The following is a 68,825-nucleotide window of genomic DNA, read 5'->3' as shown; positions in this document are numbered from 1 at the left end:
ACCACACGGTGTCAAATCAGCTTCAGAGGGAAATGAACATAGAGGTGTGAATTTAAGACTGAGACCCTGTTATTCACACGTTAAAATGTATTAATTTTCATTTTATTTTATTTTTTTTATTTCGACGGGGTTTAGATGGGATAGAGAGCTTTAAAAGCGGCTGGAAATTGGCACCCTGCGCTCCTCCCCGGCACCACCTTCACTCTGACACCCATACTCACACACCTCCTTCCAGGGGAGACGCCAAAGCATGAGGAACATGTGGGATGTTTTTTTTTTTTTTTTTTTTTTTCATATATCTGATGGGAACCGGTGTCAGATGGAGCAGATTTTTTTGAAGCCGTGATCGCTAAGACTAACCAGAGGAAAGGAAATCGTTCCTCCTGACTTTTGTTTAGCTTCCTCTTAACATATAAAGGCTGGAGCAGCCCTCAAGTTTCTTCTCACACTTTCCAGTCCAGACTAACCCGTGGTTATCGTTTCTGTCCTCATGCACAGTCCTGATTCCTTGCAGCACATGAACAGATCTCCATACTTAGAGGCCATGGCAGGTGGATCCCGCAGATCAGCCATTTTAATGTGTGGAGGAATCCCTGCATCCCTCACTATCAGGCCCACAGAGGAGTTAAAGCATTTAACTGCTTTCATAAATAAATCTATATTAATCATTTATTTTCCTTGCAAGTTCTTTTTTTAACGCAATCAACTTTTTTTGGAGCAGAGAAGGAGACTTTCCTCACCGCGGGCCAGCATCAGCATCAGCATCATGGGCTTCTTGTCCTTGCAACCTGATTGGCTCATTAGTCAGATGGGCGACAGGTGCATCATTCCGCTTCCTTACTGGACGTTTTTCCAGAGGTGATTTCTCACTTAAAGGCCATCAGTGTGAGTTATGGCGTCCTGCTCGCACCCCTCCCTTCATTTGCATATATATGTCTGCGCGTGTTTGTTTTTATGTTAATGCTAAATAATTCCTTTCTCCTTCCACCCCCCCCCCCCCCCCCCCTCTCTCTCTCTCTTCTCTTTCCATTGCGTCGTCTGGTGCGGTTAAATTTTAATTGGAGGGACGTGGAGGTGTCCTTTGGAGTTTTAAGATCACTTTGCCGGCAACTGTTCACCGCTAAACTGCTAATATTGATGTTTACGAGTGGAGATGCAGGCTGGCAGATTAAACTTGATGCGGGGAGGAACAAATGTGCACTTTAAGAGGATCTGAGCTGTGAGAGGAATGTTTGATGTGCGCTTTCACTCTTTCTTCTGCCACTTTTTTCAACCAATCAAGAGCTCTTTGTTATTACGGAGACGGCCATCTGAACAGCAGCCTAATAAACATCCTTTATATGTGTTCAGTTTCTGTTTCGTGAACGTAATCCGATAAGTGATTAAAAGCAGATTTAAAAACAAAAACAAAAAAAACCCCGAAAATATGAAACACGTGAAATCACAACAAAACCTAATATATAATCGTCTAATGTGGATTTAAACTCAAGACGAGTCTCTTTTTTTTTCTTTAGAAATAAAAAGACGCACATTTTATGGACATAGAACTCTCATTTTCACTATAGGAGGCTGAAGACGTGCTTTTTAACAGCAGCCATCAAATCTGAAATTCAGCCTCATCCATTAAAGGGACGATTTGCTTCTCTGATCCTGTCTCTGGTGATGAAAAGCAGTAAGGAAAAGGCTGAAGGTGAAGCGACGAGCGCCGAACGATGACCCTCGGAGCTCCGACCAGCGGTGCAACAGCACCCTCTGTTGGTGATCTGCTGCCACAAGCAGCACGGAGCCCCTCTGTCTAAGCTGGAGTGTCTTTCTCTGTACTCTATTCTGATCAATGAGCAACCTCATCACCTGCGAGGAACTTCACAAAATAAATCAAAAAGCAATGTTTGGAAAACCATGTCCAACCCCTTGGCCGTACATGCAATGCAGGGGAACCTCCAATTGGTGTTCTCTTTGACTTTATTCTTCCTTAACATCATTGCAGATCATTATTTTTCAGTTCATTTATGTGTTCATGCGTTTTTTTTCTGCACAGCTCCAACACCTTGATTTTCTTCATTTTATTTTCCTTATTTTGTATCCCTTCTGGGTGGATTTGCTGCTGTCCTGTTGATGATCCCAGTTGGGGACAAGCTTCACCCGTAGGGACACATTGCCCCATCTTTGACTCTCGAATACTTTTGTTTACTGGGAAGTTCGTAGCTGACTCAATGACTTCAAGGTACCCAGGTACCAAGCCCATATCATTAGCACCTCACCTCCTTGCTTGATAGTTGGTATGAGGCGTTGTGCTAAAATACTTTAATCCCCCCCCCCAACAACATAGCATTGTGGATTAAAGGCCAAACATCTGACCTAAACGTCTTGTGCTGCATTCATGTGACAGTTTGCAAACCTAGATCATGCTGCCATACCATTTTTTAGCATTAAGCTAACTGAAATAACTAGAGTCTGAGATGGAGCTGAAAGTTTTTCGTCCTTTCTCTCAGCATTGCCCAAACTGATCTTGGGGTACATTTTCGAGGGACTCCTAAGAACATTGGCAGCTGTCTCAAATATTTTGCAGCTGCGAGTAATGTTTCTAACCACAGAGAGATGGACCTCAAGTAGTTTGGAAATGGCCTTGAAACCGATTCATGGGCAGCTCCAGCAAAGCTGATAATGCTTTGGAAAGTGGTTGAGACACTCCAAAGTAGCTAACTACTAAAATCCCTGCATTTATAGAGATGGTCACTCTCATAAGTTAAACGATAAATTGGATAAGCGGCCCCTGGGTGCTATTGATTAAATTGGTTTTAAAAGTTTTTAACAGCGTAGATACAGCCCAAACATCATAACATACGTGTAAAATAACTCACAATAATAGGTCCCGACATTGAACCTTGTGGAACACCACATGCTGTTTTCTTAAAATATGAGTCTGTATATTAATATTTATGAACCAACGCCAATTTTCCAAATACATTTTCAACCAATCATTTTCCACACCTCTTATGTTGTTGACATTTTTACAGCACCTGGCTACAACTTTAACTCTGTGGAGGCTGCAAAGAGGTTGTGAACGAGTGGGAAGTGAATAAAAGGCAGATGCAAACTTCTCCGCACTGAGCAGAGTGTTTGAGGGCCAGCGGAGGAGCGCAGAAGCCCTTAAGCTCAATTACAGATATCAAAGTTGGAATTATTCCGTTTAAAGGGAAAAATGCTAATCACCGATTTATTTAGAGCAAGTTAGCAGAAGTCTCATGACACAAACAAGTGTGCGCTCCCACTTCAGGACCTTTTATCCTCCCCTCCTCTGTTTTCAAAGAGAATTATTTTCACCTTCATTAATTCCAGCAGAATTAAAGCAGCGGGTAATGTATGTGTTGGTCGGTATTAATTTTCATATAATGATGCCGAGAGAGGAAATGAGAAAAAGGGATATGTAGCGTCCTAATTAGGTTTGCCTTCAATTAGAGGCTATAAATGAGCTAGGCAGATCTCCAGGGCTTCAAACATTCACAATACTAAAAAAATATTTGTTTTTCAAACTTGAGTTTTGAGGGCGATGGGTGGCGGAGTGGCTACTTGGGAAAATAATACCTAAACCGGGTTGAAATTTTGGAAACGAAGAAAGTTTTGGGAAAGGTTGAGGAAAATCAAGAGTGAAAAAAAGTTTTTATTACAAATAGGAACCAATGTATCTTTGTTCCCATTTAGTTCACAAAAAAACAAAGATTTATTTCATTTCAGGCAGAGAAACATTGCAAGAAAGAAGTAATTTAGCACTGGGGATGTTTCCAAACAGCCAAGGTCACCAGGTGATCATGGCTCGGTAGGGTCACAGATTTGTCACATTTATTTGTGACTCAAAAAGTTGAATCACATTGGCACAATTAACTTTTTAAATGGCAGTTAAGATTGACTGTTCAGAAAGGATTCCTTTACACTGCCAGAAGTTTTTCAATATATTTGGATTTAATGTGATAGATCAGCACAATGTAGAGTCTAATTATAAGCCAAAGAAAAACATTTTCCACTCTTGCCACGTACTCTCATAAGGATTTAAGTATGGTCTGTATCAGTTCTGAGTTATTTCCATTAGTCAGAAGCACAGCAGCATGATTCTGCCTCCACCGAGTGTCAACGAGGGGACTGTGTGTCCAGTGTTAATTTTTCTTCACCCAACAGACTTTTGCAAATGGGTAAACAATGTTACATTTTGCTCTCTTGTACCCAAACCTTCATTCACACATTTTCTCTCTCCTTTACGAGGGTCGCAGCAAGCTGCAAGCCAGGCTTCTTAGATGTCTTTCAGTAGCACACCTACATCTGCATATTCCCTGTGTGCCTTGCATCATATGTTTGCAGTTCTGCCGCAGTCGTTCCATGTTCAGATGCTGAATGAAAATGGACACGTCCTCAAATTTTTAAGAGCGAGACAGTTACTTTTATCACAAGTTAGGGAGTCCTGCTTGGACATCCAAAACTGAGGAATTGATGGAGATCTAAAGCATAGTGACCTCAGCACCCAAACCCAACTGCTTTGCTGCAGAAGGAAAAAACATCTAAATCAGGTCCTGTCTGGCAGCCGGGCAGCGGACCGTTTTCCACCAAAGCCTCTGGAGGAAGCAGAGAAATGCACAAACAAAAGAGTGAGGGAATGCTTGACTCCACAAACACACACACATACACACACTCACACACAGAAAACTGTTGGCATCTGATAGGACGATGAAGCACTGCCAAAGCTTTGCATTCACCACAATTAGCTCCATCCTCTGACACTCGTCCCAAACACTGCAGAGCCAAATCCTCGCTTTTGTGTTAAAGGACCTCTTGTGTCTTTTTCATCCTCCAGTGCTGACACGACTTTTGGCTCCGTAAACCGTCGCTTTGTCTTGTTGTGGGCAACGGAAAATCAAGAAAACACACAAACACACCGGCCAAGTCACACAGATCTGAAGCAGCTTCGGTTAAGCGGGAGCCGCAGTGAGGTTAATTAGGAAAAGACGCCCTGTTGCAGTGCTCTAACAGGAGAGTCGTGATCAGGACAGGAATCTGAAGTCTGGAGATTTTAATCACTTCTTGAGTTGTGTTTGTGGTGGCCAGCACGTTTACCAGAGATCTGGTTCTCCAAAGAGCTGAAATCCGAGCAGAAAGGAAATGATTCAGACTGAATGGAGAAGACCTGTGGCTTGTTGTAAATAAAACCACCAAACAACCGCAGGGTGATGGAAACACCTAAGCTTCCCTTACATATGTAAATCTGATGAGAAAATGACAAATATATTATCTACCTATGTTATTTTTTCTACATCCATTCATCCATTTTCCAACACGCTTATCCCTATTGAGGCCGCGAGGGGTGCTGCCCTCAATGGGCGAGAGGCGGGGTACACCCTGGACAGTTCGCCAGTCCATCGCAGTATTTTTTCTACAATGTCTTTAAAATAGATTGATGTAAATTTGGGAGTTTCGTCACTGGGTTAATTATCCTGTTGAAAGGAGTCATCAGAGGATGGGTATGTTTTTCTTTCCACTGTCGCTTCATGCTTGCTCAGTATGAGGGATTGCTGCAAAGCCATGGACAATGCAGACGACTCTCCCTGTAGCTCTATGCTTCTTCAGTAGTGAATGCTGCTTGTCGGGACTTTGATGCAATCAACTGGTTCCCTTATATAGGACATTTTTGACCAATCTGTATAATATGATTGATTCTGACTTTGTAAAGTGCCTCGAGATGACATGTTTCATGAATTGGCGCTATATAAATAAAATTGAATTGAATTGAATTGAATTATGTTGTAGTCATAAAGGTATGGACATGATCACCAATAATACTCAAGTAGACTATGGTACTCAAATTTTCAGCTAGTACTGAGAGAGAGGTCCAACATGACCACAAAACTCTCCCCCTCTCCATTCCACCACCATACGCCTGAGACGTTGATGCATGGCAGAGTAGATCCACGCTTTTCTGTTGGTAATGGTTCGGATGATTAGGATTAGGTTGAAATTTTTAAATGCTTTTTGCACTGAGTTGCTGCTCTGTGACTGGCAGACTTTATTTCATTTTTTTTTATTTTACAAGAAATTAAACAGGCGTTCCAAATCCAGTGAACCGTAAGTGAAAGTCGTAGATATCCTCATCTAATATAACTATTCAAAAAGCCCAAAATGTCTGTCCTTCCCCATCAGTCACCAGGTCTAATAAAATACTGGGATTCCTGTGCAGGAAAACGAGTCAAAGCAACTCAAGTAGAGAGGAGGAATCAGCACGAACATGAGGAATACAAGATGGATTCAGAATTTCTTTTGTATCTAACCATGTCTCTGCACACTTTCAAACCCCACAGAGAGAAGGAGGCTGTCGGGTAATAGTCATGGTCGAGGAATTATGATGCAGTAGATGCTCAAAGTCTGGAAACAACTGTAAGTTTCTGTCCAATAAATGGGAGTTTGTGTCAGTCTCCTGCTGAGCTCCTCAGTTTGAATATCCAACTCAGTGTAAAGTAGTCTCTACTTTAAAGGGGACATATCATGCTTTTCAGTTCTTCCTTTTCACATTGAAATCACTGAGTTATGGTCTGTATAAAGTGGAACTACAATGATTTGGTCTGAATCCCTCATTAGTTTACCCCCCTCCTCTAAGGTGCATCTGAGAGCAACTCGTTTTGGTCTCTTTAAATCTAAAGGAGGCACTTCACACCCTTACCACCCTCCAGGTCGCAGGGGCTGCATCCAAGAAGGTCTATTGGGTAAGGACTCTTCACCCAAAGTAGAAGTTCGTCAGCGTTCGCCATGATAAATGCTGTCTGAATAATGCAGTCAATAAGGAAGGAAGTAGGAAAAGGAGCCTGGATGCTTCCTATCATAGCTCCCTCGTCACCTTACGGGTGCTATGGAGGTATAAGGATAAGCACAGCCCATCTCACAGAAATTAGAAAATATCTAAGTTGTCTGGAGAAAAGAGAGCGCACAGTTTTCATCATGATTGTCAGTCTGGGTGTTTCTCAGTTGTGTTTTTGATCCTCAAATTCAGGGTCAACATGTCTGAGGTCAGATTTGTCTGAATGCACATCATCACACTCAGCTAACATAGATATTATATATGTAGACGCCTCATTACGTGCTGGAGCGCATCCTGTGTCGCCGCCATATTGGATGGGCCTCTCCTAATCTAGGCTGTTATAGAAGATGATGGGAGTAAATCTAAAGGGAGCAACTTTGCCCGTATTTTCTGCAGCCTACGGTTGCAAAAAACGGCTCTAGCTACTGAAAGTAGATCACAAGGTGTAGGTCGATATTTTGGGTTGAGGTTGGTTCTGAAGATGTGTTTTTATTTGGTCAGAACATTGCAGAAACTCAACCAGTGGACCATAATTTCATGCTTATTAATTTTGTTGTCTCTGTATTTCACAAACTAAGGTTGAATCACGTTGCCAAATTAAGTGCCTTGACGTTACAAAGTACCAGTACATTCAAAAAGCTGTGTAAAAGTTCGTTTTAAGGGTCTTAACCTCCAGCCCTAGTTGCAAACGGAGTAGTGTAAGACACTGGAGTGACCTGCAAATTTTCCAGGCCTTTAAAAAACGGTGTATGCATGTGTGCATGCAGAGCGTGCAGAAATATGAAGAAATTATTGTTGGTGTGTAGAGAAGGCTCGGGATTGTACATGTGCAAAAGAAACGGAAATAAATTTAAATGAACAATCCAAATGTTTTAATTTATACATTTATTATTATATAATACCACATGTATCTTTGTTTAAGATCATAAAACAAAGTATTTCAGCATGAAAGCACATATTTATTTACATATATAATGATATGCCTGTATCATAATCACATCTCTGTCGTTTGTAACAAATCATGTGAAAATCATGTAAAGATTTGGGGAGTTATGATTTCTTTTAGTTGGGCAAACAGCTTCCTCAATACAAATAAATGCACTGGGGGGTGCGTGAGAGACCCACCCAAGATGGCGGCCGCTCTGAAAACACCAACTCCAATAGGCAGCACCAGTCCATGTTTGTCTACGTATATAATGTCTATGCTCAGCTAAGGCCAACTTTACAGTTTTAAGCTAACTCTCATGTTGTTGACCTGTTGTTTACTGTCCTCCGCTGCCCTCTCCTGGTGAATAGCCTCAGGTCGGACATGTGAGCTCACCTTCACTCCTCTGCAGCTCCAGCTCTTTTTATTTTTAGTTTATCAACCTTCTTCAGGGACCTTATACTGCTTCCGGACTTGCACCAGGATAGCAGGATTTTTTTATTCAGTGGACTGTTTAAGGATGGCTTTTCCTCCCCTTCTCCATCTATCTATCATTCTCCCTATCCCTTGCTTCTTTCCCTCTTTTCATATATTTGGCCTGACAGTCAGGCTACTGGGCACAGGAGCCCGTGGTGTCAAAGCCATCATGTCACGGAGTGTGTCCACCTGAGCGACCGGGCCGTGGTCAGAGGGAGCGGTGGATGTCAGGTCGAGGGGGAGAAGGAGGATTCTGGGTCAGACCTGCTGAGGCCTGACGGAGATTAGGTGGGACACCAACTCTGGGCCTCTTCACCGCTCGCTGGTCAGCACACCGTCATGCCCGGGCCGTGTGTGTGTGTGTGTGTGTGTGTGCGTGAGGAGATCAGGTCTGATCTGAGCTGATTTGGTCGACTCGCGGTCCTCTCAGCTGCGTCTCCTGACAGGCCGTCACACCATAACCAGGACAAACACCAGAGAGGGGGGATCAAAGCCACCGCGCGCACCTCTGAGCTCTGTTCCCAACTCTGAGGACACTTCAATCAAACTGAAACATTTACTGACACGAATGCTGCTTATTTTACACCCTGGAGCGTTCTCTTTACCTCCTCACGTGATTGGTCGACTCTGTGTGCTGAATATAGATGTGTCGCCAAAGTTCACACCCCCACCGCCACCAAAAGAAAAAAGAATAAAAGTATTTGAAGATGTGGTATTAGTGATGTAAGTAGAGTGAGGGTCATAACTCAAGCCTCTCTGCTTGTCTGCTGTGTGTTGCTGCAGATGGTCAGGCCACGTTTGTGTACGTGCAAACTTGCAGGCAAACCTAGACCTCTTTCATTTCTTTGTTGATTCTGAAATCCAAAGTAGATGAGAGGTGAAAAGGTAGCACAAAGAAGACAGAAAGGAATGTGGCTGCCGACCAAAAATCCGACTCACATCAATTCCCTTCTTTCCTGTCCTGTTGGAAGCTGGACCTAACGGCGGCTTAACATCAGAAAGAGGAAGTTGCTGGGTGATGCAGGAACTCGGGAGGTGGTTCCCTCATTTTCTGGGGGGCATAGGAGAGGTGGAACCCACAGCGTCACGCTTTTGATCAGACAGGCAGACAGCAACACATACAGGAATTAGATCCACGGTCGAATAAATCACTACATGACAACTTTAAGTCATAGCCACGAAATTGTTAAACCACATGTTGCAGAAGGGTCTCTTGACAACACATTTTTATTTTTTTTGTATCTGCAGTGGTTTACAAAGACATTACAGTTCACTAGCAAAGACCACCCGACAGTGGTATTAGATTAAAGGTGTATCGCAGGTAGGGACAGAAGGGATGGACGAACGGGAAGGGGAGGATTGGGTCATCTGAGGTGAATTTGGTAAAAGCATGGGACGATAATGCTCGGTGTGGAGGTGCAGTCTTCTGGAAATGGCTTTCCCAAGCCCATTTAGGACCCCCCAGATGAAACTTCCAAATAAGAGAAGAGGATAAAGGATGAGGAAATAGGGATGAGAGTAATGGGATGATGAGGATTATGAGATAAAGAGTAGAGAGAGGGACCAGGTAAGAAGGGTTTGCGGGGTAGGGGGTGTTGGGTTGAAAAGAACGTGACAGACTGAAGATTGGGTAAACTGGGTATAAGTAGACTGCAGAGAACTTAGAGATGTGGTTGAGGTGTGGCCCTGCTCTGAACCCAAGTTAACAAATTGACTTTATTTGTCCTGATCCTGGGCGGTTGGTTAATTTTACTTTGAGGATTTAGTTAGTGTTTTCTATTTAGTTCTTTATGCATTAGTTTGGTATCTTGTTTCTCTTAGATTTCTGGGTTTCCTGCCTATCAGCTTGTCACTAGTCTCCCTCAGCGCATCACCCCCATTGCTTTCACCTGCCCTCCTGCTTTCCTCTCTGCTCTTCACCCTCTATTTAAACCATCTGTCCCTGTCCCTAGTTGTAATATCCTCCGTTATTCTACCTCAGGGTTTTTTTCTCTAATTTCCAGTTCTGCTCCACAATTTTCATTCCTTATCCTGTCTTCCTCGTATACTAGTAAGTTAATTCCTTCATTAAAGCTCATCAATAATCGCACGGCTACCAAGCTCTTTTTTTGCACTTTGCTCCAGCTACAACCACCTCAAATATTTTTACAATATTTCTTCTGTTGGGTTTCGACTTTAAATTGTGTTTTTTAAATGGTACTGCTGACCAATGGAGCCCCAAAGAAGGCCAGGTTTTCTGGTGCCTTTAATAATAATAATATTACAGTCTTCAGGGAAAAGTAGTTTTTGGTTTTTGCTAATTTTGTTGTAGAATTTTGTAATTCTCAAAGTTTATTCAAAGAGCACTTTTAAAAAGAGCAATTGACATAAGTGCTGCACAACACTACAAAATATGAACAAATTACTTTAAAACCTAATGAGTCAAAGATAAATATATATATATATATATATATATATATACACACACATATTTATATAGCGAGCAAGAGAAAGAGAGACACTCACGCATACATATAATGTGCGTGTGTGTATATATACATGTTTGGATTTCAAATGAATCTGGATTAAAAACCAAGGAGAAATATCTTCTGTACAGATTAAAACTGTCAATCATCAGGGCTGATTTAATGTTTAATGTTTGCAGTTTTGCTTCGCTCTATTCGCCCAATTCGCACCGTTCGCATCACTTGAAACACATTGTTCGCATCGTGGACCATTAATTTGCTCCTGAACACACCGTTTAAACAGGGATAACATGTAAATGATTCTCTCCATTCGCCTTGTTTGTGTTCGGCGGGAATGTAATACAGGCTGGGTACAGTCTTTGCTGTCTATTTTTAGGGCCACTTATACCTGGACATCATCTACATAACGATAAAAAGTGAGAAAATTGTGTTTGTTTTTTAAACAACCCAAGTGGTATAAATATAACAAGAGTTGGGCTAAAGATGGAAACTTGGGGGACCCCAGAAGGGGAACTGTCGCTGCAGAGATTACACCTAACAAGTCAGAACAAACTTTAAGGTAAGGATTAGTGGTCTAGTGGTTAGGGCAGGGCACCTGTGTCCTGGGAAGGCTGCAAGTTGTGGGACCCTGACCGCCACACAGGGGCAGCTCATTGCTCCCTAAGGGATGGGTTAAATGAGGAGGACAAATTTAATTGGAATGTTGTAATTTTGCAATGACAAATGAAGATGATTATTACTATAAAAAGCATGAGACTTTCTGTCCTTCCTAAACAGAACTTGCAAACACGAGAGTAGGAAATTATGATCTAAACAGCCAAAGGCAGTGGTGGGATCAAGGAGGACCAGGACTGCAGTGCGGACAGAGTCAACTGTCTGCAGGAGACGATTGGTAACCTGCAGAAGTGTTGTCTCAATACAATGGTGTGATTTAAAATTCCCATTTAACTTTTTAACGTGTTTTGTCAGGTAAAAGTGTATGTGTTTAAAACAACTGTTTTAAAAAAAGCTTTTATTTTAGCTTTTTAGCTTTTTTATTTTAGTTTTTTCCTAAGCTAGGATAAAAATTAAAGCAAAAAAATACTTCTGAAATTGTATCTCTTCCAAAAGGCAGAAGAAACTTTCCAGATATGTCGATGAAATCAGATTTTTGTTTTCAGGAATGGGGTTTGGGAATTTGAATCTGAAGGACGCAACAATGCAACGGAAAGCTGGAAAGAAACCAGCAAAATCCTGAATATGAACCATAATGGGACCCTTTCCAAACTATTTGAAGTCTACAATTCTCCAGAGACAAAGATTGCAAAATTTAAGACGGCTGCCGACCTCCTCAGGAATGAACGTCCCTGCAAATTCAACCTAACGTCCCAGTGCACAATGCTCAGAGAAAAGACAAAAGCCCAGGAGCTCTATCGCAGATGCTACAGGTCCAGTTGTTATAATAAAAGTTAAAGCTTATTGCAGGTCAGTCAGGGAAAACTGAACAGAAATGGTGTGTTCGGAAGGTTCAAGAGAAAGCCTAATCTCTCTAAAATGATATAATAGTCTGACATTGTCCATTCTGAAACAAAGTTCTTTGGACGGATCGGATCAAATATGTTTGGTCATATTGCCCTGCACCATGTTTGGAGGAAACCAAACACAGACTACCAGCACAGACACCTAATAAAGCCATTAGGCAAGGTGGAGGACACGAGGAGCAAGGTGTTTTGCAGCCACAGCACCTGGGCACCTTGCAGTCATTGGTACACTGAGGAGTTCATGTGCAGGACATATTCTGGGTTCTAATGTGAGACTACCTGTATTAAAGCAGAAGCTCGACCCAAACTGGGTCATACAAGCTGAAGCAACAATGTAAAAGATAGTGATCCAAAAATTCCTCCACAACCATGTGAGAGAAAGGGTCAGATTATTATTATTATTATTTATTTTATTTTTTTTACAAAGACCTGTTAATCATCAAAAGATACTCTACATTCATATATGAAACCTTTAAATTGAGCCTGCCTGAGTTTTTACAACAACTGGTGACATGAATATATCAAGGACACCGCATTTATGTGAGTGACTCAAATGTCCTCTGCTGCAGACTGATGTTGTTAAGGGTATTTGGGATCAAGTAAGTGATTGATCTACATGTCAGGTGACTAAATAAGGCTTCGGCCCAGACCTCGGTTCAATTACCAAACGTTTGGGTGTGTAAGACTCAGTGAAAGAGACTAAACAGAGGAGCAGATCGGGTAATGGCAGACTGAGCGGTTAGTAACAGTTTAAGGGAGCAAAGATACTGATGGACACGCTTATTTCCACTACTGTTAAAACTGAAAGAGTGCAAACACAACATTTTTGCTAGTTTTTATATTTAATTCCAGCTTAGCCTATCAGGTGAAGCGTTAATGACGTTTCCACTATCAGAACCAGTAACAAGGAACAGAAATCACTAGTTCACTAACTAGAAGCAAGCTGTTTTCCATCACGGCTGTTGTGGCTGTTGGTCAACATGGTGATGTACTGATGCTACCTGCAGCGTATTCCCCATGGCAGCCAGTTGTCCTGAGGCCTCCATCAGCTCTAACAAATGAGCCTCTCTGCTGGGCAGGTGGCTGCGCCTCCACCACCTCCTCCTGCTGCTGAGAAATGATTCTGGATGGGTTAACCCCCCTCCCCTCCCCCCACCCCCTCCTGCTCTACCCCCTTCTTCTGCCCCTGACTTTCCTCGCCTCCATCCACCGCCCCACTCCACCCCACCCATCCTCCGTCTCCCCACATCCATTTGCAAATGATCCGGCTTGTCTGCATATTGTCACTTGCAGCCGGCCCGGCCATTCATCACCTGTCAGCGACTCCCGGCGCCCTCCACACTTAATTGTTCCCTCTCTGACCTGCAGAATAGAGAGTGATGTTCCTGCTCCCTTAGAGTAGAAAGAGAGAAGGAAAGAAAAATGCAAGAAAGAAAGAAAATACATGGTCAGTCTCCATTTTTCTCTTTCTAGGTCACATCAGAAGAGCACACGTGCGTTCAATATTTATGGTCGTCGTTGTCCAGCTCCTTCTCCCTTTTGTTCTCTCCACCGTTGCATGTCCTCACCTAGATCCGGTCTTGAGTTTCCAATTAGAACTCCTTATTTAGTGACATCAGATTTACCGCAGCTGATTGAAAAGGCCAGTAAAAGGCACATTTAGTTCACTTCCAGTGGTGTCTTGTGTTCGGCCTGCACCTCAGGCATTTCACCTCTTCGGGCAGTAGCCACGGTGAATGCAGCTCAGTTTCAAAATACTCTGCACAGTTTGATTCACTATGAGGTGATCCAGACTGAGATCAGAAGAAGGGTTTCCAACTTTGCCTCATGTTTGTGTCATAAATGAAACATTGCAAAAGTGACTGTTCTGTTGTTTTTTTTTTGTGTGTGGATTCTTTGTTTAAGAGTGAACTCTTGCACAAAGCAGACCTGGATCTGACTGAGTTACTTGACACCTGACCTGAACCTGAAAGAGAACATGTGGGGTGAGTTAGATTGGAGAATAGTGAAATATCCCCAAATATCCCCAAAAAAACAACCGTAAACATTGACAGCCTACAAAGAATAGCTGAAGTGTGGGACCCCTTCCAAATCAAAGCCTTTGTAGAGAATTAGATAACATTTGAGTTGGATGTGTGTGTAAAGATAAGTATCCCAAAATTAGTGAATATGGTGCACGTTTCCCCTCTGAAGTTGGATTCTAGCTTTATGTTGTCTCTGCTGCCATAATTGGTTTATCACAAATGTATATGACTGATGTAGCAAGTGAATGAAATTGCTCCTTTCAAACTCAACAACAAAAGCTTTAATCATCGAGTTATGTGGATGTGGAACTTCTTTGGATGAGTTTTTTCCAGCGGGATAAATGTGGAGACTTGAGGTTAGGTGTGACCTTGAACAACACACTTAGAATTATCTAAATATAAATCACTTCATCATCAGTTTGACTCTTATAGATTTTCAAAATGATTTGTGACATGTTAATAACATGTCTATAACACATGCACTAATACAAGTGCACGTGTTATAAAACAATGTTCTTCTGAAGGTTTGGAAGTTCCCTGAGCAAAATGTACGTAAAGGAACCTGTTCAAGACACATTTTGTTGACTCAGAGAAGGTTTACAACTTTGCTCCTGATGATTGCTTTTTGTTTTCATTTATTTATTTATTTTGGGGGGGGAGGGTCTTCAGGGGAGGGGTGATGTTTAGCCTTTTACTAGGCCCTATCTTGGTCCAACCTTCAATAACTGGGAGAACTGGGGTGGTAGTGGATTTATTTGGTGAGACTTGAATTGAGCTGTAGGTCATGACTGAATGAATGAGCTTGAATACATAAGCGTCACTGAAATGAGCTTCCATGGACGGACGGACGGACGGACGGATGGATGGACAGATGGATGAAGAAGCCACTCAAAAAAGAAGCAACCTCCTCTCATTCGATTTAGGTGCTACCATGCATGATTGTCTCAATGAACAAAAAAAATGCATTAGTCTGTTAAGGTTTTAATAAAAGGGGTGAAACAACACCATCCCGTCATGGCACTGAGACGGCAGCGCACTTCATCACCATCATTCTGGCATGGAAACTTTATCTGTCAGTTGTCTTTATATCTTCATTCGTCACATTCTCCACCCCTTAAGCCAGGACAGCTCTACCATCCACTCACCTCCTGAATAATAAAAAGATGCTTCCATTATGAGGTTCCTGCAGTGTTACATCACCGTCTGTCATTTTCCATGGAAGAGAGGACGCTCTGCGACATTTCCTAAGGGAGCTGAAAAGCTTACCTCTCTGGGTGCTGATGAAAGTTCTTAGGGGAATTTAAGTTTATAAGTTTAATAATAATTGCGCATGTAAATCCCCTCTCTCAGATTGGTTGATTTTAAGAGGCCTAGTAATGATGAATCATTGGTCAGGAGACAGGCTGAGAATGACCAACGCTTACTTTATCAAACAACTCACAATTCCCCAAGAAAGTTGAGGGGAAGCCGAACCACAGTAGAGTGTAAGTTATCTTGACAGGGTCTCAGCGTAAAACAATCATGTAAGTCTTTCTAATTCTGGACAGCGGTGTCAGTTACAGATCCTGGGAGCTAAACCACAGGGCAAAAAGAGACTACAGTACTTTGGTTTAGGAATGGCGAGTTCAAACTAAGCTTTAGGTTAACTAACCTAAAAAGAGAAACCTTGAGGGTTTGAACATAACTCTGCTGTGACAAAAAAAAAGTCTCTCCAAATTGTAAATAGATTGTGTCAGGGACTTTCTTTGATACAATTATCTAAATCACAAAATGTTACAAAGTTACATTGTTTCTCTGGTGCAAATTGGCTGCATAACAGTATTTACTGGTAGTGTCTTCCTCCTTTTTTTAAAAACTCTGAAGGACCCAAAGGGTTCCAGGTAGAATCAAAGCCAAAGGCATTCTGCAGCGAAATAAAAGTTGTTTTTGTACAATTGATGCAACATCAGTTTCTGTTAGGACAACTCCCTTTGACTCCAGATAATTGTGCAGACTGAACAGATGCAGATACGGCCATCAACTTCTGGCATTGATATTGATAATGTTTAGCTCCTCTGTGGGGGTGGTTCATGCTTGGGATGGTAGCTGGGAGGTTCATAGGGTGGGGTCTGGGATCTGTGGGGGGGCCTGGTTAATATCCTCCTTGTGTTGGCCCCATCTCTGGATGGATGGTTCAGGGGTTGTTGGGGCTGAGGTTGAGGTATGAGCCAAGATTGCCCAGGTTAGGGCGGTGCTCTCCTCCACCCTGGTGGAGGGGATCACCTGGGGGCTGGTCTGCCCTCTGGGGTATCGCTACCCGGACCTGGGAGTATAGGATGTCTGTCAGGAGTGCAAGTGTGTGTGTACAGTGTCTATTCTTCTGTGTAATTACATTGAGTGTGTGGGCATTAGGGTGGAAACATGTGATTGCGACTGTGTGCCTGTTTTTGTCAGGTTGGGTTTTGCAATGCCCTCTCTCCACTCTCCACTAATCTCCACAGCCCGCCAGTGTGTTGGTGGTTCTCTGTGTCCAGGGCTGGGTGCTGTCTCAATCCTGACGGCTGCCACAGACCCCTTGGCTCTGTCGGGGCTCTGCTGGGGGGTGTTGTGCCTTTGGGTTTCAGTTCTCTGGGCTCATGGCTGGATCTGCTCTGGCGTAGCTGGCTGCCAGCAGAGTTTACAGGCTTATCACTGCAGCCCTCTGGGGCTTCTGCTCTGTGGCTGCTGGGAATTTTCCTGGGGCTCTCCTCTGCTTTTCTCTGGAATGGGGGATGTGGCTGTCTCTGTGTTGGTACTCCTCGGGCTCCCTTGCTCTGGAGGCCATTTTGGATGTTTGGGGGGCTCCTCACAACAAACGCACTCTCACAAACACCCACAGGTGATTGGTTCCAGGTGCTTACAGATATGCTTCTGTCACTACATACATCTTGTATTATATATAACACTATATTGTCTTTTTAAGTGATATTATCATAGGTGTTGGTTATTTGTACCTGTGATATTATTTCTGTTTGTTCTGTTGTTTTGTCTATATCTCTTTCTGCAGGTGTAGAAGCAGACTCCGATAATGTCATCTTGTACTCTCTTTTTCCTCTGCTCTATTTTTGTCACCATCTCTTCCTTTTAACATTTACCTCACCTTCCATCCTTTCTTTCTCTTTTTTCCTTTCAGTTTCTGTGTCCATTAAATTTGAAATAATCCCAAAATGATGTCCAATAGAATTTTTTGCATACGTATCAAGCTGAGCACTATAGCGAAAGCAGTAATGCTCCACTTGTGACAACCTGTTGGGCTCTCCTTGGCACTAGGAAAACAATTCTGAGTGCTACACAGCCAGGCAGGACATGTTAGATAAATAATAAAAAAAAAAAGATAACAGTTAGCTCCCAAGAGACACATACAACTGCCAAAGATCCGTTCTCTGGATCAGCAAAGAACTTCAAGGGATCGGTTACAGTGAAGAAAGATGTCCAAGAGTGTCCGGGTCACCTCTCATGGAACATTGCTTGCAGCTGGCCGAGAGTACATCCCCAGGAAATAGGATGGAGAGCAAAAGATTGGCACAAATTTTTATTTTGTGATCAATTAACCTACTCATTGTTAGGTGCATCTGGTAAATAAGACGAAGGCTGCCATCAGCCCTCTGTGGTACCGACAGAGAAACATCCTGATCCAATCCATGTGGTTTTTCTTTTCTCATCAAAGAGAATGAGATTCCATGAATAAAAAAGGATGCGAAAACCTCCTCCCAATTCAACTTCATCCAACCAGAAGCAAATTGTTGACGTGTATTTCTCAGCATGATGGGTCACAGTGTCACAAGGCAGAAGAGATGCCAGAGAGGTTTAAAGACTTGTGAAGTTCTTAACTTATTTTCGCAAAACTCAGGTTGTAACCCGAGAGAGGACGTGGATACAGTTCTCAAAAAGACGGTGAAGAAACAAAAGCCCACTGGTCAGGATCTTGGCCTCTAAACGGATTCTGTTGATGGTTTTGAGGGATACCACCTGGTAGAAACCAAGACACATTCCAAAAAAAGTAAAAAACAAAGCAACTGGACTTGTTTTCCGTAGTTGAAGACGTTTCGCTTCATCTCCAGGAAGCTTTCTCAATTCAAAAAGTCTGGAGTAATGTGGAGTAACAAGCTTTATACTACTGCCAAACAAAGGCCTTGTAATGGCTTAGATAACATGCAAATTCAACAGAAACAGGTCCATCCCTTAGTAATGGGCGGTCGTTAAAGACATTAAGCCAGCAGATTGGACCGAAACTGGTCCACTCCTCTGTAACGCGGAGTCGTTAGGGTTGTTATTGGCTTGGCTTAAAGGAGCGATGTTTGATCACTCGTATGAGGGTGAAAGTTAAGGTGATGATTGGCTGGAATTTCAGCCAAATGAATTTCAGGACCTGTTTCGGTTGAATTTGCATGTTATCTAAGCCATTACAAGGCCTTTGTTTGGCAGTAGTATAAAGCTTGTTACTTCACATTACCCCAGACTTTTCAAACATCTTCAACTACGGAAAACAAGTCCAGTTGCTTTGTTTTTTACTTTTTTTGGAATGACCATGACCTGGATAACTGAGAATATTCACCAGCAAACCAAGACACAATATTTGCTCTCTCTTTTCCTCCAGCACAGTTCTGGTTTGAATGCTGAAAAAAGGCGTGATAAATTCTTTGTGATTTCCCATCAATGAACAAGCACCAGCTCAATTTGCAGTCATCAAATGCAGCTTAGGAGCTGAGAGAAGATAAACACAAAGATGGAGACACGTCTGTCCATCATTTGACCTGTAAATACATATCGTCCCTGTGGCGTGCTCCCCACAGTGAGCTGGACCTGGCTGAGGCAGCTGATTGTCAGTTTATAATTCATACGGCAGGGCTTGTTGGGATGGCTGGTCCCAGGTCTGTTCATACCACTGACACAGCGAGCACTAACAATAGTGGACAAGCCTCGCTCTCTGCTGCCCATCACAGTGCCCATTATGATAATATATTCAAGGATTAAAGGGCTTTTATGTTTGGCAGCCATGAATTATAAATACAGCACTTCAAAATTTAATTGCTTTGAATTAAATGATTCAAGATAATGTTTCTGTTATAAATATCTAATAGGGCCAGGGGGCGAAAGATGGGGAAAATACACTCAATAAACCCATTTTCCACCCAGCAGAAGGTGAAGAGTGAAGAACAATAGATGGATGGAGACCTTGCGTCTCAAAAGAAGAGAAGAACACCACACTTGAGGAATGAGAAATGACGGATGTTTGATTTTTTTGGGGGGGTGTTTCTCGAGTGGATCTTGTCCCTCTGGAAAAACTGTGCATCGGTAACAAGCAAAACATTAAACATTAAACCAAAAACTAATAGACTCAAAATCAAGCTTCCTTCCAAAAGCAGTGAGGGCCATCGCCCTCTGCTGAGAAGCTTGTGGTCTGTTCCATGTTCCAAACGCACTACTGGTAATGTCTGTTTGCACCTGGCTGGACATCCATCCCAGCAGATTGTACAGTTCTGTAAATGAAGGCTTAAAATTCTTGCACAGTATGTACTGCGGCTGTGAGTGCATCATCCACTGAGCGTTGAGTGATTAATTCATGCAACCACACAGTAAACTCATATTCTTCGCAAAGGGACTGCTATGAGACTTTTTGGACTCAGATACTCAGGTCTTATCGGACCCTAAAGGCTATTTGCACTCCTTAAGCTTCTCAGGAAGCGAGTTGGTAAGTGCAATCAACTGATTTCATTTAATAAAACAAAAACTGTGTAGAAATATTACATATATCTTGTTGGGTCTGGATGTTATATGTAATCTGTGTTCAACCTGAGGTCGTAACACTACGGTAACACTTGGTGACGATAAAGATGCTTGAAAGCATCATCCACTGAGACGTGTTATTTCTTTATTGCCTAAATATCTTGAACTGGAATAAAAAGGTTTATAACTGCATACAAACTCAGACTGTGGATTTAAAAGTGCTCCGTGGTTCTGCTAGCACTGTTGTGGTATAGAAACGCTCAGTCAAGGTTGGATGAGCTCTTGCTGTGTTGATCCTGAGTGATGGTGGAACAGAGAAGGAGCTATGTGCTTCGTCTGCAGTAACGAGGGCATTGCTTGGTTCATCTAATCAGTCCTCCTTCCCAGTGGAATTTCCTAAGCAGATCCAATTTAGAGAAGATGTTCCCAAAGACCCAGAAGTTTCATAGACTCACCACTTGATTGTACTTTTCATTGTATACCTGGGCTGCACTGAGTTGGACCTAGGGCTGGACGATAATTCAATAACGAAATATATCGATCGATAGACGTGTATCGATGATAGAAAAAAAGGGTCAGTAAAAAGTTCAATAGAATAAAAGTTTTCCTTCCTCATGCATTTTGGCCATGTAGGTTAATATTACAGGCATGAATTCTCCCAACAAATCACAAACACAGACCCAGGAAACACGCCGTCACTAAGCTCCGCCCCCTTCAAAGAGTTCAGAGAGTACACGTTCTTTTATTAAAAACTTGTAGCTTTGGTAAAAAGTTGGTTGAATAAAGGGTCGAATTTGAATTCAGTCTTTGTGAGTTCTGTATTTAAAAATAGATTGCTAAGTAACAGCATAAAATGGCCAGGGCTGAACTTAAAATATATGTTTTGAATTTGTTGATATTTATAGACATCGATGCAATATGATTAATATTAAATCTATATGTTGGTTTTTTTTCTATATCGTCCAGCCCTAGTTGGACCCCAATATGATCTCAGAACTGCCATAATTAGAGACAACACACAAAGGTTTTGGTCAACATTGACATATCATCACCCAGTTAGTATAGATTTATCAGCTATGCATTGGAGACTGGGAGACTATTGGAAGTCATTGTCAGGGTTAAGAAATAAGTTTGAGATTATGTGAGCTTTGTGGTAGGGTGCATTATCCTGCTGGAAGCAGTAAATCAGAAGATAGGTACATTGTGCTCATAAAGGGGTGGACATGGTCAGCAAAAACACTGCTTGCTGGTACCAAGGGGCACAAACTGAATAAAACATACCCCAACACCATTATATTATACCACCACCATTTACCTCTGGCCTTAACCATCAATACAAGGAAGGATGAATCCATGCAGCGTTTATTTTAATCTGTTATTTTCATGAGCCTGGGAGAAGTCTAGCCTCATTTTACCATTTCTTAGCTGAAAAGAGAAGCATACAGTGTGGTCTTCTGTTGCTGTAGTCTTTTTGATATTTAAATTCCACAAAGGATTTTACTCCACAACCTTTGCTAACTGCATTTTTTTGTACATACCTCTGTAAAGGCAAGAGATGGTTGTGTGCGGATGGATGTAAGAGAAGAACCCTGCGTCAGAGTTGAGACAGGGAACATGAAAACTTATCATCAAAGGGGGTTTTAAGTAGGGCCCAATATCAATATAAATGTAACGCTAACATGAACACATTTTTTCAGTTTCCTGTTTTTACCCTTATACGATGTTGCCACCATTCTTTCACCTTTAGCATCTCAGCCTCTAAAAATAAACATCAGAAATGAGCATTAGGGGCAGTTAGTCCTTTCAATTGGCCAAATATGTTATCGATGAGCTTTAACGTATTTTAATTCAGTCAGTGATCGTCTTATTTAAAGAGATACTGATGGACTTTGGGTGTTATGTGATAACCATGGTGGTGTGGATATCAGTTTTGAAGAAAATTTCACACCAAAAAAAAAAAAAAAAAAAAAAAAAACCCTGAAAGGAAACTGAGGTGGGATTTCAGAAAGCATCCATCGGAAAGCGACATCTGGTTCCTTTGGAGTTTTCAGCCAGAGCAGTTTTGCATTGAGAGACGCTTTTACACAAACTCACTCTCATAAATCTTCAAAGGCTTCTCAATGACCAACAGAAACTTCATGGAGCTCTTTCGGTTGCATCTAAATTTTGCAACGTTTTGCTTTAATGACTGAAATGATGCAGAAGCCAGCTCAGGGTGGGCAGGCAAGCCAAAAATGTTACAATCACGTGTCTAGATGATACTTTAGATTTCATCATTTCATTTCAGTTCACATAGAAATATATATAAAAAAATGCTCAGTAACATACAAGTAGCACCCTTAGGCTCAGTTTATACAGTTCATCTGCAAAAAAAGTTGATATTGGGGTGAGTTACACTTTAAACTATTATCATATGCTTAGTATGAGGGATTGCTGCAAAGCCATGGACAACGCAGATGACTCTTCCTGTGGCTCCACGCTTCCCCAGGAGTGAATGCTGCTTGTCGGAACTTTGATGCAATCAACTGGTTCCCTTATATAGGAAAGTTTTGACCTATGTGTATAATGTGACCAAATCTGTGTAATCTGATTGAATTTGACTTTGTAAAGTGCCTTAAGATGACATGCTTCATGGATTGGCGCTATATAAATAAAATTTCATTGAATTGAATCATTCTGCATCACTTTTTTAGACATTTCTGGGTTTTTTAATGTGTTGTGGGAAAACTGATATCTAGTTGCAGGATGCTGTTACTGCAGTTAAAAAATTCTACATTTGCTACATGGGGCAGTTTTAGCCATTTTAAAATTTAAAAGGATATATACCTTTATTTTGACATGATATGCCCTTTTTGGCTCTTGAGGGCCGCATACATTGCCTTGATGGGTTGTATTCGGCCTGCGGGCCTTGAGTCTGAAATATGTGGTCTAGACAGTCTACAAATTACAGATGTTACATAAACGTTATATGGATGGATTTGGATCATACTCCAGTTCATCTAGCAGGTAATCCACGTTATGTCCCCCATTACCAAATGTGACGTTGCAGTTTATTTCTCTCCTAAAGACTGTAAAGTTCCGGTTTACTCACTAATTTAGCTTTAGAAAAACAATATTTTCTTCTTTAACAACTTAGTTTGTACTGATAAAACAAACAATGAGTAAATAAAAGATTAGATTTATGGCTGCTAAAGGTTCACTCAGAGTTCCTACTTAAAACAAATGCTTTCATATTGTAACATCCTTAAATTTCCCAAAATATTAGATAAACTAAGACAGAATGTAATGGTGCAAATACTGGTGCATAGTACGTGACCAACAGTGGAAGCATCTACGGGGCTTTCATCCTGATTTATTGCCTTTCCTAAGGTGCTGCTGCCTTAATCAATGAAATTCTCTTTATGTCATCATAAGGCAGGCATGCACTCTTTTTTTAAGAGCCTAGTGCTATTAAAGATAATAAATGTGCAAACTTTAATATTACGTTCGCGCATTTGTTTCTGTGCAGCTCTCTCCCAGTGCAGCATTGTAATCAGCTAGAAAGCCTGGACTTTGACTAGGCCATTGCAACACCTCAGCTCTTTTCTATTCTGGGCCATCCTACAGTAGCTTTCTTGCTGTTTCCTCACGTTTGACTCTAACGCCTTGATATACGGGGTGAGTTCATGGCCAACTCAACTTTCCCCGCACAGCTCCTACAATGTGGCTTCATCTTTGTTGAATAAATAATGACGGCTTCGGGTCTTGAATCTTTTGAACACCTGATGTTCGATTTCGGGGGGGAAAAAAAACCAAAGCAACCCGATAAAGACCAACTCTTTTAATACAGCCTGATATTATTTAAGAAAAATGCACTTTTTACTATGAGCGTACTGTATCTTTGGCATTTATGCTCTTTAATATCGTAACATGTCAAACAGACCCAGCTGTGTATGAATCAAACACACTTTTAAGGACACGGTAAACCATCCCAGTCTCTTCACCCTTTTCCTTCTGGTTCTCACGGCCTGTCAGGTTATCACACAGACGCTCGTCAGGCTCACTGCGACAACCAACATAAAGCAGGAAAGAAACAGAACGGTGTCTCCTGCTGTGTGTGTGTGTGTTTTTTTAAACCAACATGCTGAAGCTATCCGAGAAAACGCAAACTTCCAACAGGGGAAAAAAACAACAACAAAAAAAGCAACACACTCCTGTTCCTCACTGACTCCTCAGTGCCGTTTATGGCTTCATGAAGAAAACAAAACGCGACGATCGCTCCTGCTGGATCACCGCTGCAGCTTTACACTCAGTACATTCATACGTATGTTTTAAAACGACTTCATTGTAAAGTAAATCTTCCATTTCAGTCTGAACAACCAGCTGACAAATGAGTCGGTTAAACCAAAAAGCGGGGAAGGGCAGTGATGGCGGTCGCTCACGAACAACCAGACAGTGATTGTCAACTGAAAAACACACACATGGAGGCGAACCTGCTGTGATAAAGCAGCTAATCCACTAAACAGGAGAGGTTCTTGCTTTGTAAAAAAAATAACATCAAGCTGCTTAAAGCCACCTTGTGGTTTGCACCTCTCTCAGTCTTCCCATGCTGCAGGCCTTTCGCTGTTTTAATGTCCCAAACTGAACCCAAAGCAGATTTTTTTTATCCGAACCTCTCCTGGAACAAGGCTGAGTGTGTTCTGCGGGAAGCTTGGATGAACATATGGTTCATATTTTACAGCTTCTACGGGTTTTCACTCGTCGAGAGACAAAATAAATAAATAGCGTGAGCCGCGGCAGTGACGGGGCCGAGTTATTTACTGTTCTCTTCGGGGTCGTCTTCAGTTCGATTGGCGCTCTGCTCAGACGCTTCCGTCTGACCCGTCCGGTCTGAAGCAACATCTCTGCCCACCTCCTGACTCTCCTCCGCTCCCAAGCCCACCTTCTCCCCGTTCAGCAGCGGCTCCTCCACCCGGAGCCCGTCTCTTTCCTCCACCTCCTCCAGCTTGTGCAGGATGATGGGAAGCTTTGCATCCGTGTCGCTGTTTTCCAGCAGAGCGATGTCGCTCTCCTCGAAGTGCGGCAGCGGCGCGCCTTCCTCCAGCTTCGTCTGGAAGTAGAGCCGTTTGTCTCGGCCGCTGGCGGACACCTTCTCCAGGATCTGCTTCTCGGCCAGGCGGAGCAGGACGGCCAGTCGGGAGTGGAGGGAGAGATCCGGCTTCTCCAGAACAGCCAGGTCATCCTGGAAGAGAGAGAAAACGAGGAAAACTGCTTTGACTGAAGCAGAAACATCAGATTCACATAATCAGTATCTTCTCCAGACAGTGTTTATGAAGTTCATGGGTAAATCAGCAGATAAATCTGGCTGGACAAACTCCCCAATTACCAACACTTGTAGTTATATTTTCTGGTTTGTTTCCATTTGACATAAATCAAGTTCTAACTTCTTTAAAACTGGTTTAGAGCCGGCAGGCCGTACATCTCACTCTAGACTTTTAGCTAAACACAGCAGCTGGTACTAAAATGTTCTGAGTCAGTTTTAAACATGGATGTCAGGCCGGCGTCGGAGCATAAGCTTAATCTACAGAGTTAAACAATGTTTCTGTTTCAATTCAAGATTAAGACATTCAAAAACAGAACAGAAATGCAATGTTTTGGCCCAGGTGCAAAACACTATATGTGGTGGAAAACTAAAACCGCACAACCCTCTGAACACAGCGTCTCCATGTGACACATGGTGGTGACAGCATCATGGTGGGGGGAGGTTTTCTCTCCACGAGGACAGGAATACTGCTCAGAGTTGATGAAGTTAAACAGTAGTATCTGTAATTGCAGTAAAATGTGGTCCCACAAAGTAATGACTGAATGCTAATGGCTGAATGCAAATAGCTGCCATGCATCCTCTTTCTACAATTCAACACTTTGTGTCGGACCATCATGTGGTGATAAAAAGTGGGAAAGTTGAAGGATGTGAGTACTTCTGTGAGGGCCTGTATTATGGCTGGACGATATAGAAAAAAAGCAAATTGATAAAATGGAAATATTGATCGATATTGATAATTATCAACAAATTCAAAACAGATTTTAAGTGCTGCCCTGGGCATTTTATGGTTCCTGGGTCTGCGTTTGTGATTGGTTGGGATGATATAATGACTAAAATTAACTTACATGAAAAGGATGCAAAAAGAAGGAAATTCGTTATGTAATAAAGTTATATTGAACTTTTTATCAACCCTTTTTTTTTCTATCATCGATATACGTCTATCGATCGATACATATTGATATTGAATTATCGTCCAGCCCTAGCTTGTATCTATAAATCAGGAAAAAAAGGTAAACGTAAAAGAAGAAACAGATCATAGTGTGGAGCCATGAGGCTTAGAACAACACAGCAACATGAATCAGTATGAAGCTGGAAACAGCAGCAGCTCAGTCCTTAAGTGACGCAGCATGAATGTGTTTCTGTCAGCATCATCAGAGCCAGACCCGCATTCAGTTTAACTAATCAGTACCTATCACTACTTACACATATTAAATCCTAATATTGATTCATATATTTAGCAAGCTAATGTATTTGAATCAACATTTATCATTTTAAAAAGGTCTGCAGCCAAATCTCCAAATTGAGACCTCAGCCTTCAATTTTCAGATCAGCTCATGCCGACTGACCTCTGACGTGGTCTTGTAGGTTTTTAGCAGCAGAGCCGCTCGGTTCTCCAGAAAAGTCCACAGTTTGATCTCGTTCTCCCAGCTGACGGGGAACTCGCTGTTCCCCAGGGTGAAGATCTTGTTGATGGCTCCATCCCCGAGCAGATAGTCCTTCAGTTCCTCTGGGAGCAGGAGAAAAGATACAATCTAAGTAGGATTTCACTCCACATAAGATTCACAACAAACCCAGAACAAAAAAACCCAACCCTGTGTTTTCAGAGGAGAATCGGCCGATCAAGAATCACCCAGGCTAACTCTAAGGCAGCGACACCACACCTAGCAAAGCTGCTGGTGAGTAATCTCAGGGAACAGTCCCAAGTTTAAACCTCTGTGTCTCTGGGCTCATTCTCCTGGAACCGAGTGCTGAATAACTGCTGTTCTCCTCTCTTCATCTTCTACCAGCAGTGTCCCAGTTGTGTGGAGACACTTCCCCGTCATGTCACATCTGTTACGACACGTTGGCACACTTACACGCATGCAGAGGATCCGGCTCTCTCAAACACAGCTCCAAAGGCATCTGATTTTTCTTTTCCTTTTATTAACATGCAGCAGAAATGTGAATAATAAATCACGCAGGGTCCTGGGTAAGGAGTCCTGCGATGGAGGAGGCTGCTGCGGCCTTGTGCGACTGGGGATTTATGACATCGCTGCCTTTCTTGCATACATGCCGATGAATATTTCAAACCCCACAGTGGTTTGCTCCTTCCACACATCTGGTGGCCTGCCTTGATCAATTAACCGGCTCGGGAACGGACGGGCACTGCTCGTCCCCTGCGACTGTTCTTCCCCCCTCGTCCCCGTCTCTCGTGGAGGAAACGGTCGCTTGGAGACGCTCTGAGCGAAGCGGCGGAGTATGAGGTACGTTCCCGTTTGGTTGTGAGCAGATTTGCGGCTCTCGGTGAGGTGGGCGATGCCCTGCAGCTGTTATCTCACAACGCGTTTGTGTGCGTCTGCGGTTCTTACCTTCTGTCATGCAGAAGACTCTCAGGAAGGCCAGGAGCTGAGCTGATATCGGGGGCTCGTTGCAGTGCAGAGCAAACACACAGGAGCTGAAAATAAATCAACTTCAGTCACAAACATGAACTGCACCAGGGCCCTAGAGGAGAGAAGCTTCACTTTGCATCGGTGATTATGAACACAATGCCTAATACTGAGTCCAGGCCCGTCCTCTTAGGACTGCTCTGGAGTTTAGAAGGTGTGTCAGCAGTAGTCCTGAAAGCTGTAAACTGAATAAAACTTATTTTTCCAGATCATTCTCACACCCAACGCTTGAAGCATTTAGACGGGCTAAGGATGAATTAATTAAGTGTAAAGCACGCGCCAAGCTGGGGAAGAATGTTGCATGATTGTTAGTGTCGTATAGAGGGGACAGAGAACCTAGTGCACTATGGGCAGATTGCTTAGAGAACAAAAACTTTTTTTAAATGTAGGACGGTATTGATTTTATCTTTTAATTTTTTATCCTGGAAATAACCTTTTTCAAAAGAAAAAAAAAATTTTTTTTTTGCCAATGCACTCTCCAGGGCTTCCATGAAACTTTGCACTAAATCAGTCCTGGAAGGTGAAATTGTTTTGGTAATAGGATGCAATGTTGAATGAGGACTGGGCGATAAATCAATTAATTTGAATTTACAATTGCGGCATCTTATTTCACAAGCATATTTCACAGCTTATATTTAGCTGCACTTTGCATTCAGGTCAACTCCCACACAAAATATTCGACTTAAAAGCAAGTTTTTATTTTATTTTTTTTAATTTATTTTTGAGAAACGAAAATGAGGGGTAAATATCGCCATATCGTCCAGCCCTATGTTTTGGAAAATATATTGTCAAAATACAAAAACCTTTTTACCCTAAGACAAGGCACTGAAGTGAAGCATGTTCTTGGACGTGCAATAGAACTAGTAGTAAACATTTTGTTATATTTTCATTATTTACTATGGCGAGACCAGCCATCTTGTTTTATGTTTTAAAGCTCATAATAAGTTACAATTTGAACTCAGGTCACCACCAGATGAGATCATTGAAATAAAAGTACATTTTTTAAAATAATTTCAGTAATTTGTTTTTAATGAAACTAAAAGGAAAGAAAATTGATTAAACCGATTGAGTAAAATAAAAAATCTGACATTTTATTTTTAAGCCACATCGCCCAGTGCTACTAAGCAGTGTGCAAAATAATTAATTTTTTTATAAACAGCACAGTTTAAAAGTTTCGAAACTATATGGGTAAATCTTTCACGGAGATGAAACCAAAATCTTTTTTTAATAATACACAGAACAAACAGATCCTGGCCAGTTCCCACTGTTCTACTAAACTATCCCTGAGTTCTGTCCTGCAGCTCCACAAATCCCTTTTTTTATTTAATTTAATTTTTTTTTTTTTTATCTTTGAGGAGTTTTTCCACTCCATTTCCTAAACGACAGACCTGTTTGTAAGAGGAGTCTGATTATAAAAGCTACTCAACCCTGAATTTAAAAATGATCTGCGAGCTGATCTACCAGTTTAATAAAGTGCTGGTGCAACAAGGGGAATTGTTTCGCTTAATTTCTACTGTTCAGATTCGGAGCGTCATCAATAAGAGATTAAAGGCTTCTGATTAAAAATGTAGAATAGAGAATGCTGCATAAAATTAGGGGCTAATGATAAAATGATTAAGATTCCTGGTGATGAAAGCATCGGGGCGGATGACTAATTTTGCACTCGTTGGGGTGGGAGGAGAGAAATAAAGTAGATCTGTTGCAACATTTAAGTTATATGCTTCAGTTATGGCATAGTGGGGTCTAATTGGATGAAACGTCAAGCGTTGGAAAAGAAGCTAGTGGGGAGCCTGAAGCCCTCCGTGACCCATATTGCAGGTTTTCCAGGTCGAACAGGGGAGCACTTACGCCGGGATGCCGGCTCGTGCCAGGACTTCGGCCTTCATGGCATAGAGACGTTCACTCTTACTGACGCCCAACTTGATCTTCACTCTGTCGTGGGCATTGTCTTGGAAGAAGAAGCCGTTGTGAATGACAAACTCCGCATTGGATCTCGTTCCATAGAAGATGTAAATCTACAGGAAAAGAAGAGGGGGGGGAAAAAAAAATCATCCATCAGACACTTTCATCCCAACTTTAAAGATGGTTGAAATTCATTTTTAAATACGGACACATACAGTGGTGTGAAAAAGCGTTTACCACCTTACAGATTATTTTTATTTGCTCGTTTGTCACACTTAAGTGTTGCGGAACATCAAACTAATTTAAATATTAGTCAAAGTCAGCAGAAGTAAACACAAAAGGCATTTTCTAAATGAATGTTTTTATTATTAAAAGGGGAAAAAAATCCAAACCTACATGGCCCTGTGGGGAAAAGTGATTAGAGAGATCCAAAGAAACTCAGGAACAAAAAAAGAAAGTAACAGAGCTATCAGTCTGGAAATGGTTACAAAGCCATTCTAAAGCTTTGGGACTCCAGCGAACCACAATGTCCACAAATGGTGAAACACAGAACATTGGTGAACCTTCCCAGGAGTGCCCGGCCGACCAGAATTACCCCAAGAGCGCAGCAACGATTCGTCCAAGAGGTCGCGAAAGACCCCATAACAACGTCCAAAGAACCTCAGGGCCCACTTGCCTGAGCTAAGGCCAGAGTTTATGCCTCCACCATAAGAGAATAACTGGCAAGAATGGTCTGCATGGTAGCCGTTCAAGACAGAAACCACTGCTGAGCAAAAAGAACATCAAGGCTCGTCTCAGGTTTTCCAGGAGACATCTTGATGATCCCCAAGACTTTTCAGGTAAACATTCTCTGGACTGACGAGACAAAAGCTGAACTTTTCAGAAGGTGCGTGTAGGACTGGGCGATATGGCCTAAAATCTATATTGCGATTTATTAAGCAACAATAACTGAATGATAACAGTGATAATAATTACGTTAATTATCATTAAGGTATGTACACTTATCGACTGCCAGGTGCAGCCTGTGCCCAAAGCACTGCACTCGCATCCATCTATTGATCTCGGCAGCTTTAACTACATTTGCGCCAGTAGTAACACCGACAAGGGCCTCTCCTTTACAGAGAGCTTAAACCTGGTCTGACCATCTCCCCGGTATCGGCTGGACAAGATGCCTTCCTAAGCACTATGGTGCACAGTCTCCATTTGTCATTGATATAATGCACAGTCAGACTAATGAACGGTTCATTGTGCGACTGAACCAGAGATCAGATGTGGATGCAACGTATTTAACAGCAGCTCCTCAAGCAGCTCTACCGCTGCTTCAACATTTGAAATTTCCTCCATTTTCTTAACCTCCTACTGTCTGTCTTTTTTGATTTGGACATTTAAATCTTACCAGATGCTAAGAACTATTTGCCCACTTTTTAGCTTCTCAGGAGGTGTTGGCGGTTCATTCAACTCGCACGTTATGTCACACCGCTGCATGACTCCAGCCAAAGATCTGAACATGGTGTTTTCTATACGTTTAAAAGAGCAAGCGTGTGTTTTTATAATCTTTCTGGGAATATATCTGGTTTTTGTATAGGTTTAAATCTATTTTCTTTATAAACAGCATGTATAGCTTGGTTTTGTCATTTTGGTTCCTCTTTCCAGATACATTTCTCAAAAGGTAAGCACAGGCACAGAAACCCAAGGGAGGCAATCGTCTCCTCACCTGTTCGTTCTCCTTGTAGTCTTTCAGAGCCACGCATTCACAACGATCATCCTCAAGGTTGTAGCCTGTAGTGATCTGGAAGAGGACAACAACTTTCACTCATTCGGTTTGTTTATAGTGAATACCACTGCTGCACGAATTAGTCAAGCTACTGATGTACTGGAATGGTCATGGTAGTACTTCTGAATTAATAATTCCTAGCATTTTATCCTTAAACTAAGATGTGCGGTCAGTATTAGCAGTATTTAAAAATCAATGAGGCCAGGAAGAATCTTATAAAACTAATTAAGTCATATCTAAGCCAAGGCCTTCTGCCAGTGCAGTTGTACCTTCAGGAATCAAACCCAAATTAATTTAGTTTCCATGTTGCTTTAAAACTGTACACGAGCAAAGATGTCCAACATTTGGATCCAACCCTCATTTCTAAACGTAACAACTTGAATAAATTCGCTTTGTGAACTGGCAAAATCCATCCATCTTTAGAAAGTCATTAAAATATGCCCATATACTGTTCCTATGGAATAGATGCCTTATAAATAAATAATTGATTTATTGGACTCATAATTAGTCCCTCCAGGATGTTGTGATTCTTTTTGTGATCGTTGTTATCTAAAATTACTGATTTTGTGGCACCTTTTTCAAAAACGCTTTATTTTTTCCATAACATGGTCTTACAAGAAAATTTAAATTGCTGTACATTTTTTAATTATAGCACCCTAAAAAGTTATTTTGCCTGATAAATTTTGCATATAAAAAAGAATAACTTTTATTTAGAGAAGAAGGTGGTGAGTGAGGGGCGTGGTCGAGTTGTGGGGAGGATGGAGGACAATAGGCGAGTGTCGGGAAGCATTCCCCCACCACTCTGTCACCTGTTTGTTGCTACTGGAACGGTATGAAGGAAATTTATTTTGCAGCTGTTCTTTTTTTACTGTTCTTTTTTTTTTCTAAATCGCAACAGTTAATTTAAAACCTGAACATTTCAATGAATGAAATTCTCCCGCCTGCCCCGAAAACATGTCGAGAGTGGAAATGTACGAAGATGTTGGTCTGATTTGCGGAAAAGTGGCGGAAATGGTAAAAGTTGCAAGTTGCAAAAAATGCGAATAATTAGTGAATTTGCGTTAATAGTTACAATCGCTACATGGCAGCTTCCTGGAGGGACTGCAAAATGTTGCATTACAAAAGACATGAATGACAAGAAAGGCATAAAAACGTTTATGCAACAGGGCTACACCGTTTTTGTCATAGGATGCATTATTTTGTCCTTCATTTATTCTCACAGATTTATAGGTGGGGAGTGTGAATCAGCAGCCTGTGGTCGCTCGATACGACAGACATGCCAACAGACCATTTTGCTCTCTGACGACAAAAGACGACCTCTGGCGGCATGGGGCTTCTGTTAAAACAATTTGGAACATTTTGGGGGTTTTTTTTGGCATTAAAATGATCCAAGAGAGTTTTTATTACCAGTCCGTTGGTATGGTTACACATGTCCCACAGGGGGATAAGCGCCAGGGTGACCCGGCTTCCGTCCTCAGTGGGGATCTGGTTCTGGCGTGTCATGACGGACGACACCGCCCACCTGTGGTACACAACAGAGACGTGGAAGAATTAAATGTTGCTTATTTACCGTAAGGAGCAATCAGCGAGGAACCCAAAAAGTGGTGTTGCTCCAGTTTCTATTAACGACACACACTGACCTGTAGTCATCAAATGTGAAGCCGTCCTTCAGGGGCAGCTTGCTAGCGGCGGGATGAGTCTAGGGATGCAGAGAGGAGAAGGAAAAAAAAAAAAACACAAATCAGTCCGAGGAATTTCATTATGCAGGTATGCTGGAGGGGGGCTGCCTGACAGGGAAGCCTAACAAGAAGGACTGGGAGTAGGGGGCCACCACTGGTGTGTGTGCGAGTGTGTGTGTGTGGTCTGTTGGTGCAGCGTGACACTCGACCCCCCACATACATCACTGTCAGCTTAATTTGTTGTGGCCAGCAGCCGTCATAAATCTGCCTCATCAATTTGGGCATGAATATGTGTGTGCGCGCGTTTCTGAAAGAGTGTGTGTGTGTGTGTCCACCAATGTCACTGGATTCTCCGCTTAAAGCCACAGTCGCCACCGACCGACATTCACGTTTAAACTGTCCCAGTTTGATGTAAAAAAAATGAAAATAGAGAGATCCTGCGCCTAAAGGTCCTGTTTTTAAAAAAATAAAAATTAGGATTAGAACTAAAAACACCCAGTAAGGGGTTTACTCTAATACTTCAAAAATACCAACCCATGAAAGGTTTATCTTCCCTCCATTCTCCCTGCAAACACGTCTTCAGGTGTTGAACAGTATGGGATAATTTTTCATCACATTTTGGAGTGATAATGTTCCAACAATCTCTTCCCCAAACTACTTAGACGGTAAGCAGGCCAGTCTAGTGGCAGCACCCCCTTCCTCCTTCTGCCCTTCCTTTGGGATGAAAACAGAAATTGGTTTGCCAGGAAGGGCTGATGTCCCTGGAAAAATATGTGGCGTTGAAGGCAGCATATGCTGCCCTAAAATCTCTGCTGGACTTTCAGCACTTTTGTATTGTAGCGCCTAATGTTGTGTTCAGACCAAATGTGTTTTGAGCGTTGGGGGCATCTGGTATACTCAAATCGTGTTAGGTCTGAACGCAGCGTAACAGCGGTTTCTCAAAAACTCATTCATGTGGTACTGTCGGCTATTGATGGTGATTTTAATGCAGTCGACTCAAAGTCTGTATCGACTTTAGACCAACAAAACATCCTCTAAATTGCTCCAAAGCAATGATTTAATGCAACCAAGAGTATTAGAATAATACTTAAAGCAATAAATAAACGGAAAAATAAGTCTATGGCTTTGGATCAAATGAGAATAAGTGATAAAATTGATTAGTCAAACACAATAAAATACTGTAATAAAACATGCAATAAGTAGAAATAAACCAAATTCAAGATGTGAAGTTGAGCACTAACTGAAAATGCAATATAGTGCCGTAAAGGTTTCTGTAGTTAAGACAAGACTGAGCCATTCAGAACTCTAAACACCAACAATACAATTCTAACATCTATCCATCTATCCATCAACTGACAGGAAGCCAGTGGATGAAGGCAAACCCTGGAGACATGTTCCAGCTTCCTATCAAAAGTCCAAGAGCAGGATTCTGCACTAGACGCAGACAAAGACATGACTGATCAATGCCCTGATGAAAAAAAAGGTTTCTCAAAGACCTCATCATGGAAAAACATCTTCACCTCGACTATAAAGACGCTTCTGCACAAAAAAACAAAACAAAATTGGTCCATTAAAATTAAAAGCTTTCGAAAATCATATTAAGGTTCTTCTGTAAGATGCTAAAGCTCCAAGATCCGTCTCAGAGATCACCATCATCTGATCTCCCAAACCGGGTGACAATTTGGTTTCCATTAAGATACAGAAAATTTGAGTTAATGCACAATTTGATGTCATTAAGACGATGAAATAAGTTTGAATATGAGCCACAAAGCAGAAGAAGAGTATGTCATCCCTCCAAAAGATGAACCCTAAAGATAACAAATAAAGAAAACAAGTAAGCGTGATGCACATGTCTTCAGATCTTTAGGGATCTTTGAACATTTAGGAGAAACTACTGAACTGATTAAAGACAAACTGGAGAGCCTCTCACCATTGTTTGCCCCTCCAAGATCTTTAATGAAAACTGCCGCTGGCTAAATCAGCATCTCTTCTAGACATTACCTGTTTGAATTAGTTGAGTTCCCCATTAACTTCCTTGGTGCACTCCCCCCCCCCCAGCAGTACTAAGACGCACACACACTGTGGATTATATTTCTACACTGTACCCGACATGGAGATGGAGCATCACACACACTCTTCAGTCCCCCCCCCCTCCCTCTTTTGTCCCCAGCTCCTCCTTTCTCACCCCCTCCTCTTCCTCCTCAGATGACCGGGCTGGAAAATTAGCTTGTCACTTTGGCTTTGAATTGAACTGACCTGAATGTACCTCGTTCTTTGGCTTCCCCACCCCCCCGTCTCCTGGTTCTGTCTCTGTATCTGCCCACCATTTTGGATCTGGGAATAACTGGCTGAACAGACTGATGCATGTTAATGTGCACAGACAGACCAACCACCGGCGAGATCCCACAGGGGGAGGAGGTTTTACACAGCTAAACACCTCTAGATCTTGGTATCGAAGTATAGTGTGTGAAATAGACTATAGGTGCCAGTAAAGGTTGGCTGTGTTGGTGTTAACCTTCTGGGAGCAGCAGTAGCGCTTTCAGGGTGGAGCCTGCATCTCTGAGAACTTGAATCATGAAAACGGAATGAGAATTTCGAAATTTAACGGCAAGCTTCAGTTTAGCAGGATCGAGTGGAAAAGGGGCCACGTTGCTGATTCCGGTCGTTTGTGATAGTGTGTGAATAGTCAACAGTTTTCCAACTTTGTGAATTCAAAGTTTAAAAACCAGAGACTGCTTCTCTGGATGCATTCCCACAGAGGAGTGTTGCGTCGTGCAGTTCGAAGGGGGCTGGTCGTCAAGCTTCATAACAGCTAGCGTTAGCTTATGCTGATTGGGAGGTTTATAGCTGCGCTGATGCACGATCAAGAACTTTACTGACGTTGCTAAGTTGCTCTCAAACACCCGCGTCATACTGACCGTTACGCTCATTTGTAACGAACTTTGACAAGCTAACGGTCCATTATGCTGAAATGCGCTGGCAGGAACCCTGCTATTTAGGTGAGGGACTGTGGTGAGTGTAGGGCTCTGGCGTAAAATGTCAATTTGCGTTGTTTGTGCAACACGTTTCATTCAGTCATGAGCCAGTGAGTTTTAAAATTTGAGAGAACAATAAAATAGAATTTCATTGTTTATTTAATGAACTGCTGATTATTTTATTTAGCATTTTATTGTTGCTGTTTCTTGAAACTTTCATGACAGCATTGGAGGTTGTATAAAAAACCCATACAGGCTAAAAATAAAAAAGTCAGGTAAAAACTGGCAAAGCAGAGGTGGAGGGACACATTAAGGAGACCTAAAAGAAGCAGAGCTGACTGGAGATAATTGCTCCAACATGAATGCTAGACATATACCACCTTCAGATTGAGACTTGGCCATGTCTACCACCCCCTCATGTCATCCCAGCCCCCAAGAAGCGCACAATCACGGGGTTAAAGGAGTCCAGGCCATTTGCTCTGATGTCTTTGGTTATGAAATTCTTGGATCAACTGACGTTGAGATATCTGAAGTGGATCACAAGCCCCTTACTGGACGGTACCCAGTCGGTACCCTTATTTTGCTTACAGGCAAACAGGTCGGCAGCTTCCTAATTGACCGGCAACAGAGAGTAAAACTGAGGACAAACACTAGCACCGATACTTCACCAGGGTGGGTTCTTTATCCACTCTTCTCTGTGCACAAATGAGCGGACCAAAACAGAGCCGTCTGTGAAATGCCTGATGTTGACAGATGACACCAGCGTCATTGGTCTGATCCAGGACAATGACGAGTCTACATACAGACAGGAGGTGGCTCGGCTGGTCTATTGGCGTGATCAGAACCACCTGGAGCTAAACCCGCTAAAGACAGTAGAGATGACGATGGACTTCTGGAGAATATGACCATTCTCAACAACAATGTCAGCTGTGGATCACTTCTGGTTCTAAGGAACCACCGTCTCCTGGACCTGAGATAGTCCGCATACAGAGACTGTTCGGAAGAAGGCCCAGCAGAGAACGTACTTCCGGCGGCATCTCAAGTAGTATAGCCTTCCACAGGAGCTGCTCATCTTCTACACAGCCGTCATTCAGTCTGTCCTGTGTTCATCCATCACTGTGTGGTTTGGCTCATCCACAAAATTGGACAGGTCCAAACTACAGATTCAGAAATTAAGCTCAAAAATAATATAGAGCTGGGGATGTATGATATTAGAAAAACATACAGTGTGCAATAATATTGGTGAAAACTATTTGTTTTACTGGGTTGCAGTAAAACAAACAGTTAAATCATTGTCTTTCTGCTTTCGTATTACAGCAAACAGAGCACATATAATAAGTAGGTCTTTAAAACCACTGGGAATTTTTCTTTTAAATCCACTGTTTCCATCTCAACAACAACTTACTATTTAAAAAAATTGCTTCTAGTTGATGTCTGATGTTTTGGCATTACAACAACTTTACAGTAGTTTTGTTGTAGTTTTTAACTGAACGCATCGCCACTTTACCTTCTAAAACAAAAGTGCTATCGAATATACATGAGTTGAGAATCTGAATGAAGTGTTCCTAAATGATTAGCTAACATGTATCGCAGTTCAGGCAGGTCTTTGCATTATACATATTGCGTATACTGACACTGCAATAATGATTGATTTGCGATATATTGAGCAGATATCAAGATTTTAAGATATTAAAACATCTTAAAATGGCCTGAATTACATACAGTAATTATATAACATCACAAGTCTTTTCAGGCAGAAGGCAAAAATATATTTGGTTGTAGTTTCAAATGCATAAAACAATGCATAAAACAACAACAAAAAAAAAACGATACAGCCCAAACTTTTCCTATACGGATACCGACAGGATATAGAAACTCTTAAAAATAAATAAATTAGTTTTTCCTCTTCTTTAAACACCCAACAAGCTGTAGTTTCGGATAAAAAAAACAACATATTTTTCACTGTATTAACTGACAACTATGAATTTACTGGATCACACTTCAAGTGGCTTTCCTTAAATATAGTCTAAGAATGACCAAAATACAAATAAGAATAAAGTTCTTATAATTTAGACACTTCTTTTAATTTGTTTATCAGTTAAAATCCAAAAACAAATCTATCAAAATAATATAACAAGTCTTTTGTAAAATCTATTATAAATTTTTAATGCCTGAGGTGTTTATGATGCTGCTGTTTTTGTTTTCTGCGTCTCACTTGTGATGAATTATTAAAGCCGTGCATGAGAAACAAACCCTCTTTAAACCTCAACAAAAATGGTGCAAAGATTATCAAAATAAGAACGTGTCAGTGAGGAACTAAAGTGTGTGTTCTGTGATTAATTATTCATGAAGAGACTCTGTCAGCAACAGTGTTAATATGAGATCATAAAGGGCTCGCCGTATCTCACCTGAACTCTTCAACGTGATAATTAGGAGAACCAACTTTAGTTTTTTTTTTTTTTTTTTTTCTTTGTCATGTGTGGTGTTGATCTTCAGCTCTTTTCACTCAAACTAAACTATTTGTGTCACTTCTGGAGAAACTTTAAAAGAAAAGGTTCCCTGTTGATCCAATTCATGCTCTAAAAGTGAGATAATGGGCCACAAAAGGGGGATTTACAAACTACATTCTGTCCTTTCCCTTTTCAGATCTTTTGCAAAAACACTTAAAATTCAGCCTAGGTGCCTCCCATTCTTCTCTCTGAAGTAGATCTTCCTAAATGTTGATTGGAGTGGTTTGGCTGGACACTTTATCCAAGGTGTCTTTAAAGTTTAACTTACCCCAAAATCTACTTTTTCTTTCCAGATAAAATGTATAAACTGGACATAAGAGTGCTACGTTAATGTTATTGTGCAATTTCATAGCCGTATGTTTCAGACTATAAAGCAGTGTTGTAGTACTCGAGTCCGAGACTCGAACTCGAGTCCGAGTCAATACATACATTTAGAGACTCGTGACTTGACTTGGACTTGAGCACTGATGACTCGAACTTGGACTCGGACTCCTACACTCAGATCATTCTGACTCGGAAATTGAGAAAAAGACTCGACTTTTTTTTTATATCATTAGGCTATAATTTTAATATGTCATTAGAATATTATTTGGTGTATGATTTTAATATCTAAATGTCGTACCGCGCACGTGACGTAACCATCTCATGAGCAACGCCCCTTGCCGCTAAGGTTGGGCAAACAGTGTGAGAGCGCACGTAGCAGCCAGCCATTACACATGCAACAGATACAACGATATGACCGACTTTTCCGCTGTTAAACTATCACAAGAGGATGTCCAGGCGCCTAGTTTACTGGTAGAACTGTGGAACAACATACCAACGTTCAGCTCAAACGATGGCTTGAGTGTCTTAGGGCTTAGAAAGCCTGGAAAACGGGCTGAGTTGATAGAACGGTAAGTCGATGTTTTTCTCCTGCTCGGCGTTCATGGCGTCAGCGGCCGTTTTTTTCTGTTTGTAGTCACCGTCCAGGAATCGGTGTAAATTGTCCGGCCCGCTGAACAATTTAGTCCGGTCCAGTGGCCAAATGCATTATCATTATCATTATCCAACGGCTGTATCTCCTCGCTGCATCGACCGGTCTGCACCAGATTTTTTGTGAGTCATGGGCCGGAGCCGCGGCGGTGCGCGAACTCCGCCGGCCGGCCGGAGCGGTGGCCAATAGGCCGGAGCGCGCTTGGCTGCGAGAGCCGATCAACGCTGCTTGCGACTTTAACATCCTTCATATGCGGCCTATCAGCGTACCTCGAGTCGCTGTTGCACGTTCCATAACAACAATGTTTAAAACCCATGATTAGGAGACGTCTTAGACTTGGAAAAAGCAGTAGTTTTACCGAGTAAAACCAAGGGTAACTACAGCAAAAGAGTGGAGGAAAATGCATATTTGCCCTGTACGTGATATGACGTCACGTTCTAAAATTAGCTCGCTCGCGGAAAGCCATTATTAGTGCAATGGAATGTTACTGCTTCATGTCATACATCCCACGTCACGGCATGTTCCTACAACGAACTTGGATCAATAGTGACTCGACTCGACTCGGATGAGCAGTGGACTTGACTCGGACTCGACTCAGATTTTTTTTTAATGACTTGGACTTGACTCGGACTTGAACACTGGAGACTCGAACCTGGACTCGGACTCGAGGCATAGTGACTTGACTACAACACTGCTATAAAGCGCACCGGATTATAAGGTGCATTAAAGGTTTATTGTTCCTAGCGTTTACTCCATGTGCGTGCTGCCTTATATGAATGCTCTTCTAGTTTAGACATTACAGTCAGGCGGTCTTGTAGACAGCTCAGGGGTCCTGTTACAGGGCTGATCAGGTAGTAACAGTGTACCGTAATGCTCCGAATATCCATTGAACTGAGCGGCTTCATTGGTTAACAAAGTTTTAAAGTTTTAGATGCAGCTCACTGGTGGATCGGGCTCTTTTTAGAACAGGCTCCACATGTTGTCTTTGGGGCTACCTGGTGCTAACAGGCACCATGTTGGTGACCCCTGGTCTAAGCTAACCGGAAAAAGTGTTTATCAACAGGATTACCAACTACAGCTTTAATGCTGCCCTTTTAGGGTTGAACGGTGGCTGCTGTAGAGTAATTTTCCTATTGGTTCAAATGGTACATGCTTTCGCCACCATATAAAAGCATCTCAGTCAGACATGCCCCAGCCCTGCAGCGATTCAGAGAGTGAGGTTACAAAAATAGCAGCTTTATCTTCTAAAACCACACAAAATAAATAAAAAATTAAATAAAATATAAACTCCCACTGAGGAACAGGACCACAAAGCAAATACACTGCCGAAAATCTTATATTAGGTCTCTGACAGGGACAATATAAGAAAAAAACAAAAAAATCAATTACTACCATTTAATTATTTTCAGCAGACAGGTCAAAGATCCAACAAAAGAGTCTCTGACTTTTTCTAAGACAAGGCGACCAACATCAAAGAGAAGAGCCGTGTAGAGTTCTGATCAAAGCCAATTTAGATTAATAAAAAAAAAAACAGCATAATCTGTTATTAGGGCCTGGTAACTGATATTTCATCAGAAATTCACTGCTTATGTGTCTTAAGGCTCCATGAAGGAAGAAATTAACTTGGTTTCAGGATGAGAGGACAATTATGAGAGGTTTAGACACAAATTAAAGATATCCTAATATGATTTATCTCCAGCTCTGATGACAGACCAACCAAATGTAGTTGTCCTGATATGCTCTGTACCGGTCAATTGTCTCCCCCTGCTGGGTGTTAAGCAGTATTACAGGGGGAAAAAATATTCCCACCTTCAGGACAACAGAAACGGACTCTCAAGATTAAAATAAGACATTTTCTTGGGATATGTTTTCTCATTAGCCCATCAGCTTTCTTCATTTACAAGTATACAAACTTTTGACCAGGTTTATTTAAAAACTATACAATGTATTTATTTCATGCTGAGTTTCATATTTTTTTTAGTGATTTAGCATCATTTCAAGAGTCTTGCTTGCAGCTGTTAGAACGCAGCAAATTTGGCTCTCAATTTGTTTTGGTTGATCACTTCTATCCAAATGTTTTCTGACAGTCTAACTAACAAATGACATTCATCCAGGCGGACAGAGTCGGCTATGAATTGATTGTTTCCTGATAATCCACTAGAAGTTTGTATGCAGCCATATCTAAAAAAAAAAAAACACAGAAGAATCCTCACAACGCTAAACAAGCCAAAGAAATATCCAGCTGTCTCTACGTGAATGTATGGTGGGGTACCTGCAACAGTTTGTAGAAGTAAGCGTACTGCCGCGCGGTGTTCTTGTACTGGCTCAGGACGTCCTGCACCGCCTGCGTCCCCAGCAGCAGCTGCACGTCGTCCTGCTGGTAGTACAGCGGCGTGTCGTACGCCTGGGGCAGACTGCGGATGTACGGCAGCCAGAACGAGGATGGGCTGGCCCGCTCGCACAGCAGGTGCAGAGCCAGCGTCACGTTGCCCATGGCCTGCATGATCCGGTCCTGACCGTACAGAGGACCTGAGGCACACGGGGGGGAGTCAGAGGGGCGGTAAGGTCAACAACAAGATCCACAGACTAAACACTAAAGGAGACAGGATCAGGTGGTTTATAATCTATACATAAGCTATCAGTCCTATCAGCTTCATTATAAATTAACATTCACAGAGTTTATACACTCTTAAAAAAAAAAAAATGAGCAGATTCACTCAGATCCCAGCAGTACGCTGCTCATTAAATTAACTTCTTAGTCATTTTATATAGAAACTACTACAATTGAACTTTTCAGGATTCAGCTGAGTTGGTTGATCTGGTCATGATGCCTCAGACAGTTTGTTTTAATACTCATAATAGTAGGAGAGGAGTTCTAAACACACCCAAACCTTATTGGAGGGGGTTATAGTGACTAGAAAAAGTGTTAACAACCCAATTTTAAAGGTGACTTTATGTGCTAGCCCGACACAAATAGGCATAAAATTGGGATGTGGACAGAAAAGTTTAAAGGGTTTTCTAAAATGTTGGTTGCATTTCTAGTCAGTAAGTTTTACCCTGACACCCCTAAATTAAATTAAATGCAAACAATTGCCTTCAGAGGTCGCCTAATCAGTAAATAGACTCCCCCTGTATGTGCTTTAATCTCTGGATAACACCGGCTGCTTTGTTAAGGCTGCAGGAGTTTATCAGAGAACAGTAGTTGACCAGCAGTATCAAGAGGACTGAGTAACACACCGGTCAGGTCAGGGATAAAATTGTGGTGAAGTTTAAACCAGGATTAAGTTACAGTACATTGTCTAACCTCTGATCTATCCACCAAGAGAAAACAGAAAGATAATGGCATATTTGCAAACCTAACTGAAGAAGACATTACCGTCCACCTGAACCGCCAAGCTTGGCAACAAAACACTTAATCAGAAAAGAAGCCTAGTAGCTCATAGACACTCTGGAGAAAGTGCAAAGATCCACAGTTCAAGAGGGAGAACCTGTTGGCAGGACTAGCATTAGTCGTGCTCTTCACAAATACCGCCTTTATGGAAGACGCAAAACAAAGGCGTTGTTGAAAGAAAGCCATTAGAAGTCCTGTATCCGGTTTTTCATATGTAAGGAGATCTTCTCAGAGAAGACAAAAAAAAATAATTACTTTCTGGTCAACGTGCAAATTCGATTCCCTGAGAGGAGGGAAACGGACAAAGCATATTACCCTGAACAGCCCCATAAACCACAGTGGCAGCATCACACTAACGAAGATGCTTTCCTTCAGCATGGATATGAAATCTGTTTAGAGCTAATGGAATATGGATGGAGCTTAATGCCTTGTACTAAAAAAGGAGCAAGGCAAAAAAATACCAATTAGAGGATGTAAAAGACTTGTGAAGTGGAAGGTGAGTTTCCAGCAGGAAAATGACCCTAAATACACAACCAGAACTGACACTGTTAGACTGGACCGGTCAAAGTCCAGACCTAAATCCAACTGAGAATTGGTGAATAAGACTAATTGCTAGTAAAAGAAGCTCTCCGTCTAATTTGACTAAGCCTAAGCTAATTTCCAAATGAGAATATGCAGAAAAAAACAACTTTCTGTTGTAAATGCAGCATTTAAGTACTGTAGGGCAGTCAATAATTTTGCCTTTATATATATATATATAAAAAAAAACAACTTTTAAAGCCAATAATAATTTTCCTGCCACTTCAAAATTTTGCACTTATTTACGGTGGTCTGTCATAAAGAATTCAAACGTGTGAAAATGTCGAGAACAGCTTCACAGAGTCTGATGAACAATTGTCCCATCCCCATCCTAACACGGCTGAGCTTGACTGGACTAACTCTCACCAAGCAGAGAGTTCTGGGCTGATTCCACAGTCATCAGCATCTTCCTCGGGATCCACAGGAACAGCTCCTCTGCCTGTAAACACGTACAAACACACCAAAATCGGTACAAGGGGTCAGGAATTCTGACATTGATGTTTTTTTTATTTAACTAATTCAATATTTATCTGATGAATTGTCCTATAAACACCCACCTTGATGTCCCTGCTGGCCCGCAGCCCGTAGCCCTCCGTGCCAAAGTCGGCCAATGTGAAGCCGTCGCATGATGCCCCGTTCTCCTGAGCCCAGGCCATCAGATCGGGGAAGTAGTCCTCTCTGTTGCCCTCGAACACGGTTGACAAACCTGAACCCATGAAATCAGAAACCTGGATGCATTTTATCAGGTGAAAAGGAATGTGTTCAGGAGAAACTGTGCCCAGTCTTACCCTTCTGTTTCTTTCTGATCTTCTCCACCAAACCTCTGATCTGGACGTACTCCTCCCACTCTTTACCAGCAGAGGGCGCTGCACTGCTGCATTCTGGCAAAACAGGTTTCTGACAGTTACGCTTTAGAAGCTTAAAGAGCAAAGGAGTGAAAGTTCGAAGGGTGCACGTACTCTGCAGCAGTTCAGAGATGAGGTTCATCATCTCCTTGGGGGAAACCACAGTGCTGGCCCCGGAGCCTGACTTCTGAGTCTTCACCCGACTCTTCTTTCCCATGGTTCTGGAGGGACGACTTAACAGGACACAGCACTGTCACACACAGGACATCACCTTTACAGATCGTTCAAATTCATAAACAAGTTTAGGAAAAAAAATAAACTTTTGACAGGATAAGACAGCGAGGACAATTAAAGCACTACAGAATTACTGAAGCAAAGCGCAAGATAAAACCTAATCTGTTTGTTATCATAAAAAGGTTAGGACATTTATGACACCAGTGTTGTGCAACATGGCAGAAGAGGAAAAGCATCTGCCGCTGCGACTGCAAGGGTCTTTTGTCTCGAGGCGTAATGTCTTCTGACTTAAGAAAGTTGTTATTCTCTCGCAAACGCGTCAATGGCGCTGGAGACTCAAGAAAGTAGCCAGGTGAATGAGAGCATGCAGAGAGGCACGCCTAGAGAATACGACCCAAATCACTCCCTGATGAGCTGACAAACGGAGCCTAAAGAGTCTAGTAGCATCCCAGGTGCCTTCAAGCCCAGAGATCAGGACACACCTCTAGACAAGGTTAACCTAAAGGAGCTTTGCACAAATTTAAAGGTTAACTTACATTTGTTTCTTTCCCAGTTGCCTGACATGTAAAATGAGTTTTCCTCTATTTACTGCATACAGTGGGAACATGCACTGTGGTCAGTCAGATCATTATGACAGAACTTTGCTGAAACTGGAGCAAGGCAAGAAAACTGCATCCAACTTGTGGCCAGTAACAAGTCCTTGAAGCTAGGCTCTGTGTTGGCACGGGTTTCATCGGTACCCTTAGCATAGCTCAGTTGTATTCTGTGATTGCAGCATTAAAAGGTAGAGTTGGCAAGCCCCTTTTTGAATAACTGCGCATGTGCAAGACCGTCCTACGAGCTCTTCTGCTCCCCAGGGTGAATGCATTAAAAAAAAAACTCTCAAATCCACTCTGGTCTTATTTCTTTGTACTGAGGCCTTCTTCTCCTCATAGACATGAACACGGTTCGCTTCTTGCTACTCTCAGCCACGTTCAAAGTATACGGTGAGCGCAGCGGAGTGACAATGAACGGCTAACACCGAAGCTAACCGCTAAGCTAACCGGATAAATCAACACTAGAAGTGATCGTGCGTAGCCAGCAAGTGGAAACTAACAAGAAACGTGCACGCATACTGGCGCGTCAGAATAATCGGCAAGTAGGACGACCAACAGATAAGGCCATACCCCCAAAACTTAAGGGACAGAGGTGGGCTTGGGCAGGACCAAAACTCTGACCAATCGCTGCAATTCGGTCCAAACTACAGGACTGGGCAGAGTTTTGGTCCAACTCATAATACTGTGATTTGGAGACCTTTTTCAAATAACCATAAAGGCATAATAACACAAGTATTTCCTCTCGAAACACCGCCTCAGATAGATCAAGTGGTTGGCCGCCATCATTTGGCTTAAACGCCAAAAACTCTCACTATGCAGTGGTCGTGTTCAGCTTTGGCACAATTTTTTTTCTTTTCTTCAATTTTCTTTTCAAACTAGCGTTTCTCCGGCTCTCATGCTAAACTTAGAGCACGTGCCTCCAAGACACAACATTTAGCTCCTCTTAAACTAAGGAAACAAGATGGAAGGTGTGAGTAGACAACGGTGCGCCGTACTGAAAGCTTTTGTTATCCAGTCTCAGAGAGCAAAGAGGGAAACACAAGGGGGAAATAAAGCAAACATGAATACGCAAATTATCAAATCATTTTAACTAATCATGTGATAAAGATCTATCTTGCAAAAAATTGATTTATGGTTTATCATGACAGGCCTAATCATTTCCCCCAGTATAACAAAAAAGGTGTTTCTGAACAGGAATACCAACTACAGCTTTAATGCAGAAAAGTCCAGAGATTTTAGTGCTGCCTTTAAGCCCACATCTTTTTTTCTTTCTTTTTTTTTGTTTTACACACATTCAGAGATTGCTGATAAAGAGGAGGGCATTGCTGCCAGACAGACCCGACTGTGTTCCTGATAGATGACATAGTCCCCAATAGAGAGTTTAGCAACCAAAAATACAAAGACAACTCCAAACGTTTGGACATCTGAAAGCGTGGTGGAATGGAGAATGGGTCAAAAATAGCACCTGGACCTCTTCGTGGCTTCAGTTTAAGTGTTCAGAGCAAGAATGAAAATCTTTATTATAAAAACAGTTTGGAAAAATGAACATCAACACAAAGTATCTTGGCATTGCTGCTTTTTGTTGACTAGTTTTAAGATTTTCCTCACTACTCCCAACTTTTTTCTATAGGATGTAAACAAAACCTGGTTGCTCTGCATTTCCACTTTGTAAATGAATGAGAGAAACATTTGCTAGCTTTTAACTGTCCTAAACTTTTTCAAATTGTAGAAAAAACAACAACAACAACAACAAAATTACTGACTAGAGAACGAATGGAAATGGTTATGCAATCTTATGCAAGAGATTTGCTGTTTCAGAACTGTGCTCAAGCTCAAGCCACCCCCGAACTTTGCAAAAATACTTTAGCACAGCTCTGCATCCGGAAAATTAACGTAATTAAGATAAAGCCAATAAGATGTCTGGCCGCTTTAGTATATATTTTTTTATTTAAAATGTAATATGTTGGTCGTAAAACCCTGGTAAACGGGAGTATGGGTGAGTGTTTGAAGCTGCAGGAAGTTTCCAGCATGGAGGCAAGAAGCTAATGGCGCTGTTAGCCGAGTGTTTTCAGCCGTTTTCTGCCAACGAAGAACCCCCAAACTAATATCCAGCTGATTTCAGATTTCTGCAACTACCATCGGGAACATTAGCGCCATCAGAGGAGAGCTTTAGCCCGCAGCAGGTCAGGGGAAACGCCCGCAGCTCATTCATCCATTGACCGTTAGCCAGCTAGCTGTTAGCTCGCAACTGTCAGGAGCCGCTCAAGCGGGGCTTTATGTGCTTCTTTGTGGCTTAAGAAACTGCAAGATGCCTTCAAACTTTCACACGGAACAAAACCCCCAAAGCCCAAGAAAGAAATTGTGAAACAAATCGTTTTTGCTAACTCTGCTCGGACCTACCTGTGGAAATGACAGCAGCAGCTCCGTTTCTGATCCAGATCCAACCTTCACCAAGCCGCGATTCTGATTGGACCAGCGTTTCAGGCCCAAAGTAAACCGCGTTTCTGATTGGAGCAACTAAGAACGTCACCGTCAAACAGATCTGGGTTCTACATTCTGATTGGTTAGATAGGCAACCTCGCTGAAGTGCTTAAAAAGTTGCATTCGCTGAAAAACAAACTGTATCATTTCCCCTTTCCCCCAGCGAGCATCTCTGACAGAAAACAGATATTTCACCTTTCCTTGCGTGGAATAATCAGTGCATCTTATGACCAGCCTTTGGTTTTAGCTATAGAATAACAAGATAAAGTAAGTGGGAGATAACCAATTACATCTAACTTCTTTTTCCCGTTTTCTATGTACATTAAACGCAACAATGCATGTAAATTTGAAATGTCCCGCCCGTTGCTTATTGCTATTGGATGCTTTCTTTTAGAAGAATAAACTGGACCATAAATGGTAAACTTTCTATTATCATGATTGGCTGACTGACAAATCAACTAAAAATATGTTTATTGTTTATAAGATAGTTAGAGTTAGATTATGAAAAAGTAAAAAAGGAAAAGATCTGTATTAAGATTGAATAAGACAAATTATAAAATGATTTTCAGCGTCATAATTTTTGAGGACACCATTAGGGGTCAGTATTGAGACAAAAACGGTTCTCGGTGGATGTGAATATCGTTTAAAATATATCTTTTTAATATATATTCAGAAGATACACATTTTACGCTACTATTCCTACTCCAAACCAGCAGCATGTTTTACATATTGTTTCTCGGAGCAAACTGACCAGTTGTCAGATCCATTATTACAACGTCCAAATATAGTCTGCTATTAATAGTACAACCTCACAGGCCTTCATGTTTTCTGTCCTGAAACTCTGCAGAGAAGCTGAGAGGAGGACGTGTGCTCGGCCCGAGTGTTTGTAGACCTCCAGGTGAGTTTATTCAAAGAAAAAGCAAATAATTGTGTTGGCCTTTTCTGATCCCTATCTAAATGCAGTCATAATATGATCTGACAAAGTGTAACTCAAGTGACGTGTATAGTTTATGGTTCCCAGTTTGTTTACTGTATCAAGAAAAGAGAAACTTGAAGAAAGCCTTCTTCAGATCAAAATGGGTGACTTCCAGCAGTTTGAGCAGGACTTCTACCAAACAGGATATTACATAGATGACCAGGGGCGTGCTCTGGCTTATTTTGACACTGAGTAAGTACATAATTTGCTATTCTTGATGGTTACAGCACCTAACCCAGAACTTCCCCAGTCACACAGAAGAACCTAGATATTCAGAGTTCAATCAAATCAATGAGCTTCTTGAATTGTAGGTCCAGTAGCTGTTTATAATTTGACATAAGGAAGTTTAAAAGATAATTTGTACAACACTTTAAGAGATCGTAAGATGAGATGATATAAGATACAAAATTCCTCTATAGTCCCACAATGAGGAAATTCGGGCAAATCAAATCAATTCTGTTGTTTTTCCTACTCTGAAACAGTTTCATTATGGTAATTGATTATTGTGATGATGATTACCCAGTGGAGAACAAGATGCCATGCCAAATATCCTCGATCCCTTCATGGAGCAGCGGTACTCTGGAGAAATCTACCAGCCAACCATGCGTTCAACGGCTTTTAGCAGCACTGGATCTGAGTCCCCAGAAGAGGAACCTCCACTACTTGTTGGTAATTAGACATTTTTCTTTAGGTGCTATGAATGCACATCTATAGTTGACAAAACAGAGCTGCCTATCTATAGCTGCAAGGATGGAAGAACTCTATATGGTCCATTTTGACGAGCGTGAACCCAAGATATTTGAACCCAAGATCATTGAAATAAACTATATGTGACAGAAGGAACTATTTGTGACAAATGCTTGAATTGCTATAAAAAAATGTATGTTTTCTGTGTTGTGACCAACCGTTGCTCAGTTTCTGTGCATTTCTCCAGAACTTGGAATCGATTTTGATCACATGTGGCAGAAGACACTCACAGTTCTGAACCCTTTGAAGCCAGCAGATGGCAGCATTATGAACGAGACAGATTTGACAGGTCCCATCCTTTTCTGCGTTGCTCTGGGCGTCACTTTAATGATGGTGAGTCTGATTCTCATCATGCAAAGGTCTCTGCATCCGGAGTTGTAGAGTTTCAGCCTCCAAACCCTTCTCCACACAGGCAGGTAAAGTTCACTTTGATTACGTCTACGGGATCAGTGCCATCGCCTGCATTGGGATGTACTTCCTGCTCAGTCTGATGAGCTCGCTGGCAGTTTCCTACGGCTGTGTGGCAAGTGTCCTGGGGTACTGCCTCCTACCCATCGTGGCCCTCTCTGCGTTTGCTGTCTTCTACTCCTTGCAGTAAGTGATTTATTTAGGTATTTTACGATCAAAGCTGGACTTTTGTATTTTAACTTTCCTGTGTTTTGTTTTACTCAGAGGCGTCCTGGGAACAGTCCTGGCTCTGCTGGCCATTTGTTGGTGCAGCTTTTCAGCCTCTAAGATCTTCATCTCCACCCTGGCGATGCAGGAGCAGCAGCTGTTGGTGTTTTACCCATGTGCCCTGCTGTATGGACTCTTCACGCTGCTCACTGTCTTTTAACTTCCAGCTGATCAAACCCAACTCCTACATGTAATGAAATTCTTTTTTTGGGTTAAAAGAAATGTACATTTTTTTTTTGTTTTTGTTTTTTTTTTTTTCTGAAGAAGAAACCTGAACATATGGGATTTAATCCTTTCGCTTATGATATGTGAATTAAAAATATAATTTTTAACTAATTTCAGTGAATTTATTTTTAAATCAATACACATATTTGTTGTGCCTCTCGGAGATTTGAAGGGCTGACATTCTGCAACTCCTGCGTTTTAATGATGCATTTGGAAGTATTAATACATTTACATATTTGGTCTAGAAAACAGGAGTGAAATATATATTTTTGCGGAGTTCTATCGGTCTGCAAAACAACACACTCGCCAAGAACAGGTGGCCAGTTTTACTTAGAGCAACATAAAAACAAGAGTCAATTCTTCCTAAAAAAAAATGTTCAGCTGTCATTGAAGCAGCCATTTCTTTTGTTGCTGCAGGGGGCGCTAGAACTTCACAGAAACGCTCATGTGATGCTGAGAGAACTTTCTTTTTCTTACAACTTCAGATGTGCAAGAGTGTAGAACAGCACAATCTGGAAATTTGTTATATTTGAGAAGTTTGTAAATTCCCAGAAACACTGGTAATTTAAATGATTTACTGGTTACATTTAAAAGAGGGAAATGTGACATTTTGCTGCAGCTTTGTCAAATCTGGAAAGAAACATTTCCCATAATTTCTAGATGGCAGATTTAATCTTAAACGTTTACACATTTTCTGTAAAACACTCAATAAATCCTCTTTGTGGGAAAGTGAAAGAGGAAATATTCAACTGAGTTAAGAAAAGAACAAACAGATATCATGAGAAATCTGACTCTGGTGGCTTTGGACTGATGTTCTGCAGTGCAGGGGCAGATAGAATGAAGAGAAACAAGAGGGAATCAGGGTGTGGAGATCAACACAGTTTGCTGTGACATTAACAGTGAGTCGCTTCTGAAGGGTCCCCGGTCAGGTGGATCAGTTCCCCCAGGTGCTGCACATGCCAACAGACTTGATCTTGTAGGGGCCACTCTTCTCTCTGCTTTGTGGTTCTTTGGAATTTTAAGACACGATGACGTCACAGTGGCTGAATAATCAAGATGCTGCAGCTGGAGGTTGGAAACTGATGTGTGTTTTTGAGATCAGGTGTGTAGCACAAAAATTGTGAATCCTCTCCTGGAGAAGGGTAACAGGCAGAGTGATGCAAGGTCTGATCAACAGCGGGAGATAATTTTTGCACTCGTACATGCTTGACAAACAGTCAGAACTACAGGCACCTTAATATCTAATTTACGAACAGAACCTTTGACTAGAATGACAATGTTTCAGCATTTTCTCGAACCAAGGAGCAACCTAAAACTTTTGGAGCATTTATGAGCTAATGTTTAAGTCCAATAGAAGTTTTATGGCATCAGTTTTAAAATGAAACAGTTCCTTGAAGAGTTTCAGTGGGAACCAGAGGATACTCCCTGCTTACCCATTTAAATAGTTCCTGATTTCCTTTTTATTTTTAGACATTCATCGTTGCTGGTGAAGCTGTCCTTCAGGTCCCTTTCATGATGAAAAGCTTCACCTCAAAGATCTTCTCTATCATCAGGGGGATCTACTCTGTACTAAATGTATCAGGGTGACATTGTAATTGTATTTTGTTTTGCATCATTCCCATAGCATTACACATCTTCCATCCACCATTATTTCGGGGTTACCATACAGCATGCATCATGCGGCCTTTGCTAAAAAGGCCAGTCCAGCTGGCCCCAGGTCAGCCTGTCTTACTACAGAAAGTTTCCCATATTCCACAGAACAGAACCAGAACAGGACTCTTTCATGCACTTTCTTATTACCTCAGAGACTTTGAAGCACTAAGAACAGGAAGCAACCCCTTCAGCCACCTCAAACAAAGGTTTCCAGGGTTTTTTGTTGCTTGCAAATTTCTTTTCTAACATCAACTAGTTTTACTTCTCTTCCAAGGAGCTGATTTTTTTTTTTATTTTATTGTTTACTCAAAATCTTTCTATAGTTTTAGAGCACTGGATTAGTCTTTGCCTAGAGCAAAAGGGGTGAAGGTACTCTGGTATCTTGTTCATAAGCGATTATAAATGATATTAACAATTCTGTGCCTTACATGTGGCAACACCTTGTTACATTTTCTGCAGCTCTCATAAAACATGGAGTCAGTTGTTTTCAATTTGAAGATAGAATTCAACCGAGTAACTATAGTCTATGTTTTTAACAAGTATTTAGGCTAATGTAATAGTCTCCAAACATGGTTAAGCACCAATTATGGGAATGTCAGAACCTCAAAGACTAGTAGGTCAAGCGTGAAGGTTCAGGAGTGCCATCTTCCTCCTTATGGGTATCTTAAAATAGATGCTTCACAGAAAAATTAGCCTTTCAAGGTTTATCCAGGCAGGACTTCCATCCATCCGTTGTCCAAGCTGCTTACACTTGTGTTGTCGAGGACGTCTCGTGTGGACCTCCAGACAGTGGGCGAGAGGGTACAGCCTGGTCAGGTCGCCAGTAGGGGTGTAAAAATACATCAACACACATTGATATATCAATTAAACAAGTAACGATCCAATTACATTGATGCATAATTTAAATATCGATCCATATCGTAATTTTTAAGGGAAAACCACCTCACCACTCGCAGTCCCAGGAAGCACTTCAACAGAAAAAAACAAAAACAAAATGTTTGCTGTTTCAAAGTTTTAAGCCTGCATACTCTTATTTTCCATTCACTTAAAGGGAGATTATAAGGTAACTCTTCATTCCATCTGACTTTGTTGTCCTGGATTATCAAGAGAGCTTCCTTCCAGACGCTGCAACCTAAAGTGTGCTCCCAACCTGAGCCCTAGCTCAACCCTTTAATTGATAAATTCCCCCCGAAGACCTGTTGTCAAAATACTTGATCCTATATCCTCAGTCTGGACTGAGCACACAGTCAGCCGGAGTGATGGCATAAACAACGAGCACAGATTGTGTTTATATTAGCCGGCGCAGCCTCCCTTCCTTACGGAGGGGATCTGTGTGAGGGAACATGTGTGCATGTTTGACAGAAAGCAGAGGGAAAGGAGAGGACAATCCCACGGTGGGACCGTGAGGAGCAAGCCCGCTCTTTCTTCTCCTAACTGTTTGGATTGGTTAAAGCAAACAAATCCCTCCGGCCAAGCGGTAGGCTCAAGACAAGCGCTCCCCGGGCCCTGCGCAGTCCTCTTGCTACTTTACACTAAATTCTTCCAGATGATTTATGAGCTCTCTCTTCTCCGAGGCTCTCCGCTGCTCACCTTTCATTCGGGCAGAGCTCGGCTGATGGGGATCTGTGCTCAGAGCGCTGCGAGCCGTCATTAACCAGGGTGCTCTGCTTTAACTCGCGTCCTCCCTGCGGCGGTTTACGTTGTTTAAGGATGTAATATGGATTAGCAATGTTTGCCGCACTTCCTCCTCCGTACAGTCTGCTGTCTATAGGTTGAGATAAAACGTGAGGGTTTCCTGGGAAGTTACGTCAGTGTGCAGTTTCCTCCTATATGACCACACATTCAGGTCTGTATGATCGCTGATGCGACCAAAGGCCATGTCCTGTTTGTGAGGAGTTTTACTCCGCTGTCAGAACACACACATTGGCTTTGTTTTCTGACTGAAATAAAGTTTTGGCGCAGATGTTGCGCGATCATGACCTGTTTACTCCTTTAGAGTTTTGCATTTGTTGCATGGTTTTCTGTAAACTTCAGGCTCAGTTGGAGATTTCCTCAACTTTCAGTCGTTTTCTGTAACTTCTGAAATCGACCTTCCGCTGTTCAGTCTTTGTTCCTGTCTGTTTTGTATCACTTACATCATCCATCATAACTTGCCTGTTTCTCCTTCATCACTTGTTCCTGAGAGACATACAGTACACTCCTGCTTTCACACTGGAGATCAAATTTGCTTCACCCGCTCCAGTGATACCAAGCGTAGTGAGCTAAAAAAAAGTTAAGATAGCTTTTAGAAAGTGCTGTGTTTTGCTGTGCCACCGTAGGATCTAAATGTCTAAATAGAAAAGATGCATTCCTTTTGAAAACTACCTATGCAGTAATAGCCCAGGCAAAGCAAAGATAAGACGATCTAACTTGACTCTCCAGAGCAGCGGTGTCCAATGCCCAGGCCTCCAGCAGCAGTGTTTAGCTATTTTTCCTAATAAATATATTTATTTGGATTAAAGCACGGGCCGATTCAAACAAGTGGGTCATTATTGGGCTCTGCAGAATCTACATACAGACTGAGGAGGGATTTTATAATCTATAGCTTCATTTTGGTTATGTATTTATTGTGGCTTTGATTCTGATGTTCATGCACCACTGGTTTACAATGACAATAAGGTCTTCTATTCAAACCATTCATTTGAATGCACTGTGTTGGAGAACGGACACAACACAAATATAATATTATTAATGGTTGGGCTGGCTCTGCTTTCAGCCTGGGCCTGGCTTCAGAGCCGTGGCTTGGTTCTCTTGCCTCCAGTTCTTGTTGATGACCTGTTCTGTCCGGATGAGCGGTGTCGCAGTGCAGTTATCTTTTTGTGCCTCCGAAAGGAGACATTGCCTGGGTCGCTCATGGGCTGACACCTTTTACTTTTGAAAAGTGGTTGGCTCCACTGTTGTTCATGCCACACCTTAGTATGGACGCACGGAACAACATTGTGTCTGGATGAAGAGTGGAGAGGCACAGAATTCAAGTTGCTTTAAGTCCAGGGTGAAGTTTTCACAGTCAGTGATGGTTTGGGGTGCCATGTCCTCTGCTGGTTTTGGTCAACTCTGTTTTTCTGATTCCCAAAGTCAACAGAGCCATCTACTAGGAAATTTTAGAGCAATCCATGCTTCTTTCCACCAACAAGGTTTATGGAGATGCTGATTTCACTTTCCAGCAGGATTTGGCACCTGCCCACACTGCTAAATGTGCCAACAGCTGGTTCAATGACCATGATGTTCCTGTTCTTGATTGGCCAGCAAACTGGCTTGACCTGAGCCCCCATGGAAATCTATGGGGTATTTTCAAGAGGAAGATGAGACACCAGAGGCTCTGAGGGCTGCTATCAATACAATGTCGTTTTCCACCTCAGCAGTGTCACAAGCTGATCAGCTTCATGCCACGCCACATGGATGCAGTGGTTCATGCAGAAGGAGCACAAACAAAGTATTGGATGCATAGAAATAAACATACTTTTTCATTTCTATAAAAAATATATTTTTTATTGATCTTATGTAATTTTCTAATTTTATGAAACCCTGAATTTTGGGTTTTCGAACTTCGTAAGCCATAATCATAAAAATTACAAGAAATAAATGCTTGACATATTTCACTCCACATGTATTGATTCTATATAATATATCAGTGTCACTTTCTGGAATAAGGGATTAAAAATATTAAACATATTTCAGATATAGATTTTCTAGATGTACAAGTTACTGTGGAGTAGGATAATCCACAGTGACATTAAACTCACACACCCATTTTAAAAAATATATTTTTATTAGTTCAACTGCAAATTGAAGCAACCATTTCATGTTATTAAAAAAAATGATTCTAAACTCAAAATTAAAATGACCGCAAGCCAAAATTCCCAAAAAAGGTTAAACGTTAATATTAAACCTCTGGAATTTAGTTTCACTGATAAAGAAGTTTCACTCTTCATCTGAAGGGCTTTTTAAATCAAAAGCAAGAGTGGGAGAAGTTTCTTAACAATTGGACTTGTTGAGAGATGTCTTGGTCACTTGCATGAAGGTGTGAATTACGTTCAAACTGGGTTTCAAGCTTCAAGCTGAGCTGTAGGTTTTTAAAACCTGGAATCTAAGGCCTCCTCCTCTCTTTAGATCTTTTTTCTCTTGTTTATTGTAAAAGGCATGCTTTATCCCCTACAACCTACTCAAATCATGCCTTCTCTGTCAAAAATACAGGAATTTGGTCCAAAAAAAGTGTCCCGTATCCTTGATCTTTAGGTGCATAGCTGAGTCTTTTCCTGAGGACCTGGTTCTTCTTTGCTGTGCCATGTCTATGGAGAGGCTGTTTAGTTTCTCCAACATGGACATTCCTTGTTGCACATGACTGCATGCTTACAGTTACAAACGCAACTTACTTTGTGTTTGGGGGGGGGGGGGGGGGGGGGGGGGGTTGTCCTTGGGATAGAAGAGCCTTGGTCTGACAGTCCACTGTAGTTTCAAATGCATCGGGATGTTGTGCTTGGAGAAAATGCTTCTGAGCAGAATTGTCTTCTGCTTTCTCCAGATCTACAAAGATACAGAAAAACTCCTAAACCATTAACACTTTAAATGCAAACATCAGGTCCGTCTTTACATGAAATCCAGCTGTTGCTGGGTGATAATCACCTTTCTTTTGAACTCAGCTTCAACAGCTCTTTCCCAGATTTTAAAGTTAGTTCAAAGTGGTGGTGGTCCAGATAGCCCAGATAGAAATTAGCAGGTTTGGCTGCAACACATTTGTCAGTCTTGTTCCTATTGTTCTTGCCATGTAAAATGAAGTAGAACATTTTAAGGATCTCATTACTCTTGTGGCCACTTGCTGTTTTTTTTTAAAGGATAGCTACATTATATCTTTAAAAAAAATCATGCAGGATTTCCAAGTCCCCTTTTGTTAAGTCTAATTCAGTCTTTTAATATTCTTTCTAATAAACCAGAAATGTGAAGATGTTTCACAAAACATAGGCTTCAGATTTTTGAAATATACTGAATCACATTTTAACAGCAAGCTTAAAAATGGATACCATTAATTTTATTTAGTTTTGGAGATGATGGAATCTGATGTTGGTCTTCAAACTGATGTATGTTGGCTGATGGCTGTCAGCTGTAACGTGAAATATGGCATCAGGCAAAAAGAAAAGAAAAACACATTTTCACATCACTTGTTAGGGAGTTATGGAGCTAATTTTAGATGTGCTAGGAAAACAAAGCTGGGTACATCATTAAAAAAAAAAATTAAACTTAAGGGGAAAGTTGAAAAGTTCATTTTGGTGAATTGAGGGGCCAAACTAAACACCCAGGTTGTTTTCCTCCCTCTTGCTGCAGGGTTGGTCGTGGTCCAGCCGGTGTTAGGAAAGAAGATGAAAGAAGTTGATAAAAAACCTGGCATGCTGTTCCCGAATGTGTCAGAATCAAGACCTATTAGTGCTTCAAATCATTCAGTGAAGGTTTGAGGTTTAGGGGGATCACACTGATGGAAGCTGGACACAGAAACACTCAAACCCCCCCTCTGCCTTCTGTAAATCTCGGTCAGTCAGGTGAAGAAACAGCTTGAGAGCCATATTCAGAAGAAGGCTGGAGGTCCAGATGATTTTTGGCCCCAAAAAGCCTGAACCTTTCTTGGTCTAATGCACCTGGATCCGTACATGATGAAAGTGAGATCAGGAAAATGCAGAGCAGCAGTAAAATGGAGCATGAGGATGAGGAAATTTAAACCATTTCTTCCCTGGATTATCATGTAATTTGTTCCGGCTTGGAGCACTGACAAGGATGTAGGAGTAGTATGTGTTTCAAACAGACATGCCTGCAGAAACATAAAACTCCTTACATCATAAACACAACTACTCACCTGAGGCCTGCATAGCTTCCAGACCCTCAAACCTGACATCTTGATATAAAACTATAATTTTCTCTGGCATTCTTCCAGGGCTTGATCACCTAAAAATGCTTCAAAAGCATGGCATCAATTTATCATTAATGCAAGTGCAATAAATACTGTTTAATCCCAGAAGGAGAAGTTCAGGAGTAAACTTTTTCTATTTAAGCAGTTTGAGCTTGGACATTAGAAAACAATGACAGGAGATCTAGGGGATGAAAACTGTCTTCCCCTTTCCTTAATGACCAACAACCTGGGTATGCGGCAGTGCCTATGACAGGACTGCGATTCATTTGTGACTTTAATGGATGTGTTGAACATTCCCCTTAAAATTAAATGAGATTGAAGTTGGGTTGTTGTAGTTGGGCTTCTGAAGATATTGGCAGTATTGCTGGGAGATAAATCAGGTACTCCTAGGTAAGTAACATAGATATCTCCTGGTATGATATGTAATAACTGTTGCATGACATCCTACACTTTCTATCCATGAGCACCCTCAACATAAAATAGAAAACTGCCCCTTAAAACCATAGTAGACTATTGCCCCAAATCCACCTCAGATTACTTCATTTTGTGCTTTGATTTAAAGGAGCCACATATTTTAACCATGATTAAAAAACATATTAATCTTCTAAAAAAGCAATATACACCAAGCGTTCGTTCTTATAGTGTTTGCTCAGTTCTTTTTGAGACTGAAAAGAATTTTGCACCACATGTGATCATCAGACAAAAACGTTATTGTGCTATCTGCCAGTAGTACTGCAGAACTATCAGAAAGCAAGATGGTGACAACTGATGCAGCTACTGTAAGAGCCGGTGGACCGTCCTACAATACCTGCCAGTAAAGTGACAGCTCGGCATGGTCGAAGACGAACCTGATCTACAGGGTTACCTCCAGATTCCACATCCTCCGTGAGTGCTCCGTTCCATTCACGTATGTGCACATCTGACCGATGGAGCAATGACGTTGTTATAACTAATGAGAACAATTCCGCATTGACTGTGACTACTCCGAATATAACTCTCAGCGGATCTTATCTCCGTTGTTCACCATCAAGCTACGAAAAAAATAAAAAATCGGTTCCGGTCTGGTCCGCCAGGCTCTGAACTGGTCAAGCTCCGCAATTGCAATCGTAGCAATTCCGTAACAGGAAAAAGAATATCGACAACCAGTTTGTCAAAGTTAAACTGGTTATTTAAGTTAAATGGTATAAATAGAGATATTTAACCAAATATATATATTTTTGTGTAATATACACAATAAAATTAACAGGAATAAGTAATACTGACACCTAGTGGCTCAAATCAGTACAACAACCTGCCAATGACAATCTAATATGTCGTTTGTAAACAGTGTAATGCTATTGTAAAGCCCCACTGAATTTCTACATGCACAGGTCTATGATGTTGTATTCTGTTCTATTTCTGGTCTACTTCATTTACTGGCCTCTATGTTAGCAGTCTGCTGCTCTTTTGCCAAGATGAAATGCCAAATGCTGCGCTCTGGTTCAGGAACCCTGGGAACTTTCATGTGATTGGCTCAGGAACCAGGAAGTAAACACAGGCTACCCATTGAGCCGCAGTCTCAGTTTGTGTTTTATTTAAAATATTTATTGGAGAGGATGTAGATGACAGGTAGGCAGGAATAGGCTGGTAATGGCAGGAAACAATAGAGGCAAGTTGACCGAGTGATGCAGGCAGAGACAGACTTGGACAGATGATGAAGATTCCCCAGCGAAGGCTGAGCGAAGCATAAAGTCCACAGGGGAAACCTGAAGCAGGCGGTGCACACACGCACTAGGGAGGGAAGGGTGAGAACAGGTTCCCAGGAACAGCAGGCTGGGCGACACAACCACAAGGAAAACAGTGTGTGCAGGCAGCGAGACGAGAGGAGACATTCTGGCAGGGAGTGATTGAGTGAGGCAGGCATATGTAGGCAGTGAACCAGGTGGAATGAGTTGAGGATAATTAGCCAGTGGCAGGTGGAGCTGATTATGGTGAGAGTGGATACTGGGAGGTGGCTGAGATGAGCATGAAGTGGAGAATGATCAGTCCAAAAACAGAAACAGAAACCCAAATCTTGACAAGCTAATGAAAGATGAAGGCACATCTATGATTATCCTTTCAACTTCAAGATTTAAAAATGTATGTTTATTTTGATTCGTATTTGCACAGCAACAAAATATTTCTTTACATGTAAAAATGCTGGTCTGCAAGTTGCATACATACTACACTCAAAGCACCATGGGTGATAGGAAGAGGGTGGATAATCCCTTCTATAAATTCTCAGTCTGTCCCAGGTCAACTAGTGAGACGACCATCTCATCTGCCCCCTTTCTACTCAGAGAACCAACAGTTGTACTCTGTGGTCCTGGATGATGAAGCTCCTCAACTTATCTAAGAGTGTGGCCATCCCTCAGAGGAAGCTAATTTCTACCATTTGTATTCTGGAACTACTTTTTTAAATCACGATATGTCTCACGACCATAGGTAAGTGTTGGAACACAGATGGAGCAGTAAATCCAAAACCCCTCCTTTCAACACCTTCACTCCTGCAGACAAGCTCCCGATCCATCTCTCCATCTCCCGATCCATCCAATATACTTAAACTCCTCCATCTGACGTAGAGGCTTACCTCAAAGCCGAAGGGACCATTTCATGTTTTCCAGTTACTTAACAATAAATAGGATAATAATCTAATTGGATCCTTGAGCAGATTCTGCATGAAAAACCTCTAATTACGGCAGAAAAAGTTAAACTAGAAGAAGAGAAAAATGTTAATACAAATACATTAATTATTGAAGCGTTGTTTGCCAAAATCTGAAAGATTTAGACTTTTTTTTTTCCTAAAAGTTACTGTACAACCTGAGCATGCCGTCCAACAGAAGCTCAGGACCAAACGGACATAATGTTCCTTTAATTGATCCATTATGTGTTGGATAAGTAGACTGACTGAAATACTCAGATCTAAAGTAGCATTCAAGGTCCTATCAATATTACAGTGCCCATTAAGAACACCAGATTCTATAATTACACTAATTGGAGTCATTTGTAAAACAAATAGACTGGAGCTGCTTTAAAAAGTGGCCCGGGAGCATTGTGTGTGAGATGGAGTTGATAAAGTGGCTGCCTTTGTGTTTCTACTTCGTTTTCCAGCTCACCATAAATGATCCAGAAAATGTTTTAATGAACAATACAGGTGGGAAAGCCATGAATCCTGGAGGTCTCGCTACCATTTGGTAAAGAAGAAAAGTTCTGTTTTCGGGTGACTTGGAGAGCAAACATTCCCAGTTAATGACTGGTCTTTGGAGCCACCGGTATGGCTGACTGAAGGCCAACTAACCTGCTGGGGAAAAAGTTATATCTGAAACGCGACCCTCCACAGGCAAAACCTCACTAAACCTCCAGGGGTGTGTATAAATGAGGGAGGATGTTAATGAAGCAAATAAATGAGAATTAAGCTGTTACGTGCACCTGCGTGAAAAAAAAACAGTGGTCAGTCCACCCTTGCTGCTTCGCTAGGATTTAAGAAGAAAAGAAGCAGCCAGGTTCTCTTGATCAGATGTATTGATTAAACAACCGTCATCAATGTGACTACCTCTATAAAAACAGGAGTTTGAACAGTTTGCTACTTTGGAACATGCAAGTTTGGAAACGCAGTCCCAAAACGAAAAAAAAAAAAACAGATCAGCAATAACTACAGAGAAACAAAACTGTTGCTGCCGATTCATGTGGGACGGGTTACAAGACCACTTCCAAGGCACTTAAAGCCTATTATTTTACAGAAAGAAAGATCATTCACGAGTATTAAACATTTAAAAAATATGTTAATCTTCCCTTAAGTGGACACACCAGAAGCTTTACCTCAAGGTGAGATCATGAAAAGTTCAGAGAAATAATAAAAATAAAATCTTCAGGCCTCAGTTAGCGCGTTAGCAGCACAACCTACTGTAGGTTCGTAAAGTTGTATCTGAATGAACCACAATGTGCTTTGGACAGATGAGACTATAGTAAAGATGTTTAAACATGAAGTGCGGCTCCATGTTTGGAGAGAATCAGATACAGCATAGTTAATTGTTACTCCTGAAATCAATAAAATAAATACTAAAGAAATAGAAATCTGTTATAAAGTTCCCATTATAATCCACAGTGAAGACATCAATGAGGTACTGCTCTACAAATATTTAGGAGTTCTGATTAAATTTGCTCTCAGTAGGCCACCCAGTCAGGAAACGTTACAAATACTCGTACCATAATAAGATAACGCTATTAGCAAATAACAATGCCTCTAAGCTGGATAACACTCTGAATCATAACTACAGACTGTTACCATCAGGTTGAAGGAACAGGGTTTTACTGTTTACTCAGGTTAAATTGAAAAATGCCATTGTACAGTTGTACATCAGCCAATCCTGAAACTGCCATCATATGCTCATCTTTGTGTACTATTTTTATTCTGTTTGTGTATATGTCTGCAAATAACAGTGTTGTGATGCAGGACACATTTCAGCACAAGCAGCTGATACAAACTGTCAGAAACAGTGGTGAAGGCTTGTTGTTTAGCAGACTCAGGGCCTGGGCACTACATATGAGGCTTTTCATTTTTGTTTAATAAATAACAGTGTGGAATCTGCTGTGTGTTTTTAGACTGATGGAAATGATTTTAAAACCAAAGCATTTTATCAGGTAATGTACATGAAAAGGCCATAATTAAAAGGGGGTTGGCCTTCTTTCCCCTCCCATCAATGTATGAAACACATGATATTTATCTTAATAGCTTTAATGATATCAGCAAGGAATAGTTTCTTCACCTTTCTTCTGTATCAGATTCACACTTTTTTGAGTTGATAGCAAATCTTCGATGTTTTGGTATAATGGACATTAGATCTTCAGCTCCAGCTTTTATTCTGAGGGCTGTCATTATTACAGCTCAGTTATGTTGCAACAGTCACATTAGAAACATCTGGTTTTAGGAATTTATTAAACAGCTAAAGGGAACAAGATGCTGCAAACAAATCTGCATGTAAATGGATACAAACATTTCCCTAATCCCAGAAAACATCTCGATATCCCAGAACCACAACTAAATGTTACGGTAACGCAACAAAGGCACTGCATTTCCTTCAGTTTCAGTCATTTCTTTGCTGTGAAAACCTTGCACAGCGAGTGTCAGACAGCTCTCAAGTGGTTATGCCCACCATGACTTCACTGATGTCCCACAGTTTAGACGCCACTTCCTGATCCGTGGCCTTCGGCAGAAGATCCAAGGGCTTGCAATCTGCAAAGCACTTTCCCTGCACACCGTCAACATCTGGGCTGGAGGCCAGGTACACTGAAGTCTGAGCTCCTTCCTCTGGGCTTTTAAACAAGCCCCAGGAGAGCAGGTTAAAAAGGGGCTTCGCTAACACCGGAATGTGCACGTGCCTTCCCAGGTTAGTCCTCACGATCCCCGGGGTCAGAGCGTTCACCGTCACCCCGCTGCCCTCCAGGCGACGGGCCAGCTCGCAGGCGAACAACAGGTTGGCCAGTTTGCTGCGGCTGTAGGCAAAGGCCTTGTCGTAGAACTTCTCACTGTTCAGGTCGTCGAAGTTAATGTCGCCGTGCTTGTAGAGCTTGGAGGAGACCACCACGACGCGGCTGGGCGCCGAGCGCTTTAGGAGGTCCAGCAGCAGGTGGGTGAGCAGGAAGTGACCAAGGTGGTTGACCCCAAACTGCATCTCGAAGCCGTCCTCCGTCTTGGTGTAGGGACACTGGTAGACTCCAGCGTTGTTGATCAGCACATCTAGCCGAGGCTCCTCCTGTTCAGCAGTGCAGAGAAGAAAACTCCAAGTTAGGGGCTCAAAGTTGAAGGACACAGATGCATAGTTTTTGTACTCTTTGATAAATTAAACTCTATATAATGCGTGATTTCTATTTAATTTCTAAGTCAGTACTTTGCAGATCCAAAAACTCACTGCAGAACAGCTCAAGCTCAGTCAGACTCAACGGACAAATTTTGTGAACATCAGGCTTAAAGTCTTACATACATTTTTGATTATCTTTAGAGTAAAACTGTGACTGTTTCTTTCTAATACTTATATTTATGAACAACAGCTCTAAACCCCAGTTCTTGCACCCTCCTAACAGCTTTTCATCCAGCATCCATCCTTCCATTTTCTACCACGTCTATCCCTTGTGGGATCGCGAGGGGTGCTGGTGCTTATCTCCAGCTGTCAATGGGCAAAAGGCGGGGTACACCCTGGACAGGTCGCCAGTATCGCAATTTTCTTCCAGCGTTGCCCTTTATTTCGCCTCATCCATCTTCCTATCCATCTTGACCAGCTTCCCTGTCCATGCTAAGGAACAGCATCACCACGGCATGATACTGCCACCACTATCTTTTATGGTAGACATGGTGTGGTCCGAGAGAGGTGGATTGTTCATTACCTACCACACATTAAGCTAAAAAATAGGGTTGGACAACACTAGAAAAAAATGTAACAGCTGGATTGTTGTTGAATATCAATTGGGATTACCTTACATGTTTTTTCCTCTTATGTTCCTCTCCTCTATCATATTATCTTGAACACTCACTGTGAGCTTTAGTGTCTTGGTCAGGTTAAGTCACGCAGCGTCTGAATGCATGGTGATGACATGTAATATTGTAGGGCTGGGTATCATCTAGGATGAGCCGATTCGATACGATTCTCGATACACAGCTCACGATACGATACGATTCTCGATACATAGCTCAGCTTGATTTGATTCCAATATCGATATTTATTACTTTGAATTAATGCTCAGTGATTCAATCACCAAAATCAGCCAAATATTATGTTTATGTTCTATTTATTGATCACAGACATATTAACAGGAAAATAAAGTGCATTTGCTTCAATGCATTTAACGTGTCACAGAAACCAAAAATGTGCCCAAACATCTGATTTTAGGGACAAAGGAGCTTCTAAAATCCTGTCGGCCGTTCCACAAATTCGTCTCACTCGCTCTCCTTCGCTGTGAACTGTAATGGTTGCGCTGTAATAACGCCCCCTAGGGTCTTCGGTTCTCCACAATCACTATCAAGCTATTTCTGGATAATGTTCACCTAAACTAGTGCACTTTCACATCTCCCACAGGTGCTGGGTCCCAGGTATTAAGTGTTCACTTATATACAGTAATCTTGTAATTTATTTATTTATGTTCTTTCACTTTCTTTTTTCAAATATCACATTACACATGTCAGCTTACATAATAATATATATGATTTAGCAATGGCATCTAGGTGTTATTCGAGTGTATCTGTTGCTTTATGTCTGTTGGTTGTGCTGTTCTTTTTGTGTCTCTTTCCAGGTGATGGAGCAGACAAAGAAGGTTTTATCATTCTCTCCCTTTTATCTCCTCTTTCTTTCACCTCTACTCTTTTTTTTCTTTTCTTTCACTTTTTGTTCTTCCTTTACTCTCCCATTGTCATGTCCATATAATTTGAAATTCTCCTTGCAGGAATCATAATAAAGCTATTTACAAGCATAAATCAAGTGGAGCACGAAAGCCATTTGCTCCACTTGTAAAAGCAAAATCTGTCGAGCTCTATCTGGCATTGAGATATCAATTCCTATTGCCATATTGCTAGACAGGACACTGGAAAAAAAAAAAAAAAAAAAATAAAAAAAAAAAAAAAAAAAAAAAAAAAAAAAAAAACGCCCCCTAGAGGTTGGGTGGTATATCGATATTGAAAGCCAGAATATCGATATTAAATCGTTTTTAAAAATATCGATATTAATCTTTATATCGATTTTTATGCACAGCCCTATAATATTGCACTAAATATTGCACCCAAGCAATCTCCAGCAATTGTTATGTTGCACTCATATAAATGCTGTTATGCTAACTGTGATTTGGACTAATAATTGCCCTATTAACAGTTTCTCCCACCCGACCAGAGGCTCTCCTCTGCTCCTCAACAATTGCAATGGGTCTTTGGACTCATGGATGGTTGACGGACGTAATATGATTGATTTGCAATTGTGTGGTTCATTTGTTCGCCAATGCTCTCTAATAAACCTTCGAGGCCTTTGCAGGAAGATGTACTTAAAAATAGTTGAAAACCATGTATCCTCTTCCTCTCATTTGGCAATTATACTACCTTGTGTAGGTATAATACTAGTTAAATATTCTGGAGTTTGTAGGTGTAACGTGACAAAATGTGAAAAGGTTTAAGGGGTATTAATACTTTTTCAAAGCGCTGAATACAGTAACAGCAGGAGAAAGATGATCTGTGTAATTCTTGGATTAACAAATAATCAATTAATGTACACCATGGGTAGCAATCCTATGGGACTCATAAAGAAACACCAGAAGGAACGGTCCAAAGTTAAGTCTTAAGGAACTAACAATATTGAAAATGGCCTGAAATGTTTTACAGGTGTATGTCAGACCTATGAGAACTACCATACCTGAATCTTAGGAAAACAAAAGTACCAATTTCATTTTATAAGTCCATTACTTATCTGATAACTTAAATCCTAAAGAAAAGCAGCTATATTAATGCAGTATATCAATAAATGAATACAGTGATATTATGGCATCTGGTGTCTAAACAATGCACATTGTTTTGGCAAATGAATGAAATCATAGTTTTTATATTGTTTTGTCTTGAATCTAAAAGAAGCTAGGGTCTTGACCAAAGTGGCAGATTTTATTCAACCAAGTAAGTTCATAGTTTAGGTGTCATTTGGGAATAATTAGGAAAATCCTCAGCTGACCACATTTCGTCCTCTCAGTGGAATTTCTGATGCCTGTCATTAGGATTATATTGTGCTAATAAAAACTACTCAATATTCAAAGTCAGCTACTGTATTTTCTGTTATTATAGGCTACTAAACATATAGAACGTGTCTTAAATAGCTGAAACCCTGACTTTTTAAATGCAATTTAATTTAAACTCCAGCGGGGCCCTTTTTTTAAGCTTTCATTAATTTTAATTTCGAACTTTAAATTAAAAAAATAAATAAATAAAGTACCGTAGGTATTTAAAACATTAAGTTTAAGAACTTAAATAGGAAACCTGCTTGCCAAAATTGCTATACAACATTGTAACGATTTCACTAGATGAAAAAACATTATCAGTGCAGCCTAAACTAACATTCATTTTTTTCCGGCACAAAACGGTATAAAAATATTTAAATGAAGGCTCCAATCCAATAACAAATCTGTTTACCTTTATAATGTCTTCACAGAAGGAGCGCACAGACTCCAGGGAGGCCAGGTCCAGCTGTTTAACCACCACCAGCCTGCTATCGGCCCCGGTCTCCTGCAGAGTGTCCAGCGCAGCCTCCTCGGCCCTGGCCTGGTCCCGACAAGCCATGATCACCCGGCCCTGGAGCTTCACAATTGCCGCTACAGTGGCTTTGCCGATCCCGCTGTTCGCTCCGGTCACAATCACAGTCTTTCCCCGCATCATGTTAGCCACTGGTGCCTGTTTACCGAGTAGCGGCTAAAGTTAGCGTCACGTGACAATAACAACATGGAGGGACTTCATTACCCAGAATCAACAGGGGGACAGCTGCCGTTGAAACCCGGAAACAAGAACTCTCTCTCTCTCTCTCTCTGTCTCTCTCTCTCTAAAAATGTGAGATATATATATATATATATATATATATATATATATATATATATATATATATATATATATATATATATATATATATATATATATATATATAAACTCAATTTTTAAACACTTGGAGATCTTATATTTCAAACAATCATAAAAAAGTTACTAGGTCCTAATAAATCTATCTATCTATCTATCTATCTATCTATCTATCTATCTATCTATCTATCTATCTATCTATCTATCTATCTATCTATCTATCTATACATACATACATACATACATACATACATACATACATACATACATACATACATACATACATACATACATACATGGTCTAAATTTAATGAAATGATAAAAATGAACTGTCAGATACCATTATTTTTGTTATGTTTATTTATTTAGGGGGACCGTCATCAAGAAATGGATAACTTGCATGAGAGTTTTCTCATTCCATTTGTGGAATAGGAAAACATGTGGACAGTACTGGTAAGCAACTTAAAAATCACCCATAGACAGGTATTTTGTGACAGAATAAAGCACATAAACATTCATCTATGAGCCGGGGACTAAACTGAAATGGGCGTGGGGGGTCATTATTCATATATATATATGTTAATTTGTTTAAAAGTACCTGTTGTCGTCCTCATAGAAAAGGAAGTGCCTATACCTTCTCCAAAAACAGGAATTCAGTCATCTCACAAACACCTCGGTTTCATGGTGAAGTCTTTTTCACATTTACTTGCAAAAAAAACAAAACAAAAAAAAAAACTTTACAAGATTATAAATTCAAACTGAAACCAAAAAGGTCATACCTTGTGGTTGTATGCAGCATTTCAGTGAATTAATAAATGTGAACAGCATGTCCTTAAAGAGCATTAACTGTCATGTGAATATTACTGTTCCTCATAATCATTTCAAAATACAGTTTAATTTCCATTTTGGCTGAATGTTTATGCTTGACCATCTCAAAGAGCAGCCAAACCACATTACATATAAAAAAGCTTTAGACAGCTTTCAATACCTTTTCATGAACTTTTAACTTGATCTCATGAATTCTGTCATCGCACTGTTTAGTTGTCGCCATGTGTCATGGATATACTGTTCCCTTTACAAGCTGTAAAAGGGTGTGGATCGGTCTGACTCTGGTCAGATGGTCCCTAGTGTCTCATATTATTGATTGTTTTACTGACAGACCTCAAAATGCACTAAGGTGACCTGTGTTATGGTTTGGCTTCTTATAAATAAACTGAGATGAAGAAGTTGAAGATGCAGTGATGCTCACAGAAAGATGGGGACAAGAGTGTGTTGGGCTAAAGATTACTGGCTGTCCTCAAAACATGTTCAATACCCCACATTTATGCTGCTCTGAGGATCCATATTCACTG

The 68,825-nt window shown here is 41.3% G+C and overlaps 3 protein-coding genes across 6 annotated transcripts; 1 reads left to right on the top strand and 2 right to left on the bottom strand.

The window, feature by feature from the left end:
* Window positions 1-23,796: 23,796 nt before the first annotated feature.
* Window positions 23,797-47,684, bottom strand: setd3 (SET domain containing 3, actin histidine methyltransferase). Of its 2 annotated transcripts, none has more exons than XM_012852802.3 (13): window positions 47,578-47,684; window positions 44,462-44,580; window positions 44,291-44,383; window positions 44,060-44,208; window positions 43,869-43,941; window positions 41,805-42,061; window positions 33,036-33,094; window positions 32,803-32,917; window positions 31,336-31,410; window positions 29,568-29,734; window positions 27,642-27,727; window positions 26,640-26,800; window positions 23,797-25,212 (listed from the first exon to the last, which is right to left on the bottom strand). In XM_012852802.3, exons 2-13 carry the CDS (start codon window positions 44,562-44,564, stop codon window positions 24,784-24,786), a joined length of 1,767 nt encoding a protein of 588 aa, XP_012708256.2. In that variant the 5' UTR covers window positions 44,565-44,580; window positions 47,578-47,684; the 3' UTR covers window positions 23,797-24,783. The 2 variants fall into 2 exon arrangements, with proteins under 2 accessions (XP_012708256.2, XP_012708249.2); XM_012852795.3 differs by having other exon boundaries at window positions 44,462-44,597; window positions 47,578-47,668.
* A 765-nt stretch (window positions 47,685-48,449) lies between these two features.
* On the top strand, window positions 48,450-50,279 carry LOC105917875 (protein YIPF7). 3 transcript variants are annotated; one of them, XM_021310123.2, is made up of 6 exons: window positions 48,450-48,556; window positions 48,680-48,826; window positions 49,158-49,303; window positions 49,569-49,714; window positions 49,794-49,975; window positions 50,054-50,279. In XM_021310123.2, the coding sequence occupies exons 2-6, from the start codon at window positions 48,735-48,737 to the stop codon at window positions 50,214-50,216; spliced, it is 729 nt and encodes a 242-aa protein (XP_021165798.2). In that variant the 5' UTR covers window positions 48,450-48,556; window positions 48,680-48,734; the 3' UTR covers window positions 50,217-50,279. The 3 variants fall into 3 exon arrangements, with proteins under 3 accessions (XP_021165798.2, XP_021165796.2, XP_012708275.2); XM_021310121.2 differs by having other exon boundaries at window positions 48,455-48,556; window positions 48,666-48,826; XM_012852821.3 differs by lacking the exon at window positions 48,450-48,556 and having other exon boundaries at window positions 48,749-48,826; window positions 49,117-49,303.
* Window positions 50,280-61,394: 11,115 nt separating this feature from the next.
* On the bottom strand, window positions 61,395-67,363 carry LOC105917851 (retinol dehydrogenase 14). Its single transcript, XM_012852783.3, has 2 exons — window positions 67,039-67,363; window positions 61,395-63,640 (listed from the first exon to the last, which is right to left on the bottom strand). Exons 1-2 carry the CDS (start codon window positions 67,279-67,281, stop codon window positions 63,023-63,025), a joined length of 861 nt encoding a protein of 286 aa, XP_012708237.2. The 5' UTR covers window positions 67,282-67,363; the 3' UTR covers window positions 61,395-63,022.
* Window positions 67,364-68,825: the final 1,462 nt, after the last annotated feature.

The sequence above is a fragment of the Fundulus heteroclitus genome, unplaced genomic scaffold (genome assembly GCF_011125445.2).
Source record: "Fundulus heteroclitus isolate FHET01 unplaced genomic scaffold, MU-UCD_Fhet_4.1 scaffold_110, whole genome shotgun sequence".
NCBI classification, from domain to species: domain Eukaryota; kingdom Metazoa; phylum Chordata; class Actinopteri; order Cyprinodontiformes; family Fundulidae; genus Fundulus; species Fundulus heteroclitus.
This window is presented reverse-complemented; position numbering and strand designations above follow the sequence as displayed.

Coding starts and splice junctions, on each gene's coding strand:
- LOC105917851 (XM_012852783.3), bottom strand. CDS start 67,281: ATGATGCGGGGAAAGACTGTGATTGTGACCGGAGCGAACAGCGGGATC. Junction 63,641..67,038: donor TCTGTGAAGACATTATAAAG/GTAAACAGATTT, acceptor ACTGCTGAACAG/GAGGAGCCTCGGCTAGATGT.
- setd3 (XM_012852802.3), bottom strand. CDS start 44,564: ATGGGAAAGAAGAGTCGGGTGAAGACTCAGAAGTCAGGCTCCGGGGCC. Junction 44,384..44,461: donor CATCTCTGAACTGCTGCAGA/GTACGTGCACCC, acceptor CTGTTTTGCCAG/AATGCAGCAGTGCAGCGCCC. Junction 31,411..32,802: donor GTAACCATACCAACGGACTG/GTAATAAAAACT, acceptor GTCCTCTTCCAG/ATCACTACAGGCTACAACCT.
- LOC105917875 (XM_021310121.2), top strand. CDS start 48,669: ATGGTTCCCAGTTTGTTTACTGTATCAAGAAAAGAGAAACTTGAAGAA. Junction 48,827..49,157: donor CTGGCTTATTTTGACACTGA/GTAAGTACATAA, acceptor ATGATTACCCAG/TGGAGAACAAGATGCCATGC. Junction 49,715..49,793: donor TGGGCGTCACTTTAATGATG/GTGAGTCTGATT, acceptor TTCTCCACACAG/GCAGGTAAAGTTCACTTTGA.